This window comes from Ahaetulla prasina, chromosome 17 (genome assembly GCF_028640845.1).
Source record: "Ahaetulla prasina isolate Xishuangbanna chromosome 17, ASM2864084v1, whole genome shotgun sequence".
In the NCBI taxonomy this organism is placed as follows: Eukaryota; Metazoa; Chordata; class Lepidosauria; order Squamata; family Colubridae; genus Ahaetulla; species Ahaetulla prasina.
This window is the reverse complement of record NC_080555.1, coordinates 11,469,016-11,530,688: the sequence shown is the minus strand read 5'-3', so window position 1 is coordinate 11,530,688 and position 61,673 is coordinate 11,469,016. Positions and strand designations below refer to the sequence as shown.

The following is a 61,673-nucleotide window of genomic DNA, read 5'->3' as shown; positions in this document are numbered from 1 at the left end:
GAAGTCCACAAGTCTTAAAGGTTGCCAACGTTGGAGACCCCTGGTTTAAACAAAATGGTTCAGTTGAGATCTGCATACGTGGGACTGATTGGGGTAGATTGCAAAGGGTGACACTGAAATAAAATTTTATATCATTTTATTCTATTTTACATATTTAAATTATATTGTAACTTATCCTATAACTATTGTATTTTACTCTACTCTTACTTTAAGTTGTTTGTATAGGATTTTATTGGTGATCCGTGTCTGCACCTTGTGCTTTGATATGGCTTATATCAAGAAAGCTAATCTCAATGTAATACAGAGGTAGAATAGAATAGAATAGAATAGAATAGAATAGAATAGAATAGAATAGAATAGAATAGAATAGAATTTTGTATTGGCCAAGTGTGATTGGACACACAAGGAATTTGTCTTGGTGCAGATGCTCTCAATGTACATAAAAGAAAAGATACCTTCATCAAGGTGCAACATTTACAACACAATTGATGGTCAATATATCAATATAAATCATAAGGATTGCCAGCAACAAAGTTACAGTCATACAGTCATAAGTGAGAGGAGATGGGTGATGGGAACGATGAGAAGATTAATAGTAGTGGAGATTTAGTAAATAGTTTTACAGTGTTGAGGGAATTATTTGTTTAGCAGAGTGATGGCCTTCGGGGAAAAACTGTTCTTGTGTCTAGTTGTTCTGGTGTGCAGTGCTCTGTAGTGTCGTTTTGAGGGTAGGAGTTGAAACAGTTTATGTCCAGGATGCGAGGGGTCTGTAAATATTTTCACGGCCCTCTTCTTGATTCGTGCAGTATACAGGTCCTCAGTGGAAGGCAGGTTGGTAGCAATTATTTTTTCTGCAGTTCTAATTATCCTCTGAAGTCTGTGTCTTTCTTGTTGGGTTACAGAACTGAACCAGACAGTTATAGAAGTGCAAATGACAGACTCAACAATTCCTCTGTAGAACTGAATCAGCAGCTCCTTGGGCAATAATAAATATCAGCCACTTACTTCTACTCCCAGAATTCAATGCTGGCTAGGGAATTTTGGGAGTTGAAGTCTATGTAATTTAAAGCATGACGACTAGGGAATTCTGGGAGTTGAAAATCCACTCATTTCAAAGTTGCCAAGTTTTGGAAGTTGTGACCCACACATAATCCTTCCTCCCTCCCTCCCTCCCTCCCTCCCTCCCTTCCTTCCTTCCTTCCTTCCTTCCCCCCTCTCTCCTTCCTTCCTTCCTTCCTTCCTTCCTCTCTCTTTATCTATCTATCTATCTATCTATCTATCTATCTATCTATCTATCTATCTATCTATCTATCTATCTATCATCTTCCATTTTCAGAAGGGACTTGGCCTCCCCCTTCCCAGGACTGCTTCAAACCCCCAGCTGGCTTTGTGTTACCACAGGACTCCAACTTGCAAACTTCCTGCTTTCTAGCCAGATGCGTTTAGCTACGATACTAAATTGCCTCTCATATTATTAGAGACATTGTGGACACATCTATGTGTAAAAGTAGAGCCTAATTTCATCCTATTTTATATAAAAATAAACATGTAATCAAACATTCCAGATTATTGAAAACATTTGGCTTCTTGGCTGAGAAGTGAAATATTTTCAAAGGAAGACCAGTTGTCTTTCGGAAAAAGCATCTTCAGGAGGACCATGGCCTGGATGGACTCTCCACCGTAGACATTCAATTTCCACGTTTAAGGCTCTTAAACAGGGTATGAACGCCGGAGAGGATCTGTCTGTAGTTTGTCTAAGCGTGCAGATTGCCATTCTTGTTAGTCTCTTGTCTCCATAAAAATAGCACAAAGAACATGCACCCAACATACACGACTTATGCTCCATTAACTTTTGGTTCAGTCAACTTTAATAACTAATAACTTGGAAGAGGAGCGATCAGACTCCCCAACCAGTTTTGCCAGCCAGTTCTCTTGCGTCGTAACAAGATATTCTACCCTTTTAGACTAAGCAATTAATTTCCACCCAAATAGGGATCATGATATGTACAATCCATACTCTTTTCTATTTTAAATATAGTACATTGCATTCAAATAACATGCTGAAGCCACAGTTAAACCACGATTGATTGGATCTATACAACACTCTAAAGGCAGTTGTTTCTAACCTTGCGAACTTTAAGATATTGGACTTCCAACTCCCAGAATTCTGCGAGTTGAAGGTCATGCATCTTAAACAGAGGTTGGTTTCAGCAGATTCTGACCAGTTCTGGGAAACCGGTAGTGGAAATTTTGAGTAGTTTGGAAAACTGGTAGTAAAAATTCTGAGTGGCCCCGCCCCCATCTATTCTCTGCCTCCCAAGTCCCAACTAATAGGGAGGAAATGAGGATTTTGCAGTAACCTTCCCCTGGATTGGGGTGGGAATGGATATTTTATATTATCCTTCACCTGCCACGCCCACCAAGCCACACCCACCAAGCCATGCCACACCCACCAAGCCACACCCACAGAACCGGTAGTAAAAAAACTTGAAACCCACCACTGATCTTAAAGCATGCTGGCTGGGGAATTCTGGGAGTTGAAGTTCATGCATCTTAAAGCAGGGGTCTCCAATCTTGGCAACTTTAAGCTTGGAGGACTTCAACTCCCAGAATTTCCAAGCCAGCTTTGCTGGCTGGGGAATTCTGGGAGTTGAAGTCCACCAGGCTTAAAGTTGCCAAGGTTGGAGATCCCTGTCTTAAAGCATGATGGCTGGGGAATTCTGGGAGTTGAAGTTCATTCAACTTAAACCATGATGCTGGGGAATTCTTGGAGTTGAAGTTCATGCATCTTAAACCTATAATGGCTGGGGAATTCTGGGAGTTGAAGTTCATTCCACTTAAACCATGATGCTGGGGAATTCTTGGAGTTGAAGTTCATGCATCTTAAACCTATGATGGCTGGGGAATTCTGGGAGTTGAAATCCACTCATCTCAAAGTTGACAAGTTTGAAAAATATTGCTCTACAGCATGAATGGGGTTTATCTTTGTAACCCAGAACCTCATTAGTTTCATAATACTGAAATCTGAAAGTAAGATTCCATATTGTCTTCTTTTCTCTGTTTAAAAATATTTTAAGACCTTAGCTGTATTCAAACCAGACATGCTGAACATGTCTGAGTTTATGCTACTTGGCTCATTGTGGTACAGCTCTTGTCTTAATATATTTTGTGTATCCCATTGTGTTCCCATTGTGCTATAAGACTGTTTATCTGGACCCCTGTGCGATAAGAATACAGTCACTGCCCAAGTCTTTTGCATAATCAAAATAAGGCTTGGTTTATCCCCCAAAACAGAAAACAAAAGAGTCAGAAATGTTGGATCCTTCCAACATTTGGAAAGGAAATTTCTGTTTCCCAATCTGAGGCTATCTCGGTAGAAAGGGAGAATTTTGGGCCACAGATAACTGCAGAACTACTTTCTCATCAAAGGAGGACGGAAAAAATATATTCTCAGGCCTTTTTTTTTCTTCTGCAGTTGTTTTGGTTAGGATGTAAAATGTCTGAGCCTTAATCTCTCTCCTCCCTTCGGCCCATCTGAATTTGAAATTATATGCAGGTGTTTAGCGAACACAGATTGGGACCCGCCAGTCAGTCATTAAATGGAACTAGGTGAATCTTCGACTGTGCTTAGGATCTGACTTCAGCATTCTTTTGCTTTTCAATAAAAGTCATCAACTTAGGATCATAGAATCCTAGGGCAGGAAGGGATTTTAGAGGTCTTGCAGCCCAACCCCTTGCACACTCAAGAGACCCCTGGCCTGTACCATCCTACTTATATGGCTGTCCAGCCTCTTTTTGAAAACCCCCAGAGATCATCCGCAACATCTGGAGGGAAGCCATATCCACTGATCAATTGTTCTCATTCTCAGGAAATTCTTCCTTAGTTCTAGGCTGCTTCTCTCGGATAAATTCCCACCTATTACTTCTTGTTATTTCAAAGGGTCAGTAAACAAGATAGTCACTAAACGGGAACTACCTGCCTGGGCTCTTTGTAATGCTCTTTAATATAAATCAGGATTTGTTAATATTTTCAAACCAGTGAAAGATACATTTGCCCTTTGTATTCTCTTTTCCTTTGAGCCATTACTATTGTTCTGTCCTCCCTCGCCTCCGTCCGAAGGATGGCTTAATTAGCTGTCACTATTAGGTCTGGCAGCAGAATAGCCAGCGTCTGCCAAGAGCCTCCGTTATCTTCCACCACGCTGGTGAGTCACCTAGAAACAAACTTCAGCTCTTAATCAGTGGATTTGCCTGTTACAAAGAGACACAGCAGCTCTGGCTGCCTTTTATATCCTGTGGGGTGTGGCTCCATGACTCAGCACTTCCTAGGCCTGCCCCACCCTTGCTTCTGTTGTTCCCTCCTCTCCTGTCTTCAAAACCAAACCTAATTGCCGTCAGTTGGGTCTGCAGGCGTGGCCTGGGGGGAGAAGAGTCAAGGGATGGAGGCCTTGTTATCTCTTCCACCTGGCCTGTTTCTGGCTCCTGGAGCTGAGCCAGGCAAGTTGGTGCTCCTGAGGTAAGTCCTGATGGCCCTTCCCCCTTACTGTCCAAGTCACTTTCTGGCAGCAGGCCCGGCTCAGGGGGCGCAGACACAACAACTATCGTATTATCTTTGTTTGCCTAGAACTGTGATGGTGAATCTATGGCACACGTAGCCATATCGGTGGGCACGCGAGCTCAGCTCCGGCACGCATGTACACGCCGGCCAGCTGATTTTCGGACCTTCTGGGCCCACCAGAAGTAGGGAAACAGGCTGTTTCCTGCCTCCGGAGGACCTCGGGGGCTGCTGGGGAAGGCCTGTTTTTCTCTTTCTCCAGCCTGCAAAGCCTTTCTAGGAGTCTGGGGAAGTCCGGCCTCTGGAGGACCTCCGGAGGGGTGGGGAAGGCCATTTTTGTCCTCCCCAAACTCCTAGAAAGGCTCTGGAGGCTGGGGAGAGCAAAAAATGGGCCTACCGTGCCATCGCGTGCCAGGAGCAAGGGAAGTGTACAGGGGTCGCGTGCCCATGCATGGGGGCAGGGCACATAGAATGATGGATGTGGGCACGGGCGTGCACACAACCCCCTTGCTTCTGGCACGTGATGGCAAAAAGGTTAGCCATGACTGGCCAAGAAGAAAACACTCTTTTGGGCCTCGGCTTGGGAAAGGCTGGGTTAGATAGATCTCTGCTTTGAGTTGAGCCAAGATCTCTTGAGGTTTTGAGGGGTATATCATGGTGGGAGCCTCCACCCATGCAGGGTGGCCCGAATTGGCTCCATGGGAGGACAGGGTTACAATCACGATCAAATGAGATCCTAATACCACTCTATAAAGCCTTGGTAAGGCCCCACCTAGAATCCTGCATCCAGTTTTGGTCACCACACTACAAAAAAGAGGTTGAGACTCTAGAAAAAGTGCAGAGAAGAGCAACCAGGATGATGAGGGGACTGGAGGCTGAAACATACGATGAACGGTTGCAGGAACTGGGCCTGGCTGGTCTAGTGAAGAGAAGGACCAGGGGAGACAGGAGAGCATCTTCCAATATTTGAGGGGCTGCCACAGAGAGGAGGAAGAAGGTCAAGCTATTTTCCAAAGCAGGCCAGACAAGGAAGAATGGATGGAAACTGACCAAGGAGAGATTCAACCTAGAAATAAGGAGGAATTTCCTGACAGGGAGAACAATCAACCAGTGGAACAGAAGTTGCCTTCAGAAGTTGCGGGAGCTTCATCCCTGGAGGCCTTCAAGAAGAGATTGGGCTGCCCTCTGTCAGAAACAGTGTAGGGTCTCCTGCTTGGGCAGAGGGGTGGACTAGATCAGGGGTCTCCAACCTTGGTCCCTTTAAGACTTGTGGACTTTATCTCCCAGAGTTCCTCAGCCAGCTTTGCTGGCTGAGGGATTCTGGGAGTTGAAGTCCACAAGTCTTAAAGAGACCAAGGTTGGAGACCCCTGGACTAGATGACCTACAAGGTCCCTTCCAACTCTGCCAATCTGTTAACAAAAATGCAACCAGTCATCTCTGCTCGTGGGACAATCCAAAACACGCTTCGTCAGACACGGACAACCGCCGTCCTATCTTGGATAATCTCACTCTGTTCCTCAGAGGAAAGTCCTGAGAGAAAGAGGAGCTTTCCAGTCTCGGGGTGCGCCCCCTTTCTGGGATGCTGTCAGGCAGCAACCCTGGCGGACAAGGCACCTTTCCCAAAAGGGGAGCTTCCGGAGGTCCAGCTGGGCTTATGCAACTCTGCGGCCATTGAGGAGACCTCAGAATAGGCTTGTGGGCAGGCTCTGTCGTCTCCGTTTTGGACGCTCCGTGCGAGCCGTCCACCTCGCCGTAGGAATAGGTTTGCATCCTCCGCATGGGAGCCTGCGCCACGTGCCTCTCCTTGGCCAGGGCCACGGCTTCGTCGAACGACATGCTTCCGCTATAACGCCAGTTGCTCCAGCGCTGCTTCTGGGGAGAGGTGCCCTCCAAGGCCTCCTTGGTGGGCCTCTCTGTTCCATAGAGATGTCCTCCTTTCCCTTCGTCATATTGTTGGCCGCTGCTCTGTTTCTCCCCACTGCCCTGCACGAGATGAAGGCTGCTGCCTCCAACGTCTCCACTCTTGGACCACGAAAAGCATTTGTCCCGCGAAGAAGGAGGCGGCTTTGCGGCGATGTCCTCCACGTTCTTACAGTCCTTGCTGAACTTCTCCAAGCTGACCGGCATGGAGTTGCGTTGTTTTGGGAGGGTCTCTGAACCGCTGTAAGAATGCTCAGAAGAGATGGATGGGCTAGGAGATGTTGGCAAACGTTCTGTCTTTTGGTTGCTGTCCGAGCTGGTTAGATGGAAAGGCCTTTTCAAAGAACTTTGGTTGAATTCCTGCTTGGTCCCATTCTCACGGCCCTTCACTGGGACGGCGATGAGAGGTTCCTTCCTGGGAATCACTGGCTTTAAGGAAGGAGGCACCTTAGCGAATTGAGGCTTCGGGGGCACCACCGGAAACGATTTCACTTGCTGAACTCGGGGTGTGGTAGACGTCAACTTCATGTGGACGCCTCCGTCCAAGAATCCATGTTTCGGAACACACGAAGCTTTCGCTGGCAATCCAGGCTGAGGTTTCTGCGGAAGATTTTCCAGGCAAGGTTTTGGAGAAAAGGCTATGAGGGAGAAGTCTTCAGAGTCCATGCAACCGTCGGACAAAGTGGCAGGGAAATAAGAAAATGACATATGCTCTGGATTGGGTGCTGGGAAGCTGACATTTTCAGGATTATTGTCCAGTAAAGAAGGAATCAGACGTTGAAGTAAGTTGAGTTCCTCCACAGCATCTCCATCATGGTGCATTTCTCCCATCCCTTGAACCACAAGGGTCTCGCCCAAGGGTTGGTTGCATCTTCCAACCACCTCTGGAGGAATGTTTACCCTCATGCTGCAAGGAAGATGTGGAATCTGTTCGCTTTCAGGTGTGTTCGGAGGTTGCCATTTCTCTTCAATACTTGATTGGATTGGTTGGTTTTCAGGTTCTGGATCCCAAGGTGTTTGGCAGGCAACTTTTTCAGGACACCCAGTTTTGGGGACAAAGAGATCCCCTCCATTTCTACCTTCTATCTGTAAGGACGAAATGATGGGTTCTACCTTACTACCCTCAGGGTTTCCCCCTCCAGATTCTGAATCCAGAGACTTTGGGTAAGCGACTTCTTCAGGACATTCAGTTCTGGGGACAAAGAGGCCAACCTCACTTCCAACGTTTGCATCTTCAATCTGCAACATTGAAAAAATAGGTTCTACCTCAGCTTTGTCAGTCAGGTGCCTTTCCATCTCGTCGGCGTTGCTTCTGGATTCCACGTGAAATTCCACTTCACGCGGCTTGGCTAGTTTTGGATCCAGGTCTTTGATGACGACTAGGTGCCGAGTTGACCTAGTCGTAACCTCCTCGTCACCTCGTTGAGGTTCCAGGCCAGGTTCAGGTAAATGTGAGCTCTTTGGATCTTCAACCAAGGTTTCTGTAGCCATCTTGGAGATCTGATCTTCAACGGTGAGTTTTGGAGAAGGGATGTGAGGAGTTTGACCTACATCTGATTGCCGAAGATGTTCTACTTTGCTAGCTATGGGGCTGAGATCATCAAAAGCGCTCAGATAGACCTCTTCAGCATCAACCTCCTTAGATGGCTCTTCCTCGATGTATCCCATGGCGAGATAATACTGGTCATCTTCTCCTTCTGATTGCTCATTCATGCATTCTTCAATGGACAGGTAGTCCAGGTGTGGCACCATAGAATACATCTCCAGCTAAAGCGGATGGAAGGAAGGAGAAAGCATTAGAAACAAAGACCTGTAACTTAATTGTCTCAAGAATTAATAGAGAAGGTATGCATTTATAATAATCTTCACACAGTTAATTTGAAGGGGGAAAAATAGAGAACATCCATTTTTAACTTCCACTTTCTCATCATAAAATCAACGAGAATCATATTTGCCATTTTAGGCATTAGGTGAAGGCTCTAGGCTAGAAACCAGGAGACAGTGAATTCTAGTCTTCCCTTAGGCACAAAAGCTAGCTGGGTGGACCAAACACCAGGAGATGGTGAGTTCTAGTTCTACCTTAGGCATGAAAATCTGCTCAGTGACTTTGGGCCAATCACCAGGAGATGGTGACTTCTAGTTCTGTCTTACACATGAAAACCAGCTGGGTGACTTTGGGCCAATAACCAGGAGATGGTGAGTTCTAGTTCTATCTTGGGCATGAAAATCTGCTCAGTGACTTTGGGCCAGTCACCAGGAGATGGTGAGTTCTAGTTCTACTTTAGGCATGAAAATCTGTTCAGTGACTTTGGCCAATCATCAGGAGATAGTGAGTTCTAGTTCTGTCTTACACATGAAAACTGGCTGGGTGACTTTGGGCCAATCACCAGGAGATGGTGAGTTCTAGTTCTGTCTTACACATGAAAACCAGCTGGGTGACTTTGGGCCAATCACCAGGAGATGGTGAGTTCTAGTTCTTCCTTAGGCATCAAACTCTGCTCAGTGACTTTGGGCCAATCACCAGGAGACGGCGAGTTCTAGTTCTACCTTAGGCACGAAAGCTGGCTGGGAGGCTTTGGGCCAGTCGCATTCTCTCATCCCAAGCCAATTCACAGGGTTGTTGTTGTAGGGAAAACAGCAGGAGGACAGCAACAAGAAGGAAAGCTTGCCACCAAGATACCAAGCGAGAAGAAGGGAGCCCACTCTCTGCCCTCTCTACTGTTGCTCAGAAAGTCCTTTTCTCTCAGGCCGGGGAAAAAAAAAACGGGATAGAGAAAGATGGCCCAATCAAGGCACTCGCCTCTATCCCAGCTGCGATCATCTCGTTCATAAACCCGCTTCCCAAATCATCTTCCATGCTTGGGACGGAGTCCAAGCTGCGTGGGGGAACCCCAGGGCCCTCGCCGGCATCCGTCTGCAGCTGTTCTTCCTCTAGCACATTGTCAATCCAGCCATCGGGGCTGTCCAGGAACGAGAACGAATCCTCGACTTCCATAGACATCTGGCTCTCTTCAGCATCCATTTCGGCTTCGACGTTTGCACCTAAAATGCCTGCAAGCAAAAAAAATAAAACTCAAGTCCACAATTCACAGTAGGGACTAGGTCCTTGCGGAGTACAAATGCAGGTAGCCCTCGAATTATGACCCACAACCGAGCCCGAAAATTTCCTGTGGTGAAGTGAGACATTTGTTAAGTCAGGTTTGCCCCGTTTTACCACCTATCTTGCCACCGTTGTTAAATGAACCACTCAGCGAAGCGGTATATAAGTCTAAGTGCGCGGAGTCATATCAGTGGGCACATGAGCGTTGCCCTAGTTCAGCGGCGGGCACAGCTGGTTTTCGGGCCTTCCGGGCCCACTGGAAGTTGAGAAACAGGCTGTTTCTGGCCTCTGGAGGGTCTCCGGGGGGTGGGGAGTGGAGTTGAAGTCCACAAGTCTTAAAGTTGCCAAGGTTGGAGACCCCTGCTTTGGAGAATAGCTAGACTCCCTCTTCAACCTGTTCTCCAAAGCACCAGAAGGCAGGACAAGAAACAATGGATGGAAACTAATCCAGGAGAGAAGCAACCTGGAATTAAGGAGAAACTTCCTAACAGGGAGGACAATTAACCAGTGGAACAGCTTGCCACCAGAAGTTATAGGTGCTCCATCACTGGAGGTTTTTAAGAGGAGACTGGACAGTCACCTGTCTGACATAGTATAGGTTCTCCTGCTTGAATTGAACAAATCATAAATAATAATTGAACAAATAATATATTGAACAAATAATTCCCTCAACAATGTCAAACTATTTACTAAATCTACACTACTATTAATCTTCTCATCGTTTCCATCACTAATCTCTTTCCACTTATGACTGTATGACTGTAACTTTTTGTTGCTATCATTAAGGGTTAAATTGCTACCTATGGCCATCATTTGCGTTGTAAATGTTGTACCTTTGATGAAGGTATTTTTTTTTCTTTTTCTTTTCTTTTATGTACACTGAGAGCGAATCAAGAAGAGGGCCGTGAAAATATTTGCAGATCCCTCGCATCCTGGACATAAACTGTTTCAACTCCTACCCTCAAAATGACGCTATAGAGCACTGCACACCAGAACAACTAGACACAAGAACAGTTTTTCTTTTATGTACACTGAGCATATGCACCAAGACAAATTCCTTGTGTGTCCAATCACACTTGGCCAATAAAATTCTATTCTATTCTATTCTATATGCACCAAAACAAATTCCTTGTGTGTCCAATCACACTTGGCCAATAAAATTCTATTCTATTCCATACCTTGATGAAGGTATCTTTTCTTTTATGTACACCGAGAGCATATGCACCAAAACAAATTCCTTGTGTGTCCAATCACACTTGGCCAATAAAAATTCTATTCTGTTCTATTCTATTGAGCAGGGGTTGGACTAGAACAGGGGTCTCCAACCTTAGCAACGTTAAGGTTTGTGGACTTCAACTCCCAGAGTTCCTCAGCCAGCTTTGGGAGTTGAACTCTGGGAGTTGAAGTCCACAAACTTTAATGTTACTAAGGTTGGAGACCCCTGGACTAGAAGACCTCCAAGGTCCCTTCCAACCTGCTTATACTGTTCTGTTGTTCTGTTCTATTACTATCAGCCTCGAATACAATACAAATATCAACACTGACCTTCGTCTGCTTCCTTATTGGCAGTGAGGGCAGACATGAGTTTCTCACTGTCTTCTGTCACCCTGGGAAAGTCTTCTCCATTGGAAGAAACGGCCTCTGGAGTCTCCAAGCTGGAGTAGCTCAGTGCTGGACACTCCAGGCCTCTGGTCAGCCGGGACAAAGTGAGGTTGGAGGTGATGTGGAAGGGGACGGTGACCGAGAAAGGTCCCGAGATGTGGACCCCGGCGCATTTCTCAGCCCGGTTCCTGGAGCTTTTGGGTGAACGTCCTTGAGAGGTCCCTCCGATGAGACCGGACCTGCTGGTTTTAGGGGTGGTGGGTTCTGACTTGGTGGCTTCCTCCTGCGTGTCTTCGCATTTGCTCTTGGCAGACATGTACGTGGATTCGGAGAAGCTGCTGTCAAGTGAAACTGGGCCATCAAAACTCTCGTGTTTTGGAGGTATCTCGGTCCCCCGGCGAGCATCGTCTGCAGGCCAAAGAGAGGGACCAATCAGTGAGAGCTGTGGAGCAACGCCCAGGGAGCCAACCAATGGAAGGGAAGGGAAGAGAAGGGAAGGGAAGGGAAGAGAAGGGAAGAGAAGAATAAAGAGAAGAGAAGAGAAGAAGGGAAGAGAAGAGAAGAATAAAGAGAAGAGAAGAAGAGAAGGGAAGAGAAGAGAAGAATAAAGAGAAAAGGAGAATAAAGAGAAGAAGGGAAGGGAAGGGAAGGGAAGAATAAAGAGAAGAGAAGAAGGGAAGAGAAGAGAAGAAGAGAAGAGAAGAATATAGAGATGAGAAGAATGGAAGGGAAGGGAAGAGAAGAGAAGAATAAAGAGAAAAGGAGAATAAAGAGAAGAGAAGAAGGGAAGGGAAGAGAAGAGAAGAGAAGAATAAAGAGATGAGAAGAATGGAAGGGAAGGGAAGAGAAGAGAAGAATAAAGAGAAGAATAGAATAGAATAATTGAATAGAATAGAATAATGAAGAGAACAATAGAATAGATTAGAATAGTAAAGAGAAGAGAAGAGGAGAAATAGAGAAATAGAGGAGAAATAGAATAGGAGAGGACAAAACAGAATAGAATAGAATAGAAATCACAGAACACAACATAACAGAATAGGAATAGCACAGAACAGAACAGAATTATTCTATTATTCCTGATGCTTCCCCCTACTTTCCCTTTTTACCTATACCTCTTTTTCTCCTTTCTTTCCATTCTCCATTTTCCTGCTATCTTGATTTTCATTTGGATTACTTATTTATTTATTAAATTTGTACGCCACCCGCCTCACTATCAAGTGACTCGGGGCGGCTCCCACTACCATGAATAAATAAAAATAAAACAATATTATGAACGTTCTAATAAAATTATGAAACAAGCCAGCCAGCCAGCCAGCCGTCTCCCGCAAGTCTCTGACCAGGTGGGATCGCCAGAGAAGAGAGAGCTGATGGTAGCAGATCATCATTTCTGCCATCCCGGGGGAGATTAAAGGTAAAGGTAAAGGTTCCCCTCGCACGTATGTGCTAGTCGTTCCCGACTCTAGGGGGCGGTGCTCATCTCCGTTTCAAAGCCGAAGAGCCAGGGCTGTCCGAAGACGTCTCCGTGGTCTCGTGGCCGGCATGACTCAACACCAAAGGCGCAAGGAACGCCGTGACCTTCCCACCAAAGGTGGTCCCTATTTGTCGACTTGCATTTTTTATGTGCTTTCGAACTGCTAGGTTGGCAGAAGTAACAGGACAAGTAACGGGAGCTCACCCCATTACACGGCGCTAGAGATTCGAACCGCTGAACTGCCGACCTTTTGATCGACAAGCTCAGCGTCTTAGCCACTGTGTCCCTCTTTATTAGACTAGGCATACCCCGATTCCTGCAACTGTTCATCGTATGCTTTAGCCTTCAGCCTCCTAATCCTCTTTGCAGCTCTTTTCTGCCCTCTTTCTAGAGTCTCAACATCTTTTTTGTATCATGGTGACCAGGTCATGGTGCTGTGCTCTCTCTCGCTCTCGCTCTCTTAGTTTAAAGATGCTGTTTGGTACTCAAATCCAAACTGATATTCCCACCTTTACCTTCACTGTCCGAACACGTCTCCGTGGTCACGTGGCCGGCATGACTCAACACCAAAGGCGCACGGAACGCTGTTCCCTTCCCACCAAAGGTGGTCCCTATTTGTCTACTTGCATTTTTTACGTGCTTTTGAACTGCTAGGTTGGCAGAAGCTGGGACAAGGAACAGGAGCTCACCCCGTTATGCGGCGCTAGGGATTCGAACCGCTGAACTGCTGACCTTTCGATCAACAAGCTTAGTGTCTTACCCACTTAAGCAACCGCAACCCTATATCAGAGGAGGTTACAAACGGTTTAACCATAGTTGGCGTCGGATTTATAATCTATTGTGTGAATAGGATTGTAGCAGGGTTTTTTTGTTTTGTTTTTTTGCAGATTTTGGCTGATTTTTCGACCTACCGTCACCGACAGACTGCACGCAGCTGAGGGAATCCATGCTTTTGGCTGGACGTAGGCGCATCTTAGCCAGTTTGTCATCTGGAACAGAAAAGGCAGAATTGAATTCCCTCAACCTCAAATGTTCCTGTTACGAATGCAGGTTTTTTTTTTTCCTTACCAAAAAAACAACAACAAAAAAACCAAAACAAAAACAGGCCCCGGGGGAAAATTCAGGAAATCCTCCATTTATATCCGGTCGCTTAAAGAACATTCAAAGTTGGGATGGACTGTTAAAAAAAGGGAACTGGCTCAAACTGACCAGACATAAAGTTTTGAACTTTAGTAACATGAAAACTGATTATCATGTGGGAAAGACACCTCCTGAACATGCAAATTGTGTGTTAACAAGATCAGGCTTTCATGGGATGATATGAAAATGTTACGTGGTACACATCAAGCTAGTGAGAATGCTTACTAGATTAAGTTTTTGGCTCGTGAGTCTTTTTGATTTACAAGTCAAAAGGAGGGCTTGGAAAATATCTACAGATCCTTCACATTTTGGGCATAAATTGTTTCAACTTCTACTGTCAAAACGATGCTATAGAGTACTGCACGCCAGAACAACTAGACACAAGGACAGTTTCCCCCCGAATGCCATCACTCAGTTAACAACTCATTCTCTAATAAGTAAAGTAAAGTAGAGTAGAGTAGAGTAGAGTAGAGTAGAGTAGCGTAGCATAGCATAGCATAGCATAGAATAGAATAGAATAGAGTAGAGTAGAGTAGAGTAGAGTAGAGTAGAGTAGAGTAGAGTAGAGTAGAGTAGAGTAGAATAGAATAGAATAATATATAGAATGGAATGGAACGGAATAGAATAGAATAGAATAGAATAGAATAGAATAGAATAGAATAGAATAGAATAGAATAGAATAGAATAGAATAGAATAGAATAATATGTAGAATAGAATGAGTAGAGTAGAGAGTAGAGTAGAGTAGTAGAGTAGAGGTAGAGTAGAGTAGGTAGAGTAGAGTAGAGTAGAGTAGAGTAGAGTAGAGTAGAGTAGAATAGAATAGAATAGAATAGAATAATATATAGAATGGAATGGAATGGAATGGAATAGAATAGAATAGAATAGAATAGAATAGAATAGAATAATATGTAGAATAGAATAGAATAGAATAGACTAGAGTAGAGTAGAGTAGAGTAGAGTAGAGTAGAGTAGAATAGAATAGAATAGAATAATATATAGAATGGAATGGAATGGAATGGAATGGAATAGAATAGAATAGAATAGAATAGAATAGAATAGAATAGAATAGAATAGAGTAGAGTAGAGTAGAGTAGAGTAGAGTAGAGTAGAGTAGAGTAGAATAGAATAGAATAGAATAGAATAATATATAGAATGGAATGGAATGGAATGGAATAGAATAGAATAGAATAGAATAGAGTAGAGTAGAGTAGAGTAGAGTAGAGTAGAGTAGAGTAGAGTAGAGTAGAGTAGAGTAGAATAGAATAGAATAGAATAGAATAGAATAGGAACTGGAAGGGAATTTGGAGGTCTTCCAGTCTAGCCCCCTGCTCAAGCAGGGGAACCTATCTTATTTCAGACAAGTGACTGTCTAGTCTCTTCTTCAGTAGACATACCCAATTCCTACAACCATTCTTCGTATCTTTTAGCCTCCACTTTTTTCACTGCAGTCTTTCCAAAGTCTCAATATCTTTTTTATACTTTTTTTTTTGGGGGGGGGGGCATTTTTCTAAAAGTAAAGGAATTCCCAACCTTTCCCAAGCCTCTTTTTACTTGTGCCTAAATAAAAATATATTAAATTACATTTCTGGCACGGATCCCGTTTTGGCCAAAGGCACGACTGGCTAAGAATGTTGTCCATGTTTATAGCTAACATGAGAAGGATCTGAGCTTGGGCAGCGAAGAGAAAACCACCATGGGAAGCCAGAAAGAGGGACACGTTTGGGAGGAATGTCAGGCAGAATCCCCTACTCCTTCCTTGGCCTTCAGTGATCCATGATGTCCCCAGAACCAGCAGGAGGAGGAGAAATGTAAACCTCCCATTAGGGGAGCCCTGTTTTGAACCCCTCCAAAGTGATGGTAGTCTTTCCCAAGCCCTATCCTCGGAAAGCTGGGTTGAATGCACACTGGCGAATGGAGAACTCCAGTAGTGGGATTCAGCCAGTTCGCACTACTTTGGGAGAACCGGTTGCTAACTTTCTGAGCAGTTTGGCAAACTGGTTGTTGGAAGAAATCATTAGGGCAGAGAACCGGTTGTGAAATTACTTGAATCCCACCTCTGGGGTGTTTTTCCACGACATGGGAGACAGGCAGGGTTGGGATTCAGGCCGGTTCGGACCGGTTCGGGCGAACCGGATGTTAGTTTTAATCTGGTTTGGTGAACTGGTAGTTGCAAGGACTGGCTGACTCCACCCACCCCGCCTCTCCCCTCCCAGGAGTCTTCAGACGGTCAATTTTGGATGCCAGGTAAGTGCCGGGCCCACGCGGAGGCTCTGGGACGGCAGAAACAGGCCTTCCGGAAGTACTGGAAGTCCAAAAATGGGCCTGTCTAGAGCCCAGGGGAGGCAGTTTTCGTCCTCCCAGAGGCTGAAGAAAAGCCTCCGGAGCCTGGGGAGGGTAAAAAATGGGCCTACCAGAAATTCCAGAAGTCAAAAAATGGGCCTGTTTCTGGCCTCTGGAGCCCGGGGGAGGCAGTTTTCATCCTCCCAGAAGCTCAAGGAAAGCCTCTGGAGCCTGGAGAGGGTAAAAAAAAGGCCTACCGGAAGTACCAGAATCCAAAATGGGTCTGTTTCCGGCCTCCAGAGCCCGGGGGAGGCAGTTTTTGTTCTCCCAGAGGCTCAAAGAAAGCCTCCAGAGCCTGGGAAGGGTAAAAAATGAGTTTACCAGAATTACTAGACGTCCAAAAATGGGCCTGTTTCTGGCCTCTGGAGCCTGGGGAGGCTGAAAACGACTCCCCCCCACATGGTGCAGGAGGCTGAGTAGGCCACGCCCACCGTGGCCACGCCCACCCAGCAACTGAGCAAAGAACCGGTTGCTAAAATTTCTGAATCCCATCCCAGGGGTGCAAGCAACCACATGCGTGTGGCGCAGATTGCTATGCTCCGTGCATGGATTTTGCCTGCGTGAGGAAGACCGGGTGTCTCTTACTTTTGTCTTCTGCCTTATTCAACTTGGATCGTCCTAGGTTGAAGATGGACTTCCATTTCTTGGCCTTGACGGACCCTTTTCTTCTGAAAAAAGAGGTGGAGTTCTGGTTACAAAGGATGCTGAGGGGGAAAGGCGTATATTTAGGGGACCTTGCCCTCTCTTGCCCTGCATTTATTTTTGTATCGGTGTCTTCTGAACGTTTGCCAAGAAAGGTCTTTGCCACTTTGCCTAATTGGACCAAGGTTGGCGAGAGGACTGAGGAATTTGTGTTGGGAGGAATTTGCTTTAATTTAAGTCGGACTACGCCGAGAATGAAGTAATTCTCAGCTGTCTGAATAAAGTTTGTTTTTACGCTGACTTCCTGCTACCTACTTGGGTCTCGGGTCACAACACTTGGTTAGGAGAAGCTGCTCTTCTCTTGGAGGGAGCCGGAAAAAGCAGAAGAGATGGCCGCTTACTTGCTTTCGCTGAGTTCGATGATGGTGTGGTAGGGTCTCATCTGGGGGGGCCCATCGCCCTGGTTGAGCATGGTGGGCACATTGTAGGGAGTGCAGTAGTCAGGTAGGACCATCGGCGACAGAGCCAGCAGGGATCTCCGGATGGATTCACGGGTACCACCTAGGAACGATGACAAAGAAGCTCTGCATTTAGATACGGTTATAGAGAGTGTAGCTCAGATTATAGAGAGTATAGCTCAGGGGCTAAGACAGCTGAGCTTGTCGATCGAAAGGTCGGCGGTTCGAATCCCTAGTGCTGCTGTGTAACGGGGTGAGCTCCCGTTCCTTGTCCCAGCTTCTGCCAACCTAGCAGTTTCGAAAGCACATAAAAATGCAAGTAGAAAAAATAGGGACCACCTTTGGTGGGAAGGTAACAGCGTTCCGTGCGCCTTTGGCGTTGAGTCATGCTGGCCATATGACCACGGAGACGTCTTCGGACAGCGCTGGCTCTTTGGCTTTGAAACGGAGATGAGCACTGCCCCCTAGAGTCAAGAACGACTAGCACGTGAGGGGAACCTTTACCTTTACCTATAGAGAGTAACAGAGTTGGGAGGGACCTTGGAGGTCTTCTAGTCCAACCCCTTGTTTAAACTGAAGACCCAATATCCTTCTGCACACATTGTTGTCCAATCTCTTCTTAAAATCCACCAGTGGTGGAGCACCCACGGCCTCTGGAGGCGAGCCGTTCCACCGATTAGAATAGAACAGAGCTGGAAGGGACCTTGGAGGTCTTCTAGTCCAGCCCCCTGCTGAAGCGGGAGAACCGATACCATTTCAGATAAGTGACTGTCTAGTAGTCCAGTGTTGGCAAAGTGCTGAAATGGGAGCGTGCGCGTGTCACGTGCATACGTGCCGGAAAGTGGAAGAGCAGCCACCCGGAGTGCATGTGTGTGCCGGGAAGATCATCTTCCAGTTTCCGGCGTGCGCATGCTCACAGACTGCCAGCAGCTCTTCTTCGCGTGCATGCGCACAAGAAACTGGAAGACCAGACAGCCGGTGCGCTTGCGCACCTAGAAGCCGTGAAATCATCTTCCTGGCGCGCGCACACACATGCCACTTCCGGCACACATGCCATAGGTTCGCCATCACAGGTCTAGTCTCTTCTTAAAAACCTCCAGTGATGGAGCGCATATAATTTCTGAAGGCAAGTCCTGTTCCGCTCTTTAATTGTCCTCACTGTTAGAGGGAGTTTCTCTCTCGGATTAGTTTCCAACCATCGTTTTCTTGTGCTTTGGAGAATAATTTGACCCCCTCTTCTCTTTGGCAGCACCTCAAATATTGGAAGACTGCTATCATGTCCTCCCAATCCTCCTCGTTGTTAGACTAGACACATCTAGCATCCCCAACTGTTCAGTTCATCATACGACCTAGGACAGGGGTGTCGAACTCAATTTCATTGAGGGCCACATCAGGGTTGTGTTTGACTTTGGGGGGCCGGGGTGGGCACGGCCAGCTTGACGTCACTCATGTCGGGGGCACCTCTGGTGGCCTGAGCGCTCTGCCAGCAAAAGTGAACTCATGAGCTCTGTTTTCGGCTGTGACGGCCTCCTGCAGACCTGGCAGCAGAGTCGGACTGTGAGGAGGCTGGGGAGGACAATGGGCCAGTCCTGGAGTCAGGGAAAGGCCCAGACGAGGGCTCTGCATCGGAGGCAGAGGTGGGGCCAGAGCCATCTGGGAACGATGTGTGGACTCCGGAGCCTCCAGAGGCGGACAGCAGAGAGGCAGAGGAACAGGAGGAGTCTATTCCTAGTGCACGCATGCAAAGAGCTGACAGAAGGCAAGAGCAGCTCAAGCAGAGAGGACGACTCAGGAGTAAGGCTAGGAGATGATTGGCCCCTCCCATAAGGCTTAAAAGAGCAGCAACGGCTCTTGGGCTCTTTGTAGAAAAGCAACGTTGATTCCATTTCTTCTTGTCAGCGTCTCTTGAATTTTGTGGGTTTTTTTCCAAGGAAAGCCTTTGGCAGGTTGCCAAAGACAACAAAGGTTGGTGATAAGGCCGAAGGAACTGGTTATGAAGAATTTTGTTTTGGACAAAATAAAATTTGTTCTAATAAAATAAGTTTGTTCAGGACTGAATTGTGTTTGAAGATCATTACTTGGGCCTCGGTCACAACACAGCCTTCTGCCAGCGAAAATGGAGCAGGCCCTCCTGAGCTCCATTTTTGCTGCCAGAGGCACCGTGGTCCAGTCCTTCGCTGTTTCCAGAGTGACCCAGCGGGTCAGATCTAAGCACCCCGCAGGCCAGATCCGCACCCAGGGCCTTGAGTTTGACACCTCTGACCTAGGATACCAAACCTTTGTTGCTCTTCTCTGCGCTCTTTCCAGAGTCTCGATATCTTTTTTTAAAAAAAATCGGTGGTGACCAAAACTGGACGCGGCGTTCCAATTGTGGTCTTATAAAGCGGTACTAGCACTTTACGCGATCTTGATACTAGCCCTCCGTTGAGGCAGCCTAGGATTGCATTGGCTTTTTTAGGGAAGCAAACTTTTATTTTTTTACTTTTTCCTGACGTTGGAAAAAGGACTCACCGCACAGAGGGGCGTTTCCAAATATCTGTTCCACGTGGGTCAGGATGAACTCCACCACAATGGACTGGATACGGACTTCCATGAAGGCTGCGGTGCCATTGAATCCGGAGACTTCAATGTCCTTCGACCTGAGAAGGAGGCGAGAGGAAATGGAGGAGAAACAGATCCGGCGGTGGGAGTCAAATAATTTAACAACTGGTTCTCTGCCCTAATGACCAGATGGATGGGCGTGGCCATGGTGGGCGTGGCCAGGGGTTGTGACAGGCAGCACTCGGCCTCCTACACCCACCCCCCCGGGAACAAAAACGGGCCACAGGGGAGCGCTACACCCAGATTGGAAGCCTCCCGCACCCTCCATGGCAACCTCTCTTACCTGAGCAGGTTGGGGGCCCAGACTATAGCCAGGTTCCTCACGTGCATGTTGGTCTTGGAACTGAAAGACGCCATGTGGACCAGGTGCTTCATCAAGAATTCCAAGGTTCTGGTTGCAAATTGGATTTCGAAGCAGAGACGGAAAGAGGAGAAAATCCAAAAGACAGGATATATGAGCCTCAGCCACTGTCAGATGGGAACCTCTTGATTTGCCATTTACACCCTTTTTCCCAGCCAGGTAGTGAATATCATTCGGTTAGTTTCTTAAAAACTTACCGAACCTCCTGCTCCTCCCCCTCTTCCTCCTGCTCCTCTTCCCTTCCTCCTCCGCCTCAATTTGTCCTCCTCCTCCCCTTCCTTCTCCTTCTCCCCTTCCTTCTCCTCCACCTCCTCCTCTTCTCATTCTCCTCCTCCTCCTCCTCCTCCTCCTCCTCCTCCTCCTCCTCCTCCTCCCTCTCTCCTCCGCCTCTGCCTCAATTTGTCCTCCTCCTCCCCTTCCTCCTCCTCTTCCCTTCCTCCTCCTCCTCCTCCTCTCATTCTTCTCCTCCTCCTCCACCTCCTCCTCCTCTCCTCCTCCCATTCTTCCCCTCCTCCTCCTCCTCCCTCCTCCTCCTCTCATTCTTCTCCTCCTTATTCCTTTTCCTTCTCCTCTCCTCCTCCTCCTTCCCCTTTTCCTCCTTCTCCTCCTCCCCTTTCTTCTCCTCCTCCTCCACCTCCTCCTATTCTTCTCCTCCTCCTCCTCTCATTCTCCTCCTCCTTCCCCTTTTTCTTCTCCTCCTTCCCCTTTTCCTCCTTCTCCTCCTCCCCTTTCTTCTCCTCCTCCTCCACCTCCTCCTTTCCTCCTTCTCTTTCTCCCCGTCTCCCCTTTTCCTCCTCCCCCTTCCCCTCTTCTTCCTCCTCCTCCCCCTCCTCCTGCCAGGAAGACAGGGCCATAGGCAAACAGCGTCCCTACAAATACCGGTGGTGTGGTGATGGCAGCTCCTTTAGCACTTCCTTGATTTTTTCCAGGCGGCTTTCTTCCAGCTGGATGGCCACCGCTTCCTGGAAGGAGGAGGACATTGGTGGTCAGTTGTCCATTCCATTTGCTAAACACCCTCATTGTTCTCTCACTCCAGCGGAGGAAGCGACCACGTGTTGCCTCTCAAAGCTGAACCGTTGGGTGATCAGGTGTAGGGTTCGGGAGTTCGGAACGGGCCCAATCGGTCATGGAAGTTTGAGTGGAAGATTAAAGGAGCACAAAATGGATTCCCACCCCCAGTAAGGAACCAAACCTGGTACCGCCCAGGGTGATTCTTGTAAGCTGAGCTCTTAATATAATATAATATAACAACAGAGTTGGAAGGGACCTTGGAGGCCTTCTAGTCCAACCCCCTGCCCAGGCAGGAAACCCTACACCATCTCAGTCAGATGGTTATCCAATATTTTCTTAAAAATTTCCAGTGTTGGAGCATTCACAACTTCTGCAGGCAAGTCGTTCCACTTATTAATTGTTCTAACTGTCAGGAAATTTCTCCTTAGTTCTAAGTTGCTTCTCTCCTTGATTAGTTTCCACCCATTGCTTCTTGTTCTACCCTCAGGTGCTTTGGAGAACAGCCCGACTCCCTCTTCTTTGTGGCAGCCCCTGAGATATTGGAAGACTGCTATCATGTCTCCCCTAGTCCTTCTTTTTATTAAACTAGACATACCCAGTTCCTGCAACCGTTCTTCATATGTTTTAGCCTCCAGTCCCCTAATCATCTTTGTTGCTCTTCTCTGCACTCTTTCTAGTCTCAACATCTTTTTTACATCGTGGCGACCAAAACTGGATGTAAAAAAGGTGTGAATCTTATTGATTCACACCTACAGACGGAATCTTGCCAGACTGAAGTATCTCCAATTGCATTTGCAATATACTCTGGGAATTATTTGGGAGATACTGCCTTCACCCTCTTTCTCTTACACATAACACCCAGGCTAAGTTGCCTCTTTTTCCTCTGGAGTGCAGTCCCTACTACGTCATGGGAATCCATCTCCTTACTACATTACTCGTAGTAAATAATCGGTTGTAAATCAAGAGCCACCTTTCCTATCTGCATTTAGAATCTGTTAAAGGAACGATTAGGAAGAAGCTTCAGGATAACAGAAGAGTTGGAAGGGACTTCGGAGGTCTTCTAGTCCAACCCCCAGCTCAGAAAACCCTACCATTTCAGACAAATGGTTGTCCAATTTTTTCTTAAAAATGTCCAGTGATGGAGCACTCACAACTTCTGGAGGCAAGTTGTTCCACTGATTACTTTTTCTTAGCTGTCAGGAAATTTCTCCTTAGATCTAGGTTGTTTCTCTCCTTGATTAGTTTCCATCTGTTGCTTCTTATCCTGCCTGAAGGTGTTTTGGAGAATAGGTTGACTCCCTCTTCTTTGGGACGGTCCCTCAAATAGTGGAACACTGATATCAGGTCACCCCAATCCTTCTTTTCATTAAACTAGATATTAACAGATAGATAAACCCTACAACATTGTAGGTCATTTAGTCCAACCCACCCGGCCAAGCAGGAAACCCTACAACATTACTGACAGGTGGCAGCCCAGTCTCTTCTTCTTTTTTTTTTATTACAAAGTTTTACAAAGTTTTTGCAAATTCTCCCTCCACCCCTCCCTCAACCTCTCCCCCCTCCCCCTCCCCCCTTTCCCCAATCCACACACACACTTCCCAGAGGAAAATACAGGGTATAACATTTAACAATCATAAACTAGACTACACTAACTATCCATAGGCTCCTCTCCCTCCTCTTCTTCCTCCTTGGAACCTTAATTCCCTTTTTATATATATATATAACAAGGAATACAAGTACAATTCTTACATTCTATTCATTCATAAGCTATTTGATACTTCTTAGTCTGATACTTATTTTGAATATAATCAATCCATCTTCTCCATTCCAATATGTATCTTTCTTGTGAATAGTCTTTCAAATACGCTGAAATTTTTGCCATCTCTGCTAAGTTTGCTACTTTTAATGTCCATTCATCAATAGTAGGCAATTGTTCCTTCTTCCAATATTGCGCTACCAATAGTCTAGCTGCTGATATTAAATTTAAAATCAGTTTATTCTCTATTACCGTACAATCCGTAATTATACCCAGTAAAAACAACTGCGGAGTAAACTTTATCTTCTTTTTCAAGATATTTTGCATAATCCACCAATTTTTTATCCAAAATGATTTGATTTTTTTACATGTCCACCATATATGATAATAAGTAGCATCATCACAATCACATCTCCAACATTTAGCTTGCAAGTTCAGATATATGCACGCTAGTTTTTTGGGATCTAAATGCCATCTATAAAACATTTTGTAAAAATTTTCTCTTAAATTTTGTGCTTGTGTAAATTTAACATTTCTAACCCAAATTTTCTCCCAAGTTTCCATCATTATAGGTTCCTGTATATTTTGTGCCCATTTTATCATACAGTCCTTAAACTAATTCCGTTTCTGAATCTATTTCTATCAATGCATTATACAACCTTTTAATATGCGATTGACTTTGATCTCTAATTTGTTTTACCAAGTTTTCCTCGTTCTCCATGATACCAATTTTCTGGTTTTCTTTCCATCTAGCTTGTCCATACTGAAACCAAATATGAATTATCTTTTCCTCTTTCATTGTATTTAAAGATTTCAATTGTAGTTTACCCTTTTCCATAAAAAGAAGCTCTTTATAAGTAACCACCTCCTGTTTTTGTTCTGTACTTATATTCTCTATCACATGTCTGGGAATTGCCCATATGGGCATTTTATAGCTTAACTTGTATTGATACTTTTTCCAAACCCGCAACAAAGCCTTTCTAAGTATGTGAGTTTTAAAAACTTTATCCACCTTTTTATCATATAGTAAAAAAAGCATGCCATCCATATAACAAATCATAACCCTCTATATTTAATATTCTTTCTTCTGTTGAATTAAACCAATCACTAATTAGTGATAGGGCAGCTGCTTCATAGTATAATCTTAAATTAGGCATTTTGAGACCCCCCTCTTTCACATGTATCCTGTATTATTTTTAACTTTATTCTCGGTCTTTTACCCACCCATATAAAATTATTAATTCCTTTCTGCCATTCCTTCAAATTTGCATCTTTTTAAAGTATTGGTATCATTTGAAACGAGACTAAAAACCTGGGCAATTAATCAAGGAGAGAAGCAACCTGGAATTAAGGAGAAACGTCCTCACAGTGAGATCAATTAACCAGTGGAACAGCTTGCCACCAGAAATTGTGGGTGCTCCATCACTGAAGGTTTTTACAGATACAGATGAACAGAGTTGGAAGGGGCATTGTAGGTCATCTAATCCACCCTGCTGCCCAAGCAGGAGACCCTACATCATTCCTGACAGATGGCAGTCCAGTCTCTTCTTGAAAGCCTCCAGTGATGAAGCTCCCACAACTTCCAAAAGCAACTTCTGTTCCATGGATTGATTGTTCTCCCTGCCAGAAAATTTCTCCTTATTTCCAGGTTGAATCTCTCCTTGGTCAGTTTCCATCCATTGGGGCCTCTGGTGGCTCAACAGACTAATGCAGTCTGTTATTAACAGCAGCTGCTTGCAATTACTGCAGGTTCAAGTCCCACCAGGCCCAAGGTTAATCAGCCTTCCATCCTTTATAAGGTAGGTAAAATGAGGACCCAGATTGTTGGGGGCAATAAGTTGACTTTGTATATAATATATAAATGGATGAAGACTATTGCTTGACATAGTGTAAGCCGCCCTGAGTCTTCGGAGAAGGGCGGGATATAAATGCAAATAAAAAAAAATGTTCCTTTTCTGGCCTTCAGGTGCTTTGGAAAATAGCTTGACCCCCTTCCTCCTCTCTGTGCAGCCCCTCAAATATTGGAAGGCTACTCTCCTGTCTCCCCTGGTCCTTCTCTTCCCTAGACTAGCCAGGCCCAGTTCCTGCAACCGATCATCGTATGTTTGAGCCTCCAGTCCCCTCATCATCCTGGTTGCTCTTCTCTGCACTTTTTCTAGAGCCTCAACCTCTTTTTTTTATAGTGTGGTGACCAAAACTGGAATATAACGATAAGAAATCAATGAAACGGAACGAAGGGTGGCCTGCAACAATCATACTTACCGCAAACTTATCATACAGCTGGTAGGTCAGGAGTGGATTTGGCAACTCCCTGAAGTAAGCTTTGCAAATGGAGCTCACACAGTGAACGTCCTGCAGATACGGCTCTTTGTTGAGGTCAGGATTCCGGTCATTTTCAAACTCAAGCCTGAGAAGGATTTAAGGGGAGATGGGGAGGAAATGAAAAGGTAGTGGGACACAGCAAAGGTAGTTGTTGTTGCTTCAGCCCCACCCCACCTCTCCGGGCCTGGCCCCCTACCAGAAAGTGACTCAGAGAGTGAGGGAGAAGGGCCGTCGGGGCTCCCCTCTGCAGGGCTGGTCTCTCTGGCTCAGCTCCAGAAGCCAGAGGCAGGCCAGGTGGAGGAGGTAATGAGGCCTCTGTCTCCTGTATCTCCCCCCGCCCAGGAAACGCTTCCAGACCCAGCTGAGGACAATCAGTCCTGGTTAGATCCCAGGTTTCGTAGACAAAAAAGGTGGGAACAACAGAAGAAGGGGTGGAGCAGGCCTAGAAAGTGCTGAGTCACGGAGCCACACCCCACAGGGTATAAAAGCAGGAGGGGCTGCTCTACTACTTCGTGACGGACAAACCAAACTGACTGGAGAAAACTTGAGCAGAACTATTTGACTGAGCATTTGGCTTGGATTGCTGTTTGTTCCTGACTTCCTGGTTGCTCCGGTAACGAGCTTCTGACACGCCGGCATCAAGGAAGATAAAGGAAACCTTGGCAGATGTTCGCTGTTTTTTTTGCCAGAGCTGATAGCTGCCGTGGACTAAATTGCTGGCTAACTGAGTCAGTTCACGTGTCTCCCAGACTGAGGTGGGGGGACAGAACAGTAGCCCTCAACTTACAGCAGTTAGTTTAGTGACCAAAGTTACAAGGGCACTGAAAAAAGGGACCGTTTTTCACACTTATGACCATTCCAGCTTCCCCATTGGTCACATGATTTACATTCAGATGCTTGACAACTGGTTCATATTTATGTTGGCTGCAGTGTTCCACGTGCAGTAGTGAGATCCGAAACAGTTTCTACCGGTTCACTGGCCGCGCATGTGCGCTTATATGCCAAATGCGCGTTACGTGTGCATATGCAGTGCGCACCAAAAGAAGGTTTTGGAAGGTAAGTAGAACAGCGAGGGGGGGGGATCAACTGTAGTGCGCAATTTAGCTTTGCTAGAAAGCAGAAAATCCTAATTTTTGCTAGAAATTTGCTAGAAAGCAGGAAAACGCCACAGCTGACGATCGGAAATACCGGTTTGGAGGAACTGGTAGCTTTTTAAACTGCTGGTTTAATCGAACTGGTAGCTTTTTATCTACCGGTTCACCTGAACCAGTAGCTTTTTTTTTTTAAACTACCGGTATTATGAAAGTTCCGTGGGTATAAACTGAGGCGACTGTGCTTCAATTCAATCTAACTTTATTAAACACTACAGAACGGTTGAATAGCTAGAACAGTAACTGGAACAACAACAACGAACAGCTCTCTGACAGCTCTTTTATAGAGAGCTGTCAGATGGCTGAACCAATAACAACCCTCGGTTTTCCCGCCTCCTATTCGGCCCGCGCCTTAGCCAATCAGCAGTCTCCCTAACTCAACAAATTCCGTGATTCACTTAACAAATGTGGCAAGAAACGACGTGAAATGAGGCAGATTTTCTCACCGAACAACTTAAATTTTGGGTTCAGTTGTTGTCATAAATTTATTTATTTATTATTTACATTTCTATACCGCCCTTCTCCGAAGACTCAGGGCGGTTTACAGCCAAGTTAAAAAGACATATACAAAAATTAAAACACAATATTTGAAATTTAAAAATCTGAAACCATAAGGCCAAATATTAAAATAACAAGAAATAAAACCACTCAATTAAAAACTACTCTTAGGCCAACCCTGCTCGTTGAAACAAAAAAGTCTTGAGCTCGCGCTTAAAGGCCCGGAGGTCGGGAAGAAGGCGTAGCCCCAGAGGCAGTTCGTTCCATAGGGTAGGTGCCCCAACAGAGAAGGGACACAGTCTAGTCAAATTGATAGTCTCGTCCCATTTAAGGAGAGCTTAAATTGTGGGGAAGGGGAAACGTGTGAGAGGAGGCCACATTCCTTATCAGAGACCCCAACCTATGAGGTGGTCTTTGGTCCCTCTCAAAACCAGAGGAGAGACAGTCCTTCCCATAGAATCTAGTCTGAAGGTACTTACAGGCAGGGGTGGGCTTCATAAATTTTAGCAAGGGGTTCTCTGCCCGGTTGCTGGGTGGGCGTGGCCATGGTGGGCAAGGCCTAGTCGGCTCCTGCACCACAGCAGGGGGGCATTGCCCTCCCCAGGTTCTGGAGGCTTTCCTTGAACCTTCGGGAGGGTGAAAACGCCCTCCCCAGGCTCTGGAGGCCCTCTGGAGGCTGGAAACAGGTCCATTTGCGCCCTTCCCGAACTTCCGGTAGGCCCGTTTACTGCCCTCCCTGAGCACACACGCCCTGCACATCCAAAATGGGCCATGTGGGGACTCCTGGGAGGGTCGGGGTGGGTTGGTGGGGCCAGCCAGGAGTGGGATTTGGGGGTTCTTCGTACTGCACGGAATCCCGAACCCCTGCGAACCCCGCACAGTCCACCCATGCTTAGAGGTCATCTAGTATTTAGACTACAATGATGTTTAGTTAATGAAAAAAAGACTTTTAGAATAGAATAGAATAGAATAGAATAGAATAGAATAGAATAGAATAGAATAGAATAGAATAGAATTTTGTATTGGCCAAGCGTGATTGGACACACAAGGAATTTGTCTTGGTGCATATGCTCTCAGTGTACATAAAAGAAAAGATACCTTCATCAAGGTCTGGAGTGGAATGGAATGGAATGGAATAGAATAATAGAAAAGAATAGAATAGGATAATATATACAGTAGAATGGAATGGAATGGAATGGAATGGAATGGAATGGAATGGAATGGAATAGAATAGAATAGAATTTTTATTGGCCAAGTGTGATTGGACACACAAGGAATTTGTCTTGGTGCAGATGCTCTCAGTGTACATAAAAGAAAAGATACGTTCATCAAGGTACAACATTTACAACACAATTGATGATCAATATATCAACATAAAACATAAGGATTGCCAGCAACAACGTTACAGTCATACAGTCATAAGTGGAAAGAGATTGGTGATGGGAACAATGAAAAGATTAATAATAGTGCAGATTTAGGAAATAGTTTGACAGTATTGAGGGAATTGTCTATGACCATCTCACCACAGGACAACTCACTCTGGGACAAGAGTTATGCTAATATCAAAGAAATGGTGGAACAGAATAATAATAAAAAAAAGGATGCCAAAGGAGGGACAGAATGAAATGTGAATGACAAAAATTAAAAATTGGGGGGGGGGGAGCATTCAAAAAAACAAAACAAAAATGGAGCTCTGAGCTCCTGAGCTCTGTTTTCACTGGCAGAGGCCCTGAAGGCCGGTCCTTCTCTGTTTCCAGGACGGCCCTGCGGGCCAGATCTAAGCACCCCACATGCCAGATTGGCCCATGGGGCTTGAGTTTGACACCCCGCTCTAATCCTTCATTAGAGTAGTAAGGTAAAGGTAAAGGTTCCCCTTGCACATATGTGCTAGTCGTTCCTGACTCTAGGGGGCGGTGCTCATCTCCGTTTCAAAGCCGAAGAGCCGGCGCTGTCCGAAGACGTCTCCGTGGTCACGTGGCCAGCATGACTCAACACCAAAGGCGCAAGGAACACCGTGACCTTCCCGCCAAAGGTGGTCCCTATTTTTCTACTTGCATTTTTTATGTGCTTTTGAAACTGCTAGGTTGGCAGAAGTAACGGGACAAGTAACGGGAGCTCACCCCATTACACGGCGCTAGGGATTCGAACCACTGAACTGCCGACCTTTCGATCGACAAGCTCAGCGTCTTAGCCACCGCGTCCCTCTTTATTAGATTAGGCATACCCCAATTCCTGCAACTGTTCATCGTATGTTTTAGCCTTCAGCCTTCTGATCCTCTTTGTTGCTCTTTTCTGCCCTCTTTCTAGAGCAGCGGTTCTCAACCTGTGGGTCGGGACCCCGTTGGGGGTCGAATGACGATTTGCCAGGGGTCGCCTAAGACCATCGGAAATATGGGAAGTATACTTGCGAGTCGAAGAATCGCGCTCCAATGGTTGACTCCACAAGCCAGCTGCAGGCTCTTCAAATCGCTAGCCAAATTCGGCTTCAGGCGGATGAATTAAAAAAGAGAGAAATCTTTGCTCTGATGTCTCCCTCTCAAGCCAGCTGCAATCACTCCCAATCGCTAGCCTAATCTGGCTTCAGGCGTGATGAACTTAATAGGGGAGGAGTCTCCGCTTTAATGCCTCCGTCCTCAAGGCAATCGCAAGCAGTTCAGATCGCTAGCCAATACGGCTTCAGGCGCGATAAATTCAAAACGAAAATAATTTTATGGTTGGGGTCGCCACATCGTGGGGAATTGTATTAAAGGGGTCGCCACATCGTGGGGAATTGTATTAAAGGGGTCGCAGCACTATAAAGGTTGAGAACCACTGTTCTAGAGTCTCAACATCTTTTTTGTATCATGGTGACCAGGTCATGGTGCTGTGCTCTCTCTCGCTTTCACTCTCACTCTCATTCTCGCTCTCGCTCTCGCTCTCTTAGTTTAGAGATGCTGTTTGGTACTCAAATCCAAACTGATATTCCCATCTTTACCTTAATTTTTGGATGTTTAAAGAGCCTCCGGAGAGCCGGTAGATGCCGTCCACAATCCCGCGCTTTTCCACAAACTCTGTGCAGCTCTTCAGGACCTGGGGAACTGGAGAAGCACCAAGATTCAATTTGGGAATGGTAAATCTCTCCAAGAAGCTCTCAAATCAGCTAGGAAAAGCTCATCACTCACCTAAAATACTGGGTAATTTCCTCCTAACGTTTCTCCTAAATTAGGACTTCCGCAAAGTTTGGAAAACCAGGAAGACTGGCAATCCCTGGGGTGCTGGTTGAACAATCGAAGGCAATCCACTCACACCTCATCCTTGGTCAACTCAACATTCCTCCATCACTGGTTGATAAAATCCCATGGGAGGCATCTCTCTCGATCCCAAAGCAGTAGTAAAATTCAGCTGGTTCGGGCCGGTTCGGGTGAACCGGCAGTTAAATTACTGGCTGGCCCCGCCCCTCCCCTTCCAGGAGTCCCCACGCCAGAGTTGGGATTCACTTACCTTTCCTACCGATTCGCAAATGTGAGTGCGCGCACGCAGTAGTCGCACATTAGGTCTGGGCAGGTGGGTGAAGCCTCCCGCAGTCGCTGCTACTGTTTTGCACGATCCGGACAGAACTGGCTGAATCCCACCACTTCCACACATGCCCCATTTTGGCTCCCAGTTAAGTGCAAGGAGGCCTACTAGGCCCAAAATGGGGTGCGGAGATGCGGTGTGTCCTTCCCCTACAGCCCGTTTTTGCTCCCAGGGGGCCGAGTGCTGCCTGTCACACTCCCTGGACATATGTACCATGGCCACACCTACCCAGCAGGTCATTAGGGCAGAGACCTGGTTGTTAAATTATTTGAATCCCACCACTTTCCCAAAGGTGCTTTTTCCAAAGTCTGTTGTGTCTCGCCCGCTTTCACCGCAGCTGGGGCTTTCTTACCTGCTTCTGAACGCTGAGGAATGTCCTAGTATGCCTCCCGGCCCCAGTCCTGGCTCCATGCCCAGACAGGCTGAGGAGGAAGAAGTACCTCCAGCCCCCAGCTCTGGCTCCATGCCCAGGCAAACGGAGCAACTAGACCCCCCCCTCCCCCACAGCATGTGAGCCTGAGGAAGGTCAATTACCAACAGCTGCAGACTGGAGTGACCCTCCCTTCAGAAGAATTGATAGGCGGCGGCGACAGAAGGAAGGGAGGGGCAGGCCTGGATAAGTGCTGAGTCATGGAGCCACACCCCATGGCCTATATAAAGGATCTGCTTTCTGGCATTCTCTGAGTCAGGCAAAGTCTAACATATCTTGCTGAAGTCACTTTCTGGTCTCCTGCCTGCTCTGAGGACTTTGCTAGGACTTTGGCAGAGCTGCAGAGGCACGCCTGATTCGGATTTCCCTGACCCGGCCGTCAGCGGAGGAGTGGGACACGACAAAGTCAACTAGACTTTCTTGGGTTTTTTTTCCTTTGAAAACATTTCATTTCTCATCCAAGAGGCTTCTTCAGTTCACGAATTTCATGAAACTGCTTCAGTTCAGGTTCAATTCAAGCTTCATGAACCGAAGGAACTTCTTGGATGAGACGTCAACCTTGAAGCTGACCTGACCGGAGCCATCTTGGAAGCTTCAGTGTTGTCACACTGGAGCTGAGGGATAGAGAGGGGGGGGATTTGAGATAGCTGGGGTTTTGTAGCCAAAACAAAATAACTTTCTCTTGGGAACCAAGGTCATTCTCACACCTGGTCAGAGGAAGGCGGAGTGATGTCACCAGGCAACCAGACAGAGCTGTGATTGGACCATGGCATAGGATCAGGTTACTTACGGGACCGCCTACTGCCGCCAATAGCCTCCCATCGACCTGTGTGCTCCCACAGGGAGGGTCTCCTCGGGGTGCCGTCAGCTAAACAATGTCGGCTGGCGGCCCCCAGGGGCAGAGCCTTCTCTGTGGGGGCACCTACCCTATGGAACGAACTGCCTCTGGGGCTACGCCTTCTTCCCGACCTCCGGGCCTTTAAGCACGAGCTCAAGACTTTTTTGTTTCAATGAGCAGGGTTGGCCTAAGAGTAATTTTTAATTGAGTGGTTTTATTTCTTGTTATTTTAATATTCGGCCTTATGGTTTCAGATTTTTAAATTTCAAATATTGTGTTTTAATTTTTGTATATGTCTTTTTAACTTGGCTGTAAACCGCCCTGAGTCTTCGGAGAAGGGCGGTATAGAAATGTAAATAATAAATAAATAAATAAATAAATGTGATTGATTGTTTTGAGAAAGTGACAACCTTTACTTTTAATTAGGTGAAAACCGTGGGAAACTTCTGAGTCGGTTTTCACCAGGTCTGTGCCAATATGGTATGTCCAATAAAGCTATTCTTTGAGGAATCTGCCTGCCTCGGAGTTTGGCTTGCTATGGGTCTATTACTTGGAACCCTGACATGAGAAGTGAAATGTTTTCAAAAGGAAAAAATAAAACAAGAAAGTCCAATTTCCTTTTGGAAAAAATCTTTGGACAACCTGGATGATAGAGATAGACATAGACATACAGGTCCTCCTGCCTTTTTTCTTAGAGGTGAGTGGAAAACAAGAGACCGCAGAGAGGATTTTGCACAGGAAAACACACGTGGTCACCACCAACATGCATATCACACTCTCCCTATGAGAATTTCTCTGGAATGTTCTTCTCCAGGAATTCTCGTCTCCGACAACATAAACCTCTAGAAGAAATGATCTTTCCACAAACTGAATGAGGGAGGAAAGAAGCAAAATAATATCTCTGCCCAACAGCAAATTCTGGAAGCCCACCAACAATCTTCGGTCATGGTTTTATCATCCCTGTCTCTGTTAAATGTCCCCCATTCTTGATGTCTGGGAGAAATTTATTTAGAATTGACTAAGCCATAAGGAAGGCTGAGCGCCAAAGAATGGAGGCCTTTGAACTCTGGTGCTGGAGAAGACTCCTGCAAGTCCCTTGGACTGCAAGGCCATCCAACCGGTCAGTCCTAGAGGAGATCAACCCTGACTGCTCTTTAGAAGGCCAGATCCTGATGAGGAAACTCAAATACTTTGGCCACCTAATGGGAAGGAAGGGCTCACTGGAGAAGAGCCGAATGCTGGGAAAGATGGCGGGCAAAAGGAGAAGAATGGGACGACAGAGAATGCGATGGCTGGATGGAGTCACTGAAGCAGTCGGCGTGAGCTTAAATGGACTCCAGAGGATGGTAGAGGACAGGAAGGCCTAGAGGAACGTTGTCCATGGGGTCGCGATGGGTCGGACACGACTTCACAACTAACAACAAGCCAGAGGAAACATAATGTACAACTGCATGTCCTCTACAGCAGTGAGTCTCAACCCTAGTGACAATAAGGTGTAGAATCGTAGAAAAGAATCTGGATAGATTCACGACTGGCTATAGGACATAGAATCATAGGGTTGGAAGGGACCTTGGAGGTCTTCTAGTCCAACCCCCCGCTCAAGCAGGAGACCTTGGTACCATTTTAGACAAATGGCTGTCCAGTCTGTTCTTAAAAATCTCCAGTGATGAAGCACCCACAACTTCTGGTGGCAAGCCGTTCCACTGCTTAATTGTTCTCACTGGCAGGAAATTTCTCCTTAGTTCTAGGTTGCTTCTCTCCTTGATTAGTTTCCAACCACAGCTTCTTCTCCTGTCTTCAGGTGCTTTGGAGTTGCCCAAAGTTGTCCCCTTCTTCTCTGTGACAGCCCCTCAAGTATTGGACTTGAACACCCAGAATCCCCCAGCCAGCATGGATGGACTTCAATTCCCAGCACACCGGCTGGGGAATTCTGGGAATTGAAGTCCATACATCCGAAAGCCGCACTGTTCTGTCCTCCTCCGCCTCCGTCCGAATGATGGCTTAATTAGCCGGCACTATCAGCTCTGGCGACAAAAGAGCCAGCGTCTGCCAAGAGCCCTCGTTATCTTCCACGACACTGGTGAGTCACAAACGTCAGCTCTAGTCAATCAGTAGATTTGTCTGATACAAAGAGACACAGCAGCTCTGGCTGCCTTTTATATCCTGTGGGGTGTGGCTCCCTGACTCAGCACTTCCTAGGCCTGCCCCACCCCTGCTTCTGTTGTTCCCGCCTCTCCTGCCTACGAAACCTAGGATTCAACCATGCCTGATTGCCGTCAGCCGGGTCTGCAGGCGTGGCCTTGGGGGGGGGGAAAGAGTCAGGGGATGGAGGCCTCGTTATCTCTTCCACCTGGCCTGCTTCTGGCTCCTGGAGCTGAGCCAGGGAAGCCGGTGCTCCCGAGGTAAGTCCTGATGGCCCTTCCCCCTCACTGTCCAAGTCACTTTCTGGCAGCTGGCCTGGCTCGGGGGCCGCAGACACAACACGCAGGTCACTGCTCTGCCAAGGTGCCACAAATAAGAAATGGTTGCTCATGAGTAAGCCAGCAAGATTTCCAGTTGGGCTTCCTCGTTCAGATTGGGCGAGCGGGTGGAGTCCCTGCATGATTTCATTTCTGAGCCAGAGACAGGAAGTGAAAGATAGAAAGCAACCCAGAAATAAAACATGGCGCTGAAGACGTCAGCGTGTTTCTATTCACATTTGTTGGGTCATCTCATGGCCTTCCCAGGCTGGCTGATGTACTTTTCATTCTACTTTCTGCTCAGAAAGAAAGCCTCCTCCTTCTCCTGTTGTTCTACGCAACACAATTTCTGACATCAATACAATTGAACGTGTCCAGAAATATTTTACAAGAAGAGTTCTCCATTCCTCTGAAAACAATAAAATACCTTATCCCACCAGACTTGAAATCCTAGGCTTGGAAAACTTAGAACTCCGTCGCCTTCGACAAGACCTAAGCTTAACTCATAGAATCATCTATTGTAATGTCCTTCCTGTCAAAGACTACTTCAGCTTTAATTGCAATAATACTAGAGCAACTAATAGGTGGCTCAGACTGCTAAGACAATCTGTTATTAACACAGCTGCTTGCAATTACTGCATGTTCAAGTCCCACCAGGCCCAAGGTTGACTCAGCCTTCCATCCTTTATAAGGTAGGTAAAATGAGGACCCAGATTGTTGGGGGGGGGCAATAAAAGTTGACTTTGTATATAATATACAAATGGATGAAGACTATTGCTTAACATAGTGTAAGCCGCCCTGAGTCTTCGGAGAAGGGCGGGATATAAATGCAAATAAATAAATAAAAATAAATAAATTTAAACTTAATGCCAACCGCTTTAATCTAGATTGCAGAAAATATGACTTCTGTAACAGAATCATCAGTGCTTGGAACACTTTACCTGACTCTGTGGTCTCTTCCCATAATCCCAAAAGCTTTAACCAAAAACTTTCTAATATTGACCTCACCCCATTCCTAAGAGGACCATAAGGGGTGTGCATAAGCGCACAAACGTGCCTACCGTTCCTGTCCTATTGTTTTTCTTTTTCTTCTTCTTCATATATATATATGCTTATACCTCCTAATATCTACTCATATATATGCTTATATACTATATAATCTTTTTTGTATGATAATAATAATAATAATAATAGTAATAATAATAATAATAGTAGTAATAGTAATACTAATAATACTAATAATAATACTACTACTACTACTACTACTACAACTAATAATAATAATAATAATAATAATAATAATAATAATAATAATAATAATAATAATAATTTAATTTTTATACCGCCCTTCTCCCGAAGGACTCAGGACGGTTAACAGCCAGATAAAATACAATACAGTACAATAAAACAAAACCCAATTAAAAGACTTATTCGATATGGCTAATAATTTAAAATTATAAAATACATAGTATAAAACCCCATTTAAAATCCAGTTTAAAACCCATACTTATACTTATATATATTATTGTGACAAAATAAATAAATAAATAAAAAATAAATAAAATAAACACCAGCTTTGTGAAATAGCTTGGAGCAATATTTTTCCATGCTGGCTAGGGAATTCTGGGAATTGAAGTCCACAAGTCATAAAGTTGCCAGGTTCGGAGGCTCCTCTGATCTGACCTATTTTGCTGGGTTGTTGTTACGGTAAACATAGAATTGAGGGAGACCTCCACGTAAGATACTTCGGGTTTCTTGAAGAAAACGCAGGATCAACATCTAACAAGTCACAACGAAATTTCTTTTCTTCTTGGAGATGTTAAAAATGTTGCTTTTGCTCTGGTTGTCTTCTGCGATACATCTTTACATAACTCTGCAACCTCCCTGACCATCCCTACCTTAACAAAACCTCTCCTGATATGTTATTTAACCTCAGGAATTAGACTCATGTGGAAACCAGGAAGGGTGCAAATCATTGGAGACAGGACTCCACCGTGGTAGAGAAATAGAGACCTAGAGATCTATGTTCATAGAATTACCGAATAACAGAGTTGGAAGGGACCTTGGAGGTCTTCTAGTCCAACCCCCTGCCGAAGCAGGAGACCCTATATACCATTTCAGACAAAATCTTCTTCTTCGAAACCTTCAGTGATGGAGTACCCAGCACTTCTGGAGGGAAGCTATTCCACTGGTTAATTTAGAATTAGAATTAGAATTTATTTGATTTCTATACCGCTCTTCTCCCAAAGGACTCAGGGTGGTTTACAGCCAACATAAAAACAATTTTATAAATAGAATTAAAAACATTTTAAAAATCTAATTCAATTTGGCTAACCCCATTTAAAACTATTAATAGAAAAATGATTAAAAAAAGCCCCAATTAAAAACCATAATGCATTAGGCCAGCCCTGCGCGGTAAAAAAGAAAGGTCTTGAGTTCACGTCGGAAGGTCCGGAGGTCGGGGAGTAATCGTAACCCCAGAGGAAGCTCATTCCATAGGGCAGGTGCTCCCACAGAGAAGGCTCTTCCCCTGGGGGTCACCAGCCGACATTGTTTGGCTGACGGCACCCTGAGGAGACCCTCCCTGTGTGAGCGCACAGGTTGGTGGGAGGCTATCAGTGGCAGCAGGCGGTCCCGTAAATAGCTCAGTCCTATGCCATGGAGCGCTTTAAAGGTGGTAACCAACACCTTGAATTGCACCCGGAAGACCACCGGCAACCAGTGCAGCTTGCACAGGAGAGGTGTTATATGGGAGCCATGAGTAGCTCCTCTATTACCCGCGCAGCCGCATTCTGGACCAGTTGGAGCCTCCGGGTGCTCTTCAAGGGGAGCCCCATGTAGAGAGCGTTACAGTAGTCCAGGTGGGAAGTGACGAGGGCATGAGTGACCATGCATAGGGAATCCCAGTCTATGAAGGGGCACAACTGGTGTATCAGGCGCACCTGATAAAAAGCTCCCCTGGTGACAGCCGTCATATGATCTTCTAACGACAGCCGAGCATCCAGGAGAACGCCCAAGTCGCGAACCCTCTCCACAGGGGCCAATGACTCGGCTCCAACAGTCAGTGATGGAACCAGCTGGCTGTACCGGGATGCCGGCATCCACAGCCACTCAGTCTTGGAGGGATTGAGTCGAAGACCGTTCCTCCCCATCCAGACCCGCACGGCCTCCAGGCACCGGGACATCACTTCAACAGCCTTGTTGGGGTGGTCAGGGGTGGAAATATACAGCTGTGTATCATCAGCGTACAGTTGGTACCTCACCCCAAAACCACGGATGATCTCACCCAGCGGCTTCATATAGATGTTGAACAGGAGAGGCGAGAGAACTGACCCCTGTGGCACCCCACACGTGAAGCACCTCGCGGCCGACCTCTGCCCCCCTGCCAACACCATCTGCAATCGGTCAGAGAGATAGGAGGGTAACCACCGAAAAACGGTGCCCCCCACTCCCAATCTCTCCAGCCGTTGCAGCAGGATACCATGGTCGATGGTATCAAAAGCCGCTGAAAGATCTAATAGGACCAGGACAGAGGAACAACCCCTATCCCGAGCCCTCCAGAGATCATCCACCAACGCGACCAAGGCCGTCTCCGTGCTGTACCCAGGTCGGAAACCGGACTGGAACGGGTCTAGATAGACAGTTTCATCCAGGTACCGGGGAAGCTGTTGTGCCACCACACTCTCGACAACCTTTGCCACAAAACAAAGGTTGGAGACAGGACGATAGTTCGATAAAATAGCTGGATCCAGGGAAGGCTTCTTGAGAAGGGGCCTCACCACCGCCTCTTTCAAGGCGGATGGGAAGACACCCTCCATCAAAGAAGCATTAACGATTCCCTGTAGCCAGCCTCGTGTAACCTCCTGTGTGGCCAGTACCAACCAGGAGGGACACGGGTCCAGCAAACATGTGGTCGCATTCAGCCTCCCCAGTATCCTGTCCATGTCCTCGGGAGCCACAGAATCAAACTCATCCCAGATAACATCATCAAGAACGGCCTCCATCATCCCACCTGGATCTACCCAAATCCGATCCAGCCCATCCCGAATCTGAGCGATTTTATCGTGCAGATATTGTCCAAAATCCTCAGCACGACCCTGCAAGGGGTCCTCCCATGCCCCCTGATGAAGTAGGGAGCGGGTCACCCTAAACAGGGCGGCTGGGCAATAAGAGCGGAAAACTACTCACGTTTTGCCACTTTTATCGCCACTAGATAGGTCTGAATATGAGACCTAACTAGTGTTCGATCAGATTCAGAACGGCTGGCCCTCCAATCACTCTCCAGGCGTCTTTTCCGGCGTTTCCTCTCTCTCAGCTCCTCGGAATACCAAGGAGCTGGTCGAGAGCAATGCCGGGTCAGAGGCCACAAATTTCTCCTTCGTTCCAAGTTGATAGGTTTCCATCCATTACTTCTTGTTCTGTCCACAGGTGCTTTGGAGAATAGGTTGACCTAGTGGTGAAATCCAATTTTTTTTACTATCGGTTCTGTGGGCGTGGCTTAGTGGGAATGGCAGGGGAAGGATACTGCAATATCTCCATTCCCTCCTCACTCCAGGGGAAGGATACTGCAAAATCTCCATTCCCTCCCCACTCCAGGGGAAGGATACTGCAACATCTCCATTCCCACCCCACTCCAGGGGAAGGATACTGCAACATCTCCATTCCCTCCTCACTCCAGGGGAAGGATACTGCAAAATCTCCATTCCCACCCCACTCCAGGGGAAGGATACTGCAACATCTCCATTCCCTCCTCACTCCAGGGGAAGGATACTGCAAAATCTCCATTCCCTCCCCACTCCAGGGGAAGGATACTGCAAAATCTCCATTCCCTCCCCACTCCAGGGGAAGGATACTGCAAAATCTCCATTCCCTTCCCACTCCAGGGGAAGGATACTGCAAAATCCCCACTCCAGGGGACGGAAACTGCAAAATCTCCATTCCCTCCCCACTCCAGGGGAAGGATACTGCAAAATCCCCACTCCAGGGGAAGGAAACTGCAAAATCTCCATTCCCTCCCCACTCCAGGGGAAGGATACTGCAAAATCTCCATTCCCTCCCCACTCTGGGGCCAGCCAGAGGTGGCATTTGCCGGTTCTCCGAACTGCTCAAAATGTCCGCTACCGGTTCTCCAGAACCTGTCAGAACCTGCTGGATTTCACCCCTGGCTTGACCTCCCTCTTCTTTGTGGCAGCCCCTCAAATACTGGATGACCGGTATCATGTTCCTCCTTAATCCTTCTTTTCAACAGGCTAGCCCAGGGGTCTGCAAACTTGGCTCTTTTAAGACTTGTGGACTTCGACTCCCAGAGTTCCTCTGAGGAACTCTGGAAGTTGAAGTCCACAAGTCTTAAAAGAGCCAAGTTTGCAGACCCCTGGGCTAGACCTAAGTATCTCCTTCAACTGTTTGTATCACAAGGTGTTCTGGTAAGACTACAACATCAATCACGACAAGGGAAGGATTGGCTTGTTAATGTCCTTGTCCTTGTCTGCAAGTTTGCTCAACCACAATATTGATGCAACCACTCCCAGGGACAAAAGGCTGGGGCAACAGCTCAAACAAGGAAGTCACAACGAGTTGTAATAGATTTGCTTCTCCTGCCTTCCTTGCTAGCTGGGCTGTTAAGGGCCACCTCCCAGATGACTTCCTGTGTGCCGCACAAGCTGTGCACAAGGAAGTGGGCCGGCGCCCAACCCAGCCTTTTGTGTATCTCAGCGGTCGACAAAAAAACAGGTGGAACCGTGTCCATCAAATATGCATTTCTTCTCTTGCATACAGTTCGTACCGTATATGTTGGAGTAAGAATGGGTGATGGAATCTCAACCTGACATCCATCAAATGATCTGACTTGGGTGCCAACACCCAGGGCTAATAGCCATGCAGGCCAGGGTGGCAGGAACTACAAGGTGGAGCAGTGGAGACACTGGGAAGGGATTGCATCAACCCAAAGTCTGTGCTTCATCTGGGAACAGAGATTGATAGATGCTCTGTACCAACATTTAAAAGTTTAGGCTTCTAACCAGTGGGAAAATGTGCAGTTTGGTGAGATCAGGTATTCACGTACCTTCACTACTGGTTCGCAAAGGACCTTCTGCGCATGTGCAGAGCATCAAAAAGGGGACCACTGGGTGAAACCATGGAGGGTCTTAAAATGTTGACACAGACAAGGCAGGCACCAAACATCTTTCTCTATAACAGTGGTTCTCAACCTTTATAGTGCTGCGATCCCTTTAATACAATTCCCCACGATGTGGCGACCCCTTTAATACAATTCCCCACGATGTGGCGACCCCAACCATAAAATTATTTTCGTTTTGAATTTATCGCGCCTGAAGCCGTATTGGCTAGCGATCTGAACTGCTTGCGATTGCCTTGAGGACAGAGGCATTAAAGCGGAGACTCCTCCCCTATTAAGTTTATGGCGCCTGAAGCCAGATTAGGCTAGCGATTGGGAGTGATTGCAGCTGGCTTGAGAGGGAGACATCAGAGCAAAGATTTCTCTCTTTTTTAATTCATCGCGCCTGAAGCCGAATTCGGCTAGCGATTTGAAGAGCCTGCAGCTGGCTTGTGGAGTCAACCATTGGAGCGCGATTCTTCGGCTCGCAAGTATACTTCCCATATTTCCGATGGTCTTAGGCGACCCCTGGAAAATCGTCATTCGACCCCCAACGGGGTCCCGACCCACAGGTTGAGAACCGCTGCTCTATAATGTTTCCCATTTTGGAACTTTTACCTTTTGACTTTTGGGACAAGGGTTTAAAGTTGTCAGTCTTGACAACTTAAAGAGGTGTGGATTTCAACTCCCAGAATTCCCCAGTCAGGAAATACAACAGGGGCCACCATGTCTAATATTCAATTCAGAACAACAAAATGTTCTGTATACATTTTTAAAGTTTATGTTTAATGGTTGAGGGGGGGAGGGAAAGTTTTGGGAACTTTGAGATGGGTGGATTTAGGCCTCCGGAATTCCCCAGGGTAGGGGTCTGCAAACTTGGCTCCTTTAAGACTTGTGGACTTCAACTCCCAGAGTTCCTCAGCCAGCTGGCTGAGGAACTCTGGGAGTTGAAGTCCACAAGTCTTAAAGGAGCCAAGTTTGCAGACCCCTGCCCCAGGGAGTGTGTTAGCGGAGGAATTTGGGGAGTGAAATCCATCCATCTCAAAGTGGCCAAGGTTGGGAGACACTGCTTTAGGGAGCAAGTGGGCATCTTTTAAATCAAGCTAGCTACCATTTTTATTTGCGAATAAGGTTTGTAAGGCTAGGCGGCAGATAGAGGCAATCATAGAAATAAAGGCTCCTACAACAATATGTTGATTTGAAACCGGAAATATTTTTGTTGGGGATTTTACCAGAAGCTTAAAGTAAAGAGAATGTATGTTTGATTATCCGTGTAATAACCGCAGCTAAGATTGTATTTGCACAAAATTGGAAAAGTGAAGAGATTCCTAAGGATGAGAAGGTGATTAGGAAAATATTAGAATGTGTAGAAATGAACAGATTAACGCTGGCAATTAAAGAGAAGGAACAAACTGAATATGATATTGCAAGGGAACTATTTTACCGATGGCTAGAGAATAAATGTGAATATTAGAGAAAAAAAGTAGATTAGTGAAATGCAGAAAATATATTAATAGAATTAAATAAGCTAAGAAGAGAATTGTTACAATATTAGATATGCTATGTATATCAGTATTAAGTTAAAGGTAAATGTAAAGGTTCCCCTGCACTTGTGTGCTAGTCGTTCCTGACTCTAGGGGGCAGTGCTTATCTCCGTTTCAAAGCCGAAGAGCCAGCGCTGTGGTCATGTGGCCGGCCTGACTCAACGCCAAAGGCTCACGGAACGCTGTTCCCTTCCCACCAAAGGTGGTCCCTATTTTTCTACTTGCAATTTTTACCTGCTTTCGAACTGCTAAGTTGACAGAAGCTGGGACAAGTCACGGGAGCTCACCCCGTTATGCGGCACTAGGGATTCGAACCGCTGAACTGCCGACCTTTCGATCGACAAGCTCAGCGTCTTAGCCAACTGAGCCGCCGCTCAAGTTAAGAATAGACAAATAATGAAATATGGCTGTAAATTTTAATCCAGACAATGCCCTGTTTAGTGGAAGATGGTTTGTTTGTATTAAAATAAAAATTAAAAAAAAAGAAATAAAAATTGATTCTAGAACTTTGTAGCATATAGTTTCTGGTCTATTTTTTTTAAAGTGAAAAGAATCTATTAAAAGAGGGGTCTCCAACCTTGGTCCCTTTAAGAGTCTGGGAGTTGAAGTCCACAAGTCTTAAAGGGACCAAAGTTGGAGACCCTTGTATTAAAAAACCACAGCCACCTGGGCAGGGATCCTGATAAGAAAAGCTGATTCAGGGCCTTGTCCTGCTTCTTCGTTGGCTGGCTGTAAGCCTGGATATCCTGGATCGACGATTCCCCACAACTTAACTTCTGAAAAATGGGCACCTTGTCATTATGTCCTCCGTCTCAGCCATTTGGTGACAGCCTCATGAGAAACTCCGCTTGCTCCAAGATATCAAATCTTTGCTCCATCTTAAAATATCGGGTGGTAACCAGGACCTCTCAGGACAGAAAGTAAGGGGCTACCAGGATCCATGCTATATTAACTTGTAATGAGAAATAAATTAGTCGAATTTATCTAGTTTAACAAAGAGAAAGGCTGAGGTGACATGCTAGGAGTCTTCCAATATTTGAGGGGCTGCCACAAAGAAGAGGGAGTCAAACTATTCTCCAAAGCACCTGAAGGCAGGACAGGAAGCGATGGGTGGAAACTTATCAATGAGAGAAGCAACCTAGAAATTTCCTGACAGGGAGATCAATTAACCAGTGGAACAACTTGCCTCCAGACGTGGGTGCTTCGTCACTCAAGGTTTTTTTTTAAATTGTCTGAAATGGTAGAGGGTCTTCTGCTTGAGCAGGGGGTTGAACTCCTTTCACTCCTGTTCTATTCTATTCTATTCTATTCTATTCTATTCTATTCTATTCTATTCTATTCTACTCTACTCTACTCTACTCTACTCTACTCTACTCTACTCTACTGTATTCTACTCTACTCTACTCTATTCTATTCTATCCTATCCTATTCTATCCTATCCTATCCTATCCTATCCTATTCTATTCTACTCTACTCTACTCTACTCTACTCTCCACTCTACCCACTCTACCCACTCTACCCACTCTACTCTACCTCACTCTACTCCACTCTACTCTACCTCTACTCTACTCTACTCTACTCTACTCTACTCTACTCTACTCTACTCTACTCTACTCTACTCTACTCTATTCTATTCCATTCTATTCTATACAGGTAGTCCATGACTTATGACCTCAAAATTTCTCTTGTTAAGTGAAACAGTTATAAAGAGAATTTTGCCCCTAGTTGTTAAGTGAATCATGGAATTTGTTGAATTGTTGAGTTAGTCACACAACTCAACACAACATAGTTGTTCAGTGAATCTGGCTTTCCCATTGAAGTTGCTTGTCAGAAGGTCACAAAAGGGGATCACATGACCCCAGGACACTACGACTGTCATAAATATGAGTCAGTGGCCAAGCATCTGAATTTTGATCATGTTGCCATGGAGACGCTGGAACGGTCGTAAGTGTGAAAAACGGTCATTAGTCCTTTTTTTCACTATTTTAACTTCAAACGGTCACTAAACGAACTGTCGTAAATTAAGGACGACCTGTATTATTCTGAATTAGTGGTGGAATGCGACTGTGGGTTTGACCATGTCTGCTTTCAACTTTGGTTTGATATTTTTCATCATAAACTTAACATCGCTGAATATCTTTTACTATTTCGTCTGGAATTTGCTAGAATATTGACAGATGCTCTGTTTTCTTTATTAGAAATATTTTCTAGCTCTTGCACCATGAAACATTGTCGGTCGCGCCGGGGAGCATATAAATTTAATAATTTATAAATAAAAAAGTAAAAACAAGCTGAATGCAACTCCCACGGTTATTTCAATTTCAACAAGAGGAATTAAGTAAACTCTGTTGTGCATTAGGAGACGTGAACTGGGCCTGATCTGCACAATATACAGCATATTTCTTCTTCTTTTTTTTTTTTATAAAAAGTTTTATTTTTACAATCATATCAAATAATTCATCCAATGTACAGTTGTATACAATTAGTCGGGCTTGCCCAGTCACCACCCCCCTTTTTAACACTCTTCCCTCTTCTACCTTCTTCTACTTTCCAGACCTTCCTCTCCTTCTCTTATCTACATCCTCTCCTCCCTCCACCCTACACCTTCCTTCTCCCTCTTCTACCCCTCTTCCTTCCTCTTCTCCTCTTTCCTACCTCCTACTCTCTCTTTTCTCCCTCCCCACCGTTCTAAAATGGTAACTGGGCAGACCCGACCCTGCATTAATTATATTTATACATCTTCAATAATCCCTGTACATTAACCATCACTCCATCTCTACCAAACCCCCCCCCCCCCCCCCCCCCCCTCCCACCCCCCGACTTCCCAGAACGAAATGCAGGGTATCAAAACTAACAATCATAATCTAAAATAATTCCTAAATTATAATCTCTAGTCACACCACACATAATCACACTCTCAATTCCCCTCTCCTTCAGAAATATATCTAATACATATTTCTATCTAATAGCATATTTCTTCTTCTTATTATTATTATTTCCACACAATTATTCCATATGCAAACAGTTTTCATTTTCGACCTGAATGTAAAAGTTTAAGAAATTTTTTTTTTAGAATGTTCTGGTCCGGCTAAAGCATGTGTGAATGGAGTTCAAAAAAGGAAGGGCAGGAAAGAGAAACCGAACTCATGTCCAATATGGTGGTTGAGGTAACTGAAAAATGACACAGCAATCACAGCCCTAATAATCCATATCTGAGATTCAATACGACAATCCTGGATGGCGGGCAAGGATTAACATCCAGGAAAGATAGCATCATTTTACTGATCTCAAACTCTGCACGGCGGCTAATGTCTATTTCAGAAACAGCAGACGTTTAAAAGTAGACATTTGAGTGAAACAAACACTTTCTGAGCTGTAAAACTGAGTGGGCTCCTATAGATTGTAACTTCAGCTCGTTTTGGATCAGAATAAGCCCAGCGGTGCCTTGTGTAGTTAGCAACTTTAATTAAAAGCCGTAAACTTTTAATCAGCTACAATTCACGTCATCGGATGCAGCTTACCAAAGCTTACGTGGATTCGTAAAATTTACCAATCGGAAAAGGTGCTACAGAAATCTTGAATTTTGGCTGCCATCCTCACACCGTGACTCCATTTTGAGGCACCCTTAATATTTGTGTTTTGCTGGGGGGTTTTTTGGTATCTCATGCCACCGATTAATCAAATGGCCCTATCTAGGATGATTCACAGAAAATTTGCTGACTATCTCCTGGTTTTGTAAACTCAGCAGATTAGGATCGACTTGACCATAGAGGAATTTCAGCCTTGGAATTACAGTAGACACAAAGAACAATAGGGATCTTAGAGGTCTTTTAGTCCAACCCCCTGCCCAAGCAGGACATACCATCCAGGTCAAATGGCTGTCCAGTCTCTTCTTAAAAACCTATAGTGATGGAGCGCCCACAACTTCTGGAGGCAAGTTATTCCACTGGTTCTTTGTTCTCACTCTTAGGAAATTTCTACAGTCTAACATTTTTATTTTTATTTTGTATTGGGGTGACCAGAACTGGTTGCAATATTCCAAATATGGTCTTATCACACGTCTGTTTCTCAGTCCTTCGAAAGTTTGTGCCCCAGTTTAATCAGCTTCATTGCTTGGCTTTTTCATAGCTGCAAACATCGATTTTAACGTTGTTTTTATAACGCTGTCGACTGGCCAATTCGGTTTTAATTTTTTTATTTGTTCTTTAACAAGGTGTGATTGTCAGTCTCAGAATACACTTGGGGAGTACCTAGTAATGTATCTGGAGCTTGGAGAAGACTCTCGTAAGGGCCCTAGATTCAGGCATAAACTGGAGTAGAGCAGAGGTCTCCAATCTTGGCCACTTTAGGTCTTGTGGACCTCAACTCCCAGAATTCTCCAGCCAGCCATACTGGCTGGCTGGAGAATTCTGGGAGTTGAAGTCCACCATTCTTAAAGTAGCCAGAGTTGGAGGCCCCCAGACTAGAAGGCCTCCAGTCCCTTCCTGCTTTATTATTTATTAATTATGGATTTATTTATTAAAATATTTTATGTATTGATATTTATTTATGGATTTATTTATTTAAATATTTATTATTTATGGATAATTTATTAATTATGGATTACGAAGGCTGAAGCCTTCCCAGAAAACCACTGAAAAGCACATTCAGAACCAAGTTTTGTCGCTTAGCAGAAGTTCTCAGCCCGTTTCCTGTTTGGGCTAATGAACCTTCCAAGAGGATTGTAAAAATAGTGCTAGTATCCAAAAAAAACAACAACAACCACTTACTGTCATGGCCAGATGATTGCAGATGTTCCATCAGATCACACCCAAAGACCCGATCTTTCGCCGGTCCTTTCCGTTTCACCTTCTGCCGAGCTTTCATGGCCAGCGACATGGGTGCGAAGGAGCGCCTTTCCTCCTCTTCCTCAATACTTACACCCTCGTATCAACTTCTCCTTCCAAGGCCGGGCCCAAGCCCATCGGTCTTCAGGAGGAATCTGTCGATCGTTGAGTTCCTGCCTCTCCAGGACTCATTTACTGGCCCATGGCGCTCTTCTGCTTCCTTAAATTCATTCTAATCTCCGTCTCCAACGCTCGTCGCATCGAAGGTCCTTCAGAAAAGTTGGGAGATCCGTCTTTGCAACCAAGGGGGCCACCAGAAGTATGGTTCTTGGCCAACTGGGAGGTTACCAAAAAACTTATGGCGGTAGATGAGAGCAAGGTAGAAAATCTGTGCCCCGTTGTTTTTTTTCTCATTAAAAATTGTTCTGTTCTTACTCAGACCTGGCAGGAAGTGAGTTTAGCTTGTCTCCAAACACAACTTCCCCTGCACAGCATCTCCGAAACCACAAAGCGCAAGCTAACAGCTTTCAGCAAACGGCTCCTTGCCTTGTCACAAGCTAACGCTTGGAGGGTGAAGGATTAATTACAGATTAACAAGGGACCTTGTAGGTCATGTAGTCCAACCACCACCACCCCCTGCCCAGGCAGGAGACCCTGCACCATTTCTCACAGATGGCTGTCCAAGCTCTCCTTGGAAGTGTTGAAGCGCCCACAACTTCCGAAGGCAACGCTGAACGGCTTTGCAATCTTGCATTTTGGGTTTGTCCCACTCCGCTTGGCTTGTGAAGAGCAGGAAGTGCACCTGCAACCGGTGAGGAGGTTATGCTGGGGGAGGGGGCCAGAAATCCACCTGAGGACAGGGCAAGAAGTAACAGGTGGAAGATTAGGAAAGAGAGTGATGGGCTGTATGCTAAAATAAAGCCAGGTCATGATATATACTTGAAAGTAAATTAGCAGGACTGTCATTGTGGAGTCTGTCCGGCAAGAACAAAAAATGCTTACCTGCAGGAAATATGCATGTGAAAATCTTGTAACAATTCTGGGTAGTTAGAAAACTGATAAAAGTAACAAGAGTTGGACAACTTGCAGGCCTCAGCTAAAAATTAGGAATACAGATGGCCTGCAGCCAATTAAATGCGTATTAGATAACTCCTGGGGCATTCATTAGCCAAGGCTTAGGAATAGGGACAGCTAGAGACCAATAGAACAAATTGTAGAATTATTACTAAAATGTTTATTAGATGATATTTTATTTATTTTTTATTTGAATTTATATCCCGCCCTTCTCCGAAGACTCAGGGCAGCTTACACTGTGTTAAGCAATAGTCTTCATCCATTTGTATATTATATACAAAGTCAACTTTTATTGCCCCCAACAATCTGGGTCCTCATTTTACCTACTTATAAAGGATGGAAGGCTGAGTCAACCTTGGGCCTGGTGGGGCTTGAACCTGCAGTAATTGCAAGCAGCTGTGTTAATAACAGACAGATTTAGTCTGCTGAGCCACCAGAGGCCTATCTATCTATCTATCTATCTATCTATCTATCTATCTATCTATCTATCTATCTATCTATCTATCTATCTATCTATCTATCATCTATCTATCTAATCTATCTCATCTATCTCTATCTTTTTTTTTTATTTGCATTTATATCCCGCCCTTCTCCGAAGACTCAGGGCGGCTTACACTATGTCAAGCAATAGTCTTCATCCATTTGTAGACTATATACAAAGTCAACTTATTGCCCCCCAACAATCTGGGTCCTCATTTTACCTACCTTATAAAGGATGGAAGGCTGAGTCAACCTTGGGCCTGGTGGGACTTGAACTTGCAGTAATTGCAAGCAGCTGTGTTAATAACAGACAGACTTAGTCTGCTGAGCCACCAGAGGCCCTTAATATTTAATATAATATTTAATATAATATTTCTTATTATCTCGCCTTCTCCCGCCTTCTCTCGTAGTGAGAACATATAAAGCTTTCTTAATCTTTTGTTCTTGGTTCTTGGCATTTTGGCCTTGGAGTACTCCAATAAAAAGCAATCGGAAAACCTGCATCCCGTGTCCGGTGTCCATCATTGGCTTCGGCACCAGACTCAGACCCGAACTGGGGACAACAATCTCCAATCTAGAACTCAAGAGAAGTTTCCTGACAGTGAGAACAATTGACCAGTGGAACGGCTTGCCACCAGAAGTTGTGGGTGCTTCATCACTGGAGGTTTTCAAGAAGAGCTTGGACAGTCACTTGTCTGATGTGGTACAGGGTCCCTTGCTTGAGCAGGGGGCTGGACTAGAAGACCTCCAAGGCACCATCCAACTCTGTTATTCTGTATTTTATCCTCGGGATCCCTTCTGACTCCACAATTCTGTGATAGTTGAGTGAGCCATTAACTAACTCAATGGGCTGCCTTTGTACAAGGTCCCGAGCCTACCCCACATTCACATAACCAAGTCAAGCTTAGAACTGGGCATGGCTGGTCTAGTGAAGAGAAGAACCAGGGGAGACATGAGAGCATCTTCCAATATTTGAGGGGCTGCCCCAGAGAGGAGGAAGGGGGTCAAGCTATTTTCCAAAGCAGGCCAGACAAGGAATAATGGATGGAAACTGAACAAGGAGAGATTCAACCTGGAAATAAGGAGGAATTTCCTGACAGTGAGAACAATCAACCAGTGGAACAACTTGCCACCAGATGTTGTGGGTGCTCCAATACTGGAGGTTTTCAAGAAGAGACTGGATAGCCATTTGATGGGATGGTATAGGGTCTCCTGCTTGAGCAAGGGGCTGGATTAGAAGACTTCCAAGGCCCTTCCAACTTCGGTTATTCTGTTACTTCTGACAATGAGAACAATTAACCGGTGGAACGGCTTGCTTTCAGAAGCTGTGGATGTGTTTGTCAGTGCAGAAAAAGATCAGACAGCCACTTGTCTGATAGGGCCTCCTACTTGAGCGAGGGGTTGGACTTGAAGACCTCGGAGGGCCCTTTCCGACTCTGTCATTCTACCGGATATCTTCACAACTGGGTTTTTAATTCAATGTTAGGTGACTTGAGACTTATAGCAGTGATGGCTAAGATTTTTGCCATCGCATGCCAAAAGCAGGGGGAGCGCAGGAGGTCACACGTGTGCATGGCCACACCCATAATTCTATGCGCTCCACCCCTCCGTGCATGTGCCCCACCCCCTGCGCATGTGCACACGACCCCCCCCGCGCTCTCCCCGCTTTTGGCACCTGATGGCGCGGTGGGCCCGGTAGGCCCGTTTTTCATTCTTCCCAGTTGGGAAACGAGCTGTTTCCGGCTTCCAGAGGGCCTCCAGGGGGGTGGGAAAGGCCATTTACGCCCTTCCCAGGTTCCTAGAAAGGCTCTGGAGCCTGGGGAGAACAAAAAACAGGCCTTCCCCACCCCCAAGGAGGCCCTCCACAGGCCGAAAACAGCTCGTTTCCCAACTGGGGAGAATGAAAAACGGGTCTACACGTGTTTCTGACTTCTGGTAATAATAATAATAATAATAATAATTTAATTTGTATACCGCCCTTCTCCCGAAGGACTCAGGGCGGTGAACAGGCAGATAAAATATAAATACACACAATAATTTAAAACAACCCTTAAAAAACTGATTTAAATGCCCAAAACGTTAAAAAACATACTCCCCTGTAAAATAACACAATTTTAAAAACCCATCCAATAAAAATAAAAATCAGGCTAGTCCAGCCATATGAAATAAATAAGTTTTAAGTTCGCGGCGAAAGGTCCTAAGGTCAGGTAATTGTCGGAGTCCGAGGGGAAGTTCGTTCCACAGGGACCCAGAAGGCCCAAAAATCAGCTGGCCGGCGCACACATGTGTGCTGGAGCGGAGGTCGTGTGCCTAACGCTATGGCTCTGTGTGTGCCACCTGTGGTACAGACCTATAGCTTGATGGCAACACCGATGCTTCTCTACCTGTTGGCCGCAGCAAGGTTGGGGTGGACCTTCTTCTATGGTCTTTGTGGGTGGCAGAGGAAATTATACATCTGAACAATTGTCTTGCGATCTTGCAGGAGACCTTCAACCATGGGCAGAATTGCCCTACTAGGTACTTTGGGTGTGATTTACCAACTTGTGAGAACAGTTTAGACCGGGGTGTGAGTGTGTCTCCAACCTTGGTGGTTCTAAGCCAGGGGTCTCCAACCTTGGCCACTTTAAGCCTGGCGGACCCCTGGTTTAGACATTATCACCCCGAGACAGATTTGTAACCGGCTGACCTACCACACTCAACGTTGGATTAGATGACCTACAAGGTCCTTTCCAATTCTTATCCTGTTAAATAATACCGTGTAATGGAGGGACATCTACATGGAGGGAAGTAAGCAGTGGGGTTACCCCAAGGTTCTGTTTTAGGCCCAGTACTCTTCAACATCTTCATCAATGATTTGGATGAGGGAATAGATGGGGAATTCATCATATCTGCAGACGACACCAAACCAGCAGGAATAGCCAACACTCCAGAAGATGGGATTAAAATACAGAAGGATCTTGACAGACTTGAACATTGGGCGCTATCCAACAAAATAAAATTCAAGGGTGAAATAACTAAGGTTCTACATTTAGGCAAGAAAAACAAAATGCACAGAGACAGTATATGTGGTAGCTCGCTCAATAGTAGTAACTGTGAGAGGGATCTTGGAGTCCTAGAGGACAACCATTTAAATAGGAGCCAGCCGTGTGCAGGAGCTGCCAAAAAAAGCCTTGGTAGACTTCAACTCCCAGAATTCTGGAGGCTTTCTAGAAAAGATCCTTCTGGGAGTTGAAGTCCACAAATCTTAAAGTCTGCCCAGGTTGGAGATCCTTGCTTTTTACACCAGTGTTTCTCAACCGTGGCCGTTTTAGCATGTGTGAACGTCAACTCCCAGGCTTCCTGGAACCGACACCTAAGCCTGAAAGAAATGTGTATGTTTTGTACACTTAAACGTTTTTGGACTTGTGCGAAAATGGAGGGATCGTCAAATAAATCAGATTTGAGCCTTCCTATTTCTCCAATGCATACAGGGCTATTATTTTTTGACACTTATCCATTATGGTCGCTTAGAATAGAAGAGGAGAGAAACTCAAGCTCTGCATTATTTAGCAAAAAAGCAGAATTCAGGGATGGCAAAAGTGCAATTTATTTACAAAACCAGCAGTGCATATTACACCTGACAAGGCCTACCCCAAGTCCTGCTCTATACACACTTACAGAGTATTTTACACACACACACGCGTGCACAAACACACACATACAGGGAGACATACACACGTTGTTTTTTTTCCCCTATGTACAAAGACATTTACAGATCGTAGAAAGTCAGTTGCTCATTTCCTCACGCTTAAAAAAAAAGAAAAAGAAAAAAAAGAAAGAGCTAATAACAATATTAATACATATTTAAAAGGCTTCTAAAAGTCTGGAGTCTGTTGAATTCGCTTCCAAAGAGTCCCGTAGCGATAGTTGTGAGATTCAGAGGAAGGGGAGAGGGGAAAAAAAAAATTAAAATAGAAGTTTCGGACCCCACAAATTCTCTATCGTGTTTCAAGGAAAATCAAGATTTCTTAGCAAATTGACCCTTGGAGAGTTTTCTTTCAACATCCTGCTCGCCCTCTGGATTTGTCTAAGATGCTGAAAGGGGTCAGTTAAAGACCTGTGTGTACACAATATGTACCTTTTGTGGTTACCTTAATTGTGTTCGGCACGTTGTGTTAAACCCACCCCATTTAAGTTCCCTTCTGTAGCTTATTGATTCATTAACATATTACAGGTAGCCTCTGACTTTTCAACAGTTCATTTACTGACCTTTCCAAGTTATAAAGGCAATGAAGAAAATGACCTGGGACCATTTTTCATACTTACAACCGCTGCAGCTTCCGTCTGGTCACCTGATCAAAACTGGGACGTTTGGCAACTGGCTCCCATTTATGATGGCCACAGTGTCCCGGAGTCACGTGATCCTCTTTTTGCAACCATCGGACAAACCGAGTCAATGCGGAAGCCAGATTCGTTTAACGACCGGCTTAACAAAGGCAGCGGCTCACTTAACAACCGTGGGGGAGAAAGGTTGTTAAAACGGGGCAAGGCAACTCACTTAACAAGTTTCTCAGTTAGCAACGTAAATGTTGAGAGCTCAAGGGCGGTCGTAAGTCGAGGACTGTGCCTGTACTCACAGACAAAGCTAAGTTTGCAGCCGGTTTGAAGCGGGTGGATTTGTGTTTGTTAGCTCAGTTGTGGCAGTTCCAGGAACTGCATGTCTGAATGAGCCAATCTGAGATCTAGATCGGTCAGTCTTCACATTATCTCATGCCCTACGCCACTGACCCAACCAGGGTCCAGGCAGAAAGTCCCACTGCAGTGGTGGGTTTCAATTTTTTTTTTACTACCGGTTCTGTGGGTGTGGCTTGGTGGGCGTGGCAGGGGAAGGATACTGTAAAATCTCCATTCCCTCCCCACTCCAGGGGAAGGATATTGGAAAATCCCCATTTCCTCCCGATCAGCTGGGACTCGGGAGGCAGAGAATAGATGCGGGCGAAGCCAGTCAGCATTTTTACTACCGGTTCTCCGAACTACTCAAAATTTCCACTACCGGTTCTCCAGAGCTGGTCAGAACCTGCTGAAACCCACCTTTGGTCATGACTTAATCCCATCACCCTGGAGTTGAAGGTCTTTTGTCTTGTAGATAGGCTGGCCCAGTCCTGCTCAATGGGCACCAAATATCTCTGAGTTTCTGTCTCCCTTAAGATTTCTATTTCTCTTTTAGGGGAAATATAATATTCTGCCTTCTTAATATTTCCTAAAATATTTCATTCTTCTAGGAGGGGTGGGTGCTAACTTTTTACAGCAGGGAAAGTACAGATTAGGGAAAACCTGGCTCAAAAACCGAAACTGTGAGAGTCTGGGACCCAGAAGGTCGAAAACTGATACGTAAACCCACGATACCAGTTCTGATCCTGCCTTCAGGGCTGTGGTGCATCAAATTTGTCGCTCCCCCCACCCAGGGGTGGGATTCAGCCAGTTCGGATCCGTTCAGGCGAACCGGAGGCTAATTTTACATCTGCTTCACCGAACCAGTTGCAAGGACTGGCTGACCCCGCCCACCCTGCCCCTCCCAGGGGTCTCCACGTGGCCCGTTTTGGATGCCAGGTAAGTGCAAGGCCCGTGCGGAGGCTCTGGGAGGGCGAAAAACGGGCCTCCCAGAAGTTCCAGAAGTCTGAAAATGGGTCAGTTTCTGGCCACTGGAGCACCATTTTCGCCCTCCCAGAGGCTCGAGAAAAGCCTCAGGAGCTTGGGGAGGGCGAAAACGTTTCCCCCACCACATGGTGCAGGAGACTGAGTAGGCCACGCCCACCACGCCCACGCCCACTCAGCAACCGGGCAGAGAACTGGTTGCTAAAATTTTTGATTTCCACCCCCACCCTAGATATTGTGGGTCACTTCACCTCCACTTTGGGGCAGAAAGTTTCCTATAGGAGGCAGTTACTCAACTCAGTTGCAACTCTTTGCAAATATGAAAAAAATGAGGTATAGTAGGCACAAGAAGCCTTTAAAATATACTTATCGGAGAAAGGTCAATGTTTAAGAAACTTTATCCAAAGAGAACTTGGAGCGGTTTTGCAATTCCCCTAAAACTCCAAATCCCTGTTTCTCACCCTTAGCTTAAGAACGGGTGGACTTCAATTCCCAGAATTCCCCAGCCACTTATGCTGGCTGGGGAATTCTGGGAGTCGAAGTCTACCCCTCCTAAAGCGTGCTGGCGAGGGGATTTTGGGAGTCGCAGTTCACAAGTCTCAAATTTGCCAAGCCAGACTTCAAATTCGATATCAGACGTGTGGACTTCAACTCCCAGAATCCCCCAGCCAGCGCGCTTTAAGATGTGTGAACTCTCATATTGGCTGGGGAATTCTGGGAATTGAAGTCCACCCTTCTTCCTGTTGCTAAGGTTGAGAAGCCACTGCTCAGAATGCAGACTCACTCACAAAACCTATCCTCAGGGTCACACACTTATACGCATAAGTATTTCCATAGTTGTTGGTTAGCTTTAGAAATATTCATAGTTACAGCATGCTAAGAAATACAAATTAAAGACATGGGGCGGGGAGGACTTGAAGTTCAATGGTAATGGGTTGGCCCAGCCTTCTTGGTCCTCAATGGTGGAACAACACTGCTTGGACATGTATTGGACTCTCTAAATCAGGGGTCTCCAACTTTGTCAACTTTAAGACTTGTGGACTTCAACTTTTAGAATTCTGGGAGTTGAAGTCCACAAGTCTTAAAGTTGACAGGCTTGGAGACCCCTGCTCTAAATGGCTTTGGGGAGTTGGAGAACCACTGGACCCATGATGCACTTCATCGGGGCGAGCAGAAGCACGTTATTCAACATCGTTGACTCAGTAGAAGGTTTGGAAATAGGACTTCTGTTGGCTTGGGTGCGTGGGTCTCCAGATACTTTCTTCAGCGTTTTCTGGAAAGTCCTTGAAGCTTACAGTGGAAACGGTTCCTTGCCCAGTTCATATTAATAATACAAATAAAAATAATAATTAAAATAGAGCTCATCTTTTTTAACTGCCACAGGTGGCCTGTGGGAACCGTTGTCCGAGATGGACCAAGGGCCATCTGAACAATGATCTCAGTAAAGTATAATAATTACTAGAAAAGATGCAAGAGTTTCTATGATTTTTTGGCCCTCTGAGCCCAGCCGAGTCACTTGAAGAGATCTTCGCTTCCTCCTTCTCCAAAGTTTTGCCCATCCCCCTAAATCATCCCTGTCCCCCCCCCCAAAAGACCCCCAAATGAATTCCCAACATGCCAGTTGGGAAAGAAACTGAACTGGCTTATGAGCATCTTAAGGTTCTCTTTCAGGTTGGAGGAGAAGTTGGCTTCTAACATTGGCCAAAGTCTTGGGAGGAAGGAAGGGGGCTTCGGGAGATCCCGAGGCGGACAGCCTGTGGCTCAGAAGGAGAGGGCCTGAGTCTCAAGAGCTCTTTGGCCCCGCTCCCCCAAAAGAGGCACCAGTAAGCAGTTAGGGATGGGGGTTCAGAACTGGCTTGGATCTGGGCATCCGACAGGGACGGGGACGAGCGTCAGACCAAGTGTCCCCGTCCGTTGATGTAGATGCCGTTGGAAGTGGGCTTTGCTCGGAGGGTGCCGTTCTCTTGGACAAAGTGAGTCATTGCTTGCTTGATGTTGTTTTCGTCGTTCCGCTCTTCCTCCTCGTCTTTCTCTTTCTCCTTCTCATTCTCCTCCGTCTGATCTTCGGGGACAGGAGTTGGGGGCGGCGGGGGAAGCTCGGTCTGGGTCTCAATTTCCCGGACGGTTGACAAGGTGGAGTAGCTCCGTCCCTCAGCGTCTTCCCCCTGAGCGGGAACGAAAGGAAAGAGGGGTCACTCAAGGGGGAAAAATATGGGGCGTCGGGGTTGGATTGGGAAGTGGGAGGAGGTCCCGGCTCCAGCCACAGGCGCTCAAATGTTGGAAACATTACAGGCAGGCAATCCTCGACTGATAACAGCTAATTTAGGGACCATCTGAAGTTACAATGGCTTCGAAAAAAGTGATTTATGAGCATTTTTCACACTTATGAAATAGATACGGTTATATGTGATGGGTTCCTTTTTTTTTTTAAGGCTAAATTGCAAGCAAAAATGTGCGTGTTTGGAAAACAATGAACAGAACAGAGAATAGAATATAAAATAGAACAGAATATAGAATATAGAATATAGTACAGAAAATAGAATAAAATAGAATAGAATAAATAGAATAAAAAAATAGAATAGAATAGAATAGAATAGAACAGAACAGAACAGAATAGAATAGAATAGAATAGAATAGTATGGAATAGAATAGAATAGAAAAAAATATTTTATTAGGACAAGTGTGGTTAGACACACAAGAAATTTGATACAAAGGCGACCCAGTGTACTTGCAAACAAGAAGAAGAAGGAGAAGGAGAAAGAGGAGGAGGAGAAGAAGAAGATAATGATAATATTTTTTTAATTCAGAAAAAATTCTACTCAGAAATATTTCTAGTTGGAACATCGTACATCTTAAGAAGATGGTTGATACCTAGGATGCTGGCAGCCACCCGTATCAACCATTAGCACCAGTCAATGGTATTTGTGATGCATTTTTGAATGTTCAGTTGACTGAGATTCATGTTTAATGAATAAAGTATATAATAATTAATGAATAAAGTATATAATAATTAATGAATAAAGTATATAATAATAAGTCTTATTATAATAAAATGATAAAAAAATGACTTTCATGTTTAATGAATAAAAGAGATAATAATAATGTGCAACCAGTAGAGGGAGGAAATAGGTAATAAAAGGATAAATAACACTACAACCATACTTGATGAGTTAATATACATATACATTAGTCAGCAAAATTAATCCAACATTAAAAAAAAAAAATCAGCTGAGAATCGGAGGATGCTTGAAGAACCTTTCAGCCTGAGACCCCGAGGCTACTTCCTTGCTTCACTCTACTCACCATCACTGAGCAGAGACTGGTTTCCCGGAAGCTGTCGGTGCGGAAGCTGCCCTGCCGGCACAGGCTTTCCCGGCAGAGGCTGTCCCCGCGGAAACTCCCTTGCCGGCTCTCCAACCTCAACGGAAGGTTTTCTTCGATCTGAAGGGCAGATAACGGAGAGAAGCTGCCTTCAGAAGTTGTGGGAACTTCATCCCTGGAAGTTTTCAAGAAGAGACCGGACTGCCATCTGTCAGAAATGGCGCAGGGTCTCCTGCTTGGCTGGGGAGGGGGTTGGACTAGATGACCTACAAGGTCCCTTCCAACTCTGTTAATCTCTTAAACTAATCTCAATGTTCTTTAGGGGTTCTTTCTTCCTGCTCAGCCAGATTGACTTCTCACTGGGTCCTTAGTTGTCAGAATCTGATGATTAGAGATCCCCAGCTCCTGGGCCGCAGCCTATTACTGGGCCTTGAGCCGTTTGGAACTGGGCCGCAGAAGTGGTGGGCGAGCATGGCGCACGGGCGCACCCCATTTCTGCCAGCAGTGGGTGAGCGTGCGTGCGCCGGGGTGAAATGCTACTGGTTCGCTGCGGTTTGGGGGAACCAGTAGTGATAAACACTCCCGATTCGGGCGAATCGGTAGTAAAAAAACCACTACCAGTTTGGTCGATGTGGTAGTTAAAAAAAGCTACCGGTTCGCTTGAACCGGCAGTTTAAAATACCGAACTGGTATTTCCAACGATCAGCTGTGCCGCGGGGTTTAGCTTTGCTAGAAAGCAGGAAATCCTGCTTTCTAGCGAAGCTAAATCACGCAGCATAGCTGATCCCCCCCCATCACTGCTCTACTTACCTTCCCAAGCCTCCTTTTGGCGTGTACTGTGTATGCGCAAACACAGCATGTGTTTGGTGCGCATTGCGCATGCACATGTAGCACACGTTTGCTGCACGGTGTGCGTGCGCATGCAATGTCAGGAAATGGTTATTTGCCTAACTAGTTGGCCAGGCAATATATAAACTAACTATGTATGTTTGTAGAAAGGCCTGATATTGCTTTAAGGCTGTGCTGCATCATGCAAGCATCCTGATTGGTTGAGCTCCATAGCCAATGTATAAAAGGACTCCTAAATTACGGCTTGTGGGGAATCTACAGGGATGCTACAGCATTGTAACCTGATGACATGCTGCAACTGTATATTTCAGCTTTATGATCGTTGCTCGATCATGGCTAGTTACTGATTCCTCAAGATACTGACTGTTGTGAATTGAACTGTGTTTTTGCCGAACTGCAAGTCTACGTTGGTAGAAAGACCTGATCTTTATAACATTCCTGACTGGCTTTATATGTGTATGACCTGGAATTGTTTTTGGACTATGTCTTTGCCTTTTCCCTAAAAGTAAAGGAATATCAAATCCCAGTTTGTCTGCAAGTGACTGTTATTGTATACAACCAGTCTCAATTGTTTTCATGCGTAGGGTACTCTGCTCAACAGCCCACAACCTTGGTTGTGAACCCAGATTACCCTTAACATGCAGCGCATATTTGGTGCGCAGCGTACATATGCAGCCAGCGAACTGGTAGCAAACCGGTTCAGATTTCACCAGTGGCGTGCTCACCACTCGCACAGAACCATCTCTTCTCCCCCCCCACCTCCCCGTTGGGCCACAAAGCTGGAATTGTTATGAATGTTATAGCATTTAGCACTTACTTATATCCCGCTTCACAGTGCCTTTCCAGCTCTCTCTAAGCAGTTTACAGAGTCAGCCTCTTGCCCCCCAACAATCTGGGTCTTCATTTTACTCGCCTTGGAAGGATGGAAGGCTGAGTCAACCTGGAGCCGGTCAGAATTGAACTGCTGGCAGTGGACAGAGGAAGGAAGGAAGGAAGGAAGGAAGGAAGGAAGGAAGGAAGGAAGGAAGGAAGGAAGGAAGGAAGGAAGGAAGGAAGAGAGCAATAGCACTTAGACATATCCTGCTTCACAGTGCTTTTACAGCCCTCTCTAAGCGGTTTACAGAGTCAGCCTCTTGCCCCCCAACAATCTGGGTCCTCGTTTTACTCGCCTTGGAAGGATGGAAGGCTGAATCAACCTGGAGCCAGTCAGAATTGAACTGCTAGCAGTGGACAGAGGAAGGAAGGGAGGGAGGGAGGGAGGGAGGGAGGGAGGGAGGGAGGAAGGAAGGAAGGAAGGAAGGAAGGAAGGAAGGAAGGAAGGAAGAGAGCAATAGCACTTAGACTTAAATCCTGCTTCACAGTACTTTTGCAGCCCTCTCAAGCGGTTTACAAAGTCAGCCTCTTGCCCCCCAACAATCTGGGTCCTCATTTTACTCGCCTTGGAAGGATGGAAGGCTGAATCAACCTTGAGCCAGTCAGAATTGAACTGCTAGCAATGGACAGAGGAAGGAAGGAAGGAAGGAAGGAAGGAAGGAAGGAAGGAAGGAAGGAAGGAAGGAAGGAAGGAAGGAAGGAAGGAAGGAAGGAAGGAAGGAAGGAACATAGCAATAGCACTTAGACTTATATCCCGTCTCTGTCTCTCTGTGTGTGTGTGTCTCTCTCTCTGCCTCTCTCTCTCTCTCTGCCTCTCTCTCTCTCTCTGTCTCTCTCTCTCTCTCTCTGTCAAAAAATAAGAGATGCCATGTTTTTATGAAGTCCTTTCCCACAATACTAAACAATGCACACTTAACTATGTAGGTTTATCCCACAGGTGCTTTTTCAAAAGGCAACTGGACTTGGTTTTTTTTGTTTTTCCTTTGGAAACGTTTCGCTTCTCACCCACGAAGCCGCTTCCCGTTCGACACGGAATATTGTTTTGGATGACATCTTTTGCAGGTTTCGAACGTATGGTTAGCCTTGGCACCTAGGCTTGTGAGAACCAGGTGGGTGGCCATCAATACGAACCGTTGACTGAAACGGAACCTACTTTTCATTCTGGCTCCTCCTTTTTTTTTTCTGGGGTGTCTCCCCAAAGCCCTACATTAAATGGACGTCCTTAAGGGCTTAGGACGTACGGAGAAAATTAGATGCGCAAGGCATGGGAACCACAGTTTCTCCATCTCGGCTCCCCGTGTCAGAGTTAACCCTATGTGAGAATTGAACCTCGTGCTTTCTCTTTTGCAAGCGTACAGCTGTTTGTCCTAATCTTGGGTACGTGCTCACTCCTTTCCCATGGCCTGGAGCTTGCACGTTTTTCTTTAGCTGGATTGGCGATCTTTTTCTCGGCAGAAAAATTCCTGGAAATGCATCTTAGGTGCACGTTTTTCCCCCACGTGCGAACACTAGGGGGCGCTGGAGGACTTAATCCTTCGACTCAGAATAGAGCCAGAACTTCGTATATGACAAGAAGGACAGGATGTGAAAATTAAAAATAATAGTAATAGTAAAATCAAGAAAGGCTCCTTCCTAGGTTGAGCAAAGAATTATAGCTGTAATAGCTAAACGGCCCCTCCCAGTGGTGTTAGGACAGTGCTACCATTATGATCCTCTTCCTGTTAGTCACGACTCCATGGAAGTCCAACTGGATGAAATTTCCGGACTGTTGAGAGCGATTAACCACCGGAACGGCTTGCCACCAGAAGTTGTGGGTGCTCCGTCACTGGAGGTTTTCAAGAAGAACCCAGACAGCCACTTGTCTGGAATGGCATAGGGTCTCCTGCTTGAGCAGGGGGTTGGACTAGAACAGCGGTCACCAATTGGTGGTCCGTGGACCACCGGTGGTCCCCGAGAAAATTTTGGTGGTCCACAGAAAAAATGATTTGCATTTTTTATATTGCACTAAATCAGGGGTCCTCAAAGTACGGTCCCTGGGACGGATACGTGCAATGAATGTTTGTGTTGCTGCAGAGAGTCTCCCCCTTCGGGGTCTTTTTGTGAGGGTCGGAGGGGGGCAGAAATTCCGACTTGGGGTCTGCTTCAGCCTCCTGGTGTGGGGCTTTGGGCGAAGGCTGGGGGGAAGAGCCGCTGATGGAGGAGAGCCGGAGGGCCTCGTTCCAGTGGGACTGCCTCATGGCCTGGAACTGGCTGACCATCTCAGCCCACTGAGCCTCCAGGCGCCGGTACTTGGCCTTGCACTCCCGCAGGTCTTCCCTCTGCTTGGAAAGCCTAATGCTCCTAGTCCTCAGTGAGGTGCTTCTGCTGAGCCTCCTTCTCGGCCAGATCCAATCTGAACTGAGCTCTTTTGCCAACTCTTTTCTCATGGTGGCTGATTAGCTCCAACAACTGCTTCCTTTTGGGGCCCTAAGGACCCTGGGCGGACAGGCAAGGAGTGGCTAGGAGGGGAGGGGTGAGTAGAGGCCAGCGAGGTGCCCCTTGAAGTGAGTGACATTGAGTTGACCACGCCCACCCAGTCACATGACCACCTAGCCACACCCACCCAGCCGGTCATTAGGCAGATCATATTAGTGGTCCGCGGGATTTAAAATTATGAATTTAGTGGTCCCCGAGGTCCGAAAGGTTGGTGTCCCCTGGACTAGAAGACCTCCAAGGTCCCTTCCCAAACAGTGGTGAAATCTGAACCAG

General features: G+C 45.9%; 2 protein-coding genes across 6 annotated transcripts in view; both read right to left on the bottom strand.

The window, feature by feature from the left end:
* Positions 1-1,253: 1,253 nt before the first annotated feature.
* ARHGAP30 (Rho GTPase activating protein 30) lies at positions 1,254-47,285 on the bottom strand. 4 transcript variants are annotated; one of them, XR_009152369.1, is made up of 13 exons: positions 46,638-47,284; positions 29,905-30,007; positions 25,222-25,366; positions 21,072-21,154; positions 20,115-20,222; positions 19,742-19,869; positions 17,174-17,333; positions 16,716-16,798; positions 13,561-13,638; positions 11,122-11,586; positions 9,277-9,527; positions 2,890-8,243; positions 1,254-2,795 (listed from the first exon to the last, which is right to left on the bottom strand). XR_009152369.1 is itself a non-coding variant. In XM_058160031.1 (12 exons), the coding sequence occupies exons 1-12, from the start codon at positions 46,744-46,746 to the stop codon at positions 5,988-5,990; spliced, it is 3,960 nt and encodes a 1,319-aa protein (XP_058016014.1). In that variant the 5' UTR covers positions 46,747-47,285; the 3' UTR covers positions 1,254-5,987. The 4 variants fall into 4 exon arrangements, 3 of the variants coding, with proteins under 3 accessions (XP_058016014.1, XP_058016013.1, XP_058016015.1); XM_058160031.1 differs by having other exon boundaries at positions 1,254-8,243; positions 9,277-9,518; positions 46,638-47,285; XM_058160030.1 differs by having other exon boundaries at positions 1,254-8,243.
* Positions 47,286-51,816: 4,531 nt separating this feature from the next.
* The window catches only part of NECTIN4 (nectin cell adhesion molecule 4), a 148,603-nt gene continuing 138,746 nt past the window's right edge, over positions 51,817-61,673 (bottom strand). Inside the window, exons 8-9 of one of the 2 annotated variants that reach the window (XM_058160035.1) lie at positions 57,186-57,323; positions 51,817-56,047 (exon numbers count right to left, since the gene is read on the bottom strand). In XM_058160035.1, the coding sequence (XP_058016018.1) occupies positions 55,775-56,047; positions 57,186-57,323 (411 nt within the window). In that variant the 3' untranslated portion in view covers positions 51,817-55,774. The remainder of the gene's footprint in view (positions 56,048-57,185; positions 57,324-61,673) is intronic. The other variant, XM_058160036.1, reaches the window with a different exon arrangement.

Coding starts and splice junctions, on each gene's coding strand:
- ARHGAP30 (XM_058160030.1), bottom strand. CDS start 46,746: ATGTCGCTGGCCATGAAAGCTCGGCAGAAGGTGAAACGGAAAGGACCG. Junction 17,334..19,741: donor TGGAAACGCCCCTCTGTGCG/GTGAGTCCTTTT, acceptor CATCGTTCCTAG/GTGGTACCCGTGAATCCATC. Junction 16,799..17,173: donor ATCGAACTCAGCGAAAGCAA/GTAAGCGGCCAT, acceptor CTCTTTTTTCAG/AAGAAAAGGGTCCGTCAAGG.